The following is a 72,089-nucleotide window of genomic DNA, read 5'->3' as shown; positions in this document are numbered from 1 at the left end:
CTACATTCAAGTCATACGATATCATCAGTGAGAAAGATCATAGAGCAACATAGATAATTATTTACAATTGGATGTAATCACAAAATCTCCCCTATCACAGACTAGGCTAGGCTATTGTGCATGCGTTTCTCGGGCCTCTTTCCATTGACCTTTTTGTACTTCAACTATCACGAATATAGGCTTAAATAAATCTGCCACCCCCAATTAAACCAATTTCCATGATGAGGTTGTTTTCATGGGCTAAGTGAACTTACCTCCATCGCTCATATCACTTGGTGTGAAACATATTACGAGCTCCCAAGAACAGATAATAATTATAAGAACCGATAATAGGTGACGATTCGGAAAAGACATATTTGAAGTTTATGAAAATAAAGTGCCATTTCGCTCATATTTAAAACAAATTCCTTTTGTGAAATGAAGTTGTTTGCGTTATATCAGCGCTGGGGACGTCTTTATATTAGATAATTTAAAATTAAAATGAAATGATTCTTATAATAGAGTGGTTTTATCAATTGCCGTATTTAGATTGAAGCTCCAGAGTGGTTTTTTCACTTATCTCTTTTCTTATATAAATGCTTTTTCATAAAATATTATCACGCTTGACGTGGCCATTTATTTCTAAAGCCATCTTATAAGAAATTGGTTAATATTTTAAAAAGTAACTTAAAGTCATAATGTAACATTTCTATAAAAAGGGATTAGTATTTCTTTTCCATAAAATGTTAGCCTTTACTGTAAGATATGTCCCCTTTTAATTTTGAGCCGAACAAGTGAGGTTAAGCAATGACAATTTGAATTTATTACCAGCTCCTGCGATTGTATGATCCTTGATATGTGCATAGCCGTCCCACAAGCCGTTTACGCACTGTGTTATGAACATTGCATACGTGTTCGACTAATATTTCCATCGTAATAATAAACCGTCTTATCCAGACGGTTTATTCAAAATCTCGGATATTGACAAAACTACGGCATCTAAAATCTTGATTTTTGCAAGGTATCTTTGTTTACAAAACTACATTACAGTCGTGTAAAAAACAGATTTTTTTTGGGGGGGGGGTGGGGTGCGTCATTATCAGAAAAAGTTACAAAATGGCGTTAAGCTACAGATTTGTAGTACTCTAGTTATTAGGGGTGAGTTCGTGTACACGACCCTTTCAAAGAGTTACCTTGCATTTTCATGTTATTTATGTCAAGACATTCAGAAAAAGTTTGGATAAGAAATTCAGATCAAGCACATTTTCAAAATGGCGTCCAAAATGGCTGCCATATAAGGTTTTTCCATTAAAACACACTGTAGCAACATTAATGATCAAGAATTATTAACGTAATGAATTTTCTAATCAACAGAAATAAATATGGCCCATTTATTTTCATTAGCATATTTTCAATTCAAGATGGCACCCAAAACGGCCACCAGAATAGGCTATTTTCATTAAAATACACTATAGCAACATATGACATAATGATAAAATATTGTAAATGGAGTGATTGTTTCTGATCAACAGAAATTATAAATATGTGCCCATTTAGTTTCATTAACATTTTTTTTTTTTAATATGGCGTCCAAAATGACCGCCAAAATGGGTTAATTCCATTATAATACACTATAGCAATATCAAAATGATATGACAATACAAACACTATCAACATGATCAATTGAATGAAGTTTCTTAGCAACATAAATGAAAATGTTTGGTGCTATTCAGTGTTTGGAGCTCGATAGACTTGGCAGCGACGTGGAAGTTGACTACTAAACAGCACATGACATCTGGTTATGCCAGAGTTGGAGGAATGTCTAAACAGTGACAAGAACAATGGGCTGAGTGCTTTCTGTGATCACATTGATTTCACATATCCAGTCTTTTGGGTAAATCAACGATGGTATTTAAAGTATCACATTCGGCTTTTGGGTAGATTTTTGGATTGAAGTTGTAAAATACCAAAAAAACCTGAAGTATAGGATCAGGCAACTTCATATCATTGCATGAAGGTTTCAGACCTTGAGTATCACAAAAGCTATGTTAATAACACCTTACTTTTCCCTCCTATATGAGTGTATTAACCCTAACCGAACCAAATATCCAAAAACCTCAATTCACAAAGCATGTATGCCCGCGCAGGTCATATGTGACGTGTCACATGCGAACAGTCATTATGTGACGTGTCATGTCAAAAGGAGACACTTTTGGGCAGGTTATCAATTTTGAGTTTTTTACATATCTTACATATAGAGATATTTTGCTTCACAATGCCGTTTTCCCCAATGAAATCGGACATTCCTAAGCGAAGATATTGAGTTCGAAAGTTATGGTATTATAAAATTGGAAATTGAGATATCGGTCTTTGAAAATATTATTGACAATGTTGAGAGTAGGAATTACCTTGAAAAATGTCTCAAAAAATACAAGGTGCAAGTTATATTCCGGTCTGAAACTATCAGACAATATTCTAACCATTAATAACATCACAAATTCGAAACAAACCCAAATTGTGAAAAAATCACTCCCGGGCAGATTTTTGGCTATATCTCCATTTACGATCCTGCCCAAAAGTGTCTCCTTTTGACATGACACGTCACATATGGCCACGGAAAGCTTGGCCGGCCAAGGTAGAGACCCATGGCAAGGTAGGCCCGTACGCGTCTGACACCCGAGGGGTTGGTGGTTCAAAACCGCCCCGAAAAAATTTATATTGTATATAAGTTGAAGGTAAAATGAAAAAGTTTCACAATATAATCATAGCCTTACCGTCGTTTTATCTTTTCAGTTTCTGTTTCCGTAACCGTATCCGTTTTTGTAAGTCATTGTTATTCTGAAGTGGTAGTCTCCCAGGTGTGACCAATCTTTTATTCTAGCCTTTTGTTAGTTACTGAAAATTTGAAGCTCGTGAATTTCAGTTTTCGTTATATTGATTTTTTACATAAAATCTTGAGATGTGCGGTTGGGTGCTAATCTAGACAAAAGAAGAGTCTAAATTTTACGGTCCTAAATTCACGGGAAATTGTACGGCTTCAATTGACTTGTGTTTGGTGTATATGCACTTACGCCTAGACGTAAGTGGCTCCTAAAAATAGTCTTGCATTGAAATATCTACTAACCATGTTGCCAAGTTATAAGCATGGAAGAAAGAGATGAGAAGGAACCACAACGACTTCGATCGGCCAAGTTTTAATCCGCTTATTTATTGACGCATGAAAAGAAAAGCTATCAATGGTACTTCCTTTCATGTATGATCCATTTACCGCGATTGATGCTTGGCGAAATCATTACTGGAAAAAATTTATAACAAACCCATCCACGAACAAACAAACGCTACCCAGTAGTAAGATTATGGAATTTCACTGATGCTCTGAACATGTATAGTAGCTTTGTTTTGGGATCTACAGTCAAACTGTTTTCTTGATCGTGTTGTGTAGAAAATGTCCTATAAAACATCGAAAAGGTAATCAAAATCGGCCGTTTTTTTGCCGAGTTTCATCTTTAGCAAATAAGGTAAGATTTTGGTGACTTTTTCGATGAAAAATAGATGTAAAATGTTCTTAAATAATGCACAATGTTCCGGTTGAGTCCGGTACATAAAACCTGTTTAATTTAATAGTTTATATGTGTATAATCGTAACTATCTAACTCGTTTCAGTGCCAAAGACTGCCAACTCTGAGAAAAAAGTCATCAAAGTTCGGAAAAATTGGGCAAAATGGAAGAAAAAGATGTAGGCCATCAATGACCGATGATCACGTCACCAGAGAAAATCCTATGGGGTGCTTGCACGGAAGGTCATTAGTTCAAATCATCCTTCACACACGCTCCAGAAGACATGCAAATACATGGAATACAATACCAATCACCTATTTAACGCGGGGTATTGATCAAAGTAAATCCTCATGAATAACAATGTCAACTAAATGTCGGTAAAGGGAGTGGACAAAGTGAATGCGTTCGTTGTGGTTCCTTCTTATCTCTTTCTTCCATGTTATAAGCAAAGGTCTTTCATATTGGCGATGAAACGAGCGTCTAAAATAGTCAGATATCTCCCAATGAGGCGCGTACAAGTGGTGATTTGGTAATCATGTTTTATATTGAAATGCAATACAAAAGAATTGCACTGGAGCAAAGATAATGTATTCTATTCATTCGTACCTATGGTAAGCTAATCTGATAATTGGCTGGGTCTATTATGTAAGGCTCGGGTTTATTTTAAATGTTATTTTTGCAGAGCTTATTTTCAGTCATGGATCATACTGATAAATTTCGCAACGGATGGAGAGGGAGGGAGGGAGGGAGGGTTGGAGGGAAATACTTGAAACTGAACAAGTAAGAGTGGGAGGGGTGAGGAAGAAAGAGAGGAGAGGGAGATACTGAAAGACTAGAAAGAGAAGAACTCGAGAGCAGAGAGTAGGGACTGGGGAGGGAGTGGGGAGACTGATCATGGGGGGGGACCAGGAGGAAGCAAAATAGGGAGATAGACATTGATGGAAGGGCAACACTGTGGCCATGCACAAGTGCTTTGGGGTTCGACAGGCTCATAAGCGGACCTTTTGTGATTTTAGGGCTTATTTGCAAAAAAAAAAAAAAAAAAAGTGGACTTTGTCATTCGGATTGGCATGCATTTTGTCAAATTAATGTAGATCAATTTACCAAGAGGGCGCTAGGCCATTAAAAACACTGGTGTTAACATTATCTTTTCTCTCCCGGTTTTATTGACATAAGCAATCACCTCTATTGAAATAAGCTGATTGGTACTTCAGAGTTAACAATGAAATCAGATTACAGTAACTTACTGAATCCCTTGCGTTTTCGTATCTGAACAAAAGACTTACGGAAACTGAAAAGATAAAAAGACCCATACCGTCGTTTTATCTTTTCAGTTTCTGTTTCCGTATCCGTAATAGTTTTTGTAAGTCATTGTTATTCTGAAGTGGTAGTCTCCCAGGTATGACCAATCTTTTATTCTAGCCTTTTGTTAGTTACTGAAAATTTGAAGCTCGTGAATTTCAGTTTGAGTTTTGGTAAGTTATATTGATTTTTTACATAAAACCTTGAGATGTGCGGTTGGGTGCCAACCAAGACAAAAGAAGAGCCTAAATTTTACGGTCCTAAATTCGCGGTAAATTGTACGGCTTCAATTGACTTGTGTTTGGTGTATATGCACTTACGCCTAGACGTAAGTGGCTCTTAAAAAAAGTCTTGCATTGAAATATATACTAACCATGTTGCCAAGTTATAAGCAAAAGTCTTTCATATTGGCGATGAAACGAGCGTCTAAAATCTCCCAATGAGGCGCGTACAAGTGGTGATTTGGTAATCATGTTTTATATTGAAATGCAATACAAAAGAATTTGCATTGGAGCAAAGATAATGTATTCTATTCATGGCAAGCTAATCTGATAATTGGTTGGGCCTATATGCAAGACTCGGGTTTATTTTAAATGTTTATTTTTGCAGAGCTTATTTTCAGTCATGGATCATACTGATACATTTCGCGAGGGGGAGGGAGGGAGGGAGATACTTAAGTTGAGACTGAACAAGCGAGAGTGGGAGGGGGTGAGGAAGAAAGAGAGGAGAGGGAGAGACGGAAAGACTAGAAAGAGAAGAACTCGAGAGGAGAGAGTAGGGACCGGGGACGGGGAGGAGTGGGGAGACTGATCATATGGGGGGGGCAGGAGGAAGCAAAATAGGGAGATAGACATTGATACGAGTGAAGGGCGACACTGTGGCCCTGCACAAGTGCTTTGGGGTTCGACAGGCTCATAAGCGGACCTTTTGTGATTTTAGGGCTTATTTGCAACGTTTTTACAGAAAAAAGTGGACTTTGTCATTCGGATTGGCATGCATTTTGTCAAATCAATGTAGATCAATTTACCAAGAGGGCGCTAGGCCATTAAAAACACTGGTGTTATCATAATTTTTCTCTCCCAGTTTTATTGACATAAGCAATCACCTCTATTGAAATAAGCTGATTGGTACTTCAGAGTTAACAATGAAATCAGATTACAGTAACTTACTGAATCCCTTGCGTTTTCGTATCTGAACAAAAGACTTACGGAAACTGAAAAGATAAAAAGACCCTTAGCCTCTTGTTATGTCAACATGGTCATTGTGTTTTTCACCGGTTTCTCGCACGATTGTACAGTAATTGCTCTTGCTTGTTGTTCTATCATCCGTTACTGCCTGGCATATGCACTTAGTCACATCAAACAAAACGTCGAGGGATGGCTTTATTAAAGCCTTAATGTACGATCTTTTTAAATTTTTAGATTTTTCTTTTTTTCTTCCAAAATGATAAAATAGTTTATATGCAATCATTATAAAAGTTTTCAGTGGATTTAGACGCGAAAAACATTGGAAATTTGCAAAGAAACAACATCATAAACTTCACCTCTATCACTCGAAATATTTCGCACTTTTTGGATTAGGACGCCAACTGCAGCCTCAGAGTTAGTCTCCTTCGCAGCCAATTTGGGAGCGTAACCAAACTGGCTTCGTAGGAGACTAGGATTTGCGATCGTTTCGACATAATATTATAATCTGAAAAATTATGATAATATGTCGGACCAGCAGAAAATCATTCCGTTTTACTACAAATAGGGCGAATTTGACAGTTTGCTCATAGATGTAAGTTGGAATATGTGTAAGTATTACAAATTTACCAAAAATCGGTTTAAAAAAATAAAGGTATTTGAAAAAAAGATCGTATATTAAGGCTTTAATGCAACCTTGGAAACCTTTGCAATCCATCCTTGCAAACAGACTTTTGCCTCAGCTACAGCTGTGTTAGGAAAGTTGTATGCTACAGTTATGTTACGAAATATGACTAGGCTAACGCTATGTTGGAAAAGTTGACTAGGCTACAGCTGTGCACTTGCCACACTTTTTACAGACCTGAAAACGCAAATCTATCATGAATTGGAAATATTAGAATGAAACAAATTTTGTACAAATTTATTTATTTATATTGATCAGAAATAACAATATTTGATTACTTTGTCATTTTTATGTTGCTATAGGTTATCTCAATAGAAATAGCCTATTCAGTCTGGAGACTATCCAGGCTGAGTTAGAAAGATGAGAATGAAACACACATATGCGTCAAAAAAGTATCCTTACACTTGGAAAAATAATCACAATTTCAAAACTAAACCATATTGGGGTAAATTTAATCCGGTGCATTATACAAGCCTTTGATTAGACGAGGTTCAGTTTTAAAAGTGACAAACTTGCCTATTCAAAACTCCACGGACTAGACATCTGGTTTGAGAGTGGTGAGAAATTTAAAACAAAAGGAACAAAAGAAAACTAAAACAAAAGCTGACAAATAAAATGAAAATTACAGAGAAGTGAAAACTTAAATAAAAACCGTTTTAAATAAAGCTTCATTGAAGAAACTGTGTTGTCTCTTTGCTGCGCTTGTTGGAATCTTTTTGTGCCTTGTATACACCTATCCGACTTCGCCATTACTGCGGTGTCCCCGATGTAAACCTGCGGTGTCCCGAGGTCGGGGGTTCCATCCATTATTTATTGTGTGCTATGCAGAATTGTACCCGGGAATTGTACTCAACATTGATTTTCAATACACAATCATGAGTATTGAATTGCGAATTAAATCTCCGCTCTGGTACATCTGTGTTGCCGTCAATAGAGGGCCAAATACAGTAAACGCTTCTCGGATTGGTGTATAGGCCAATTTGTCACTTTTAAAACCGGACCTTTGCCTATTCAATTGCTTGTAACTTTACTACATGAGGTAACATTGGATTCAATGTGGTGTCATAATGTGCAGGATTAGATTTTTACCCCAACATCGTTCAGTTTTGAAATTGTTGGCGCAGTATATATAATTGTATTTATTTTAATCGGAAACAATCATTCAATTTACACTACATTATTTTGAATACCAGCAGAAATAAACGATATTTCTATTGTGGCATGCAGAGTCAATCCATGGGTGTATATGACGTGTCATGTCAAAAGGAGACACTTTTGGGCAGGTTATCAATTTTGAGGTTTTTACATATCTTAAATATAGAGATATTTTGCACCAGATCGCCATTTTCCCCAATGAAATCGCACATTCCTAAGCGAAGATATTGAGTTATGGTATTATAAAATTGGAAATTGAGATATAGGCCTTTAAAAATATTACTGACAATGTTGAGAATATGAATTACCTTGGAAAATGTCTCAAAAATGCAAGAGATGCCAGTTATATTCCGGTTTGAAACTATCAGACAATATTTTAAACATTAATAACATAACAAATTTACAACAAAACGAAATTGTGAAAAAAATCACCCCGGGCAGATTTTTGGCTATTCCTCCATTTACGATCCTGCCCAAAAGTGTCTCCTTTTGACATCACACGTCACATATTCACGCGTTGGTTTTGACAAATTGGCAGTCAGAAGTAAAACATATCTTTCATTAGGCTGAGTTCACATAGAAGTATACGGTATACGGTATTCGCTATACAAAATACGCTCATTCGATCAGGCTGAGTTCATATAGGAGTATAATATGTGAACTCAGCCTGATCGAATGAGCGTATTTCGTATAGCGGATAGCGAGTATGTCAGTTTACCCATTTTCTTCGTCTTATCAAATGCTTGTAACTTTACTTCTTGAGGTCACATTGCATTCAATGAGGTGTCATAATGTGCAGAATTCTATTAAAAAATGAATTTACCCACATATGGTTTAGGTTTTTAAAATTAGGACGGTATACGCTGCACTAAAATCGAACACGCACGATTCCCACTATACTATACTATACGCAGGTGTACGGCCTTTTCGAATAGCTCTTATGTGACCCGGTACTATGAAATTACCTTGCTAGATTTAAGCTATACGCGTGCACCTGCAAAGCGTGCATCGTATACCCGAATAGTATACTTCTATTCGATCGTAGCCTTATGTGACCCGGTACTATGAAATTGCCTTGCTCGATTTGAGCTATACGCGTGCACCTGCAAAACGTGCACCGTATACCCGAATAGTATACTTCTATGTGAACGCAGCCTTTGGTAAAATATTTTCTTTATTATAATATAAAGAAAATCTTGCAGCGTGTAGCTTTCAAGTGGTGTCTATTAAAATGCTTTCAACCAATTGAAACTGCTTGACTTGTGTGTATAAAAACAAATTAATGCGTGGCTTAAGGCCGACGTACACGAGGCAATTTTCCAAGCAATTGCCTGTTGCACACACCTTGCAAAAAGATTGCTCCGTGTATTTTGGATTTGCAAGGAATTAATCCTCCAAGCATCAGGCAAATTAATCCCCCGAGCAACATACTGCAGTTACTGTCCGTTTTCCTATACACAATACACAGTGCTCTCACCATTGACGCGTGACCCCTACACATGATCTACGTTGGAAGAATGGGCACTTGGCTAGTTAACATCACTGTGTGAAAAATAACCAGCCAATATGTTAGGTATTCTCCAAACTTCTAGCAAATATATTTCTCTAACATGACCTAAAATTACAGCTAGGTTAGATGTTCAGAAATAGTCGCACTTTTGTAAAATATGAGTGAGGGCAAGGCATAGCTAGCCAACTCCCCGTGTTAATTGAATGGAGATTTGACCGAAAATATTGGTATCGGACCGCTCACTTCTGAAGGATGCCACAAAAAACGGTACAAGCTACATTTTAACTATTCTCTGGCAATCATCATGATGAGTTTCTTATATAGTATGCCGAAATTGGGTACTGTAGGTGATTGACAAATGGTCGCACTTTTCTGATAAATAAGTGACAGTGAACATGAAATATCAGCGCCCATAAACCCAAGTTAGTAGCTAGTTAGTGGAGGCCGTCACGGGACTGATTATTGATTATTGAAGTGCCTTATTAATAGATACGCACGATTTAGGGCAAGGAAAACAAACCGGGATACTTTTGGAGACATCATCATCATCATCATCATCATCATCATCATCATCATCATCATCATCATCATCATCATCGACATCATCATCATCATCACTTTCTACATTTTTTCTAAACAACATAGGGCCTACCGTTTTAATAAGATTTTTTTCTTGAAATGCATGTAACTATAATTATTGTTTAGAGCGTGATGAAATAAAACATCACGATTTTCATCACAAAACAAACATTACGTTTGGGAATTGGAAAGAACCTTCTGATAAATCATGCATGACTCAATTACAAATCTCTACATCCCTTTCTTCTTGTCTATTGATATTTTGAATAGTGTTTATCTTTCCCTAATAGATAGCGCCCTGATCGATTCTTCCTGCATATCAATATGCTTCATTTACATTACATTACAGAGATCGGACACTAATCCCTACCATAATAAACCATGTATAGACTCTACATGCAAATACAGGTGATATAACAGGTCTATATTACAGGATTAGATTAGTAAACTATGATCTATTTGCAAGTATTATATTGATTGAGCAGGAAAGATTTGATACTATTTTTTTGTATAGTAGTAGGGATAACCATCAAAATTTCATGTTGTCCCTATTGCTACAAAAGATTGTTTTCTGGATAGCACTCATCAACAGAAGTATTTTGGTGGTTAAATGGTCAAAATCGGTCAAAAACTTTTCGAATTATGAATTTTTAAAGTTTCCCATTCTGACCGGTCATTGGAACGAAATAAAATGACATGGTCCAAAAATAGCAATTGGGAGCAAAATTGGCATAAACATATATTTACCTTTATATATTTCTTTATTTTAACATATATGCAAACATGAAACAAGCATATTGTGAAAGTATCAAAGGGGTTTATTATGAAATGGCACTTTACTAGTCAATGGCATAAAGTATTTTTTCAAACCGAGGCATTGAAATCATGCATTTAGAGAACATTTGCCAAAAATCATCCAAGATGGCTGATATGGCACAAAATCAAAATTGCACTTAGTCTAGGTGAACTTTTTGTTCACAACCAAAAATTTCAATGTTATTGGGTTTAATATGACCAATTAGTAGGTGTATGCAAACAAAATCTTAAAGTGTCATTGAAGGTCATTGACTCATTCACAACAATAGAGGTATGCACTTCACTCATCATGCTCATGTGTGACCTCTAACAAAAGGTGCTGGTTCCCGTAGTATTCTTCATTCAAACCAATTCAATGCATGACCTCGGAGTCACCTGCATGACTTTCGCGGGCTATTTTGAAACAGTTATGGTTGCACATTCAGGTATTTCTTTTGAAAGTTCTAAACAAGGTATAGCCAGCAGCAAGTTGTAGATGGTATAGGCCTAAATATAAGAAAACGTTTAGGGTTGAAATCAGGTGAAAAATACATCGAATGAGCACGAAACTTCACATTTATGTTCAGAAAGGTGTCTTCTTAGCATGATTCGAAAGGAGTATGGAAATTCCAAAGGAAAGCTGGTGATTTAATTTGTAACTCAAGATCTACTTGTTCATATTTTTTTTCCTTTTTACAGAGGGTATGATAGAGGTATTACTGTCAACTCTGCCAAATTACAGCTCAGTAGGCCACATTTTTCACCTGATATTATTAATCTGAATATTTTGTGCCATTCTTGAGCAGTGCTGAACTCAGCCACTGGCAATTAAACGCACTGTGGCGATGGACCAATTTTGACTCGCACTTATAGGAAAATGAAATAAGTTGTGTTGCTGTAATTTGCAAGATAGTTACAAAATATAATTGGCATTCACTTGCCTAATTTTTACAGAAAAATATTGATAAATAAAAGAATGAGATCAATTTAGAAATGTCTGTGCAAGCAGTGCACAGTTGAGCTCCTTGCATGTCTATGGGAGCGTTCTAATCAAGTTGATGGTTCATTGGTCATCCCTAATAGTAGTCTAGTTGCCGGCGTGCGTTATTTCTTTCTGCAACCATAATGGGCCACAATGCGATAACACATAGTACATACATGTAATTAATAGGCCTATGAGGCTAGATATAACACGAGTTTATTACCATTATTATTTCCTCTTACTTAATAAAATAAAAAGAAATCGATAGAATTAAAATTCTATAACGGTTTACCTGGGATTCGAACCCACAACCTTTGTATCCATAGTCTAATGCCTACACGACTGTGCTATGATTCGTTGTGCCAGAAAGGTGTTTGTTTATGATACTTATTGATTACGGAATAAACTGCATACACACAATATACTATTACTAGTATAATAAATACGAATATAATCCTAACCCTAACCCTAATCCCTAACCCTAACCCTAACCCTTACCCTAACCCCCTAACCCTAACCCTAACCCTAACCCTAACCCTAACCCTAACCCTAACCCTAACCCCTAACCCCTAACCCTAACCATAAGACCCTAACCCTAAGACCCTAACCCTGACAATAATGAACCTTGCCTCGGACTATGCGGTTAGTGATATATTGCGGCCCATTATGGTTGCAGAAAGAAATTATTTATGTCCTCTTTTGCACAATTCGTCGTCCGTATTCCATAGTGGCGTATAGTGGGGCGCCGCGAATAAACAACTTTTCGAGAAAATCGGGTTTGAAGAAATGCCAATTTAAAATCGAGTTGTGTAAATCAGACATTCATTATATTTTGTAAATGATGTGAAATTTCTGTAGTAAACTAAATAGATTTTATTGTTATATATTTTCAAAAGAAATAAATACATACTTTTGCTGGCAAACTGACAATAAAACTATACGTCACTATGGAAAACGAACAAAACGCAATACCGTAACCTTTTTCGTATTCCATAGTGGCGTATCGACCATACGCCACTTTTTATACACATTTTATAATTATGAAATATCGGCAAAAATGAAAAACATCGTATTCCATAGTGGCGTATAGGTCCGATACGCGTACGCCACTATGACATACGATGTTTTTCATTTTTGCCGATATTTCATAATTATAAAATGTGTATAAAAAGTGGCGTATGGTCGATACGCCACTATGGAATACGAAAAATGTCACTTTGTAACTATACGCCACATTTAATTAATCAATTACTAATTAATTAGCTAATTATGACTGAAAAAAAAAAGAAAAAATGAAAGAGAACATCATTAAAGACATATGTGCCAATTTTCAAAAAAATGACCAAAAATCACTATACGCCACTATGGAATAGAGCCGACGAATTACTGTATTTTTGTGGGACCTGAATTTCAAATTTTTATGATGATGACATAGACCAGGGAACTTCTATTATTATCGGGAATTGCCTGTCACACATGATCGCACACAAGGTCGTAGGCAATTGGTCGGACCTCATCTGCCCAGAACATATTGACCCAGGTCAGCATACCGCCATATCCTTCCCGACATGCTTAGTAGCCAAGTCTGTAGAAGAGTGGATCCACAAACTATGTACACAAATATACATTTGGCCACATTTTATTATACGATAAATACGAATTTATTAAACATGGTAACAAATATTCTCTAGCAAATCGGTTATACGATGGAATTGGTAGGCATATTATAAATTCGGGATATTAAATATCTTTTCTGACCAGCCAGATCAGCGCATGGTCTAGCCACAGACCGTCCGCTGGAATTAGTTGAACATGAACCATTCGTTATAATGGCTGTTGGTCGGACCTCATCTCTCTACATCGATTGAAAAATTGTGATCTATAATCCCCGACATTGCTCTTATGAAGTCACATCCACCTGCATAGACTCGCTTGCCAGTCCTATATACGCCGTACCTATGTATATTGAGGACTGGCTTACGCCATTTTGGATGTCAATGGGAAATACACACTTAACGATTTGCGCCGGTTAGAAACTAAAAAAAAAATCTTTAAAATTTCATCAATGTATATAAATGTGGTACCAACTGTATTGTGCTTGATAATTTAAGACTCGGTTGAAACAAAATTAAGGATCGAAAGCATTTAAGTGTCCAAAAAGGCAAAATTATCGTCAAAGTTCTGCCGAAATCGGCACCCTTGCGAAGGGTTCAGAATTCGAATCGGGAACGAAAATATCCGATCTTTGCGATCAAAAACACAAAATTACAACTTTAAACATACTATTGGCAAAAGACATTATTACCAAAAAATATAGAATAGAAAATTTGACATCATTTTCTCAAAATAATGAAAAAATTTGCTCACTAGACATCGAAAAAGTACGCAATCCAATTCCCGTTCAAACGCGTGGGAAACTGAAAGTGCATAATCGTGACTAATGATGACATGAATGATGCAAAGGGGATGTGCGTATGGCAAGTGGGGGGGGGGGGGGGCTCAAAATGACCCCATAGGATTATAAAATTGCTCAAATACCTCTTTCAAATATATCAAATTATTTACATAAATAAACAAAAACAAATAAATAAATAAATAAATAAATAAATAAATAAATAAACAAATTTTAGCGTAGCATTAAAATCATAAATATAACCATTGCTGGCAGGAGGACTCGAACCAACGATATTGATATCAGCAGTCTGATGCTCTACCATTGAGCTAAATGACAGCATCTAGTGATGAGCGTCGAGTTTTTAGCTTATACAGTGTTTGTCTGTGATAATGTCGCCTCGTGAAAGAAAGAAATATAAAATCTCAATTTGTAATTTAAATTTATTTGATAATTTTCTAACCTATATTTTCTTTCGAGCAGGGACAAATATTTCCCCTTTTATCTAATTTTACCGCTATATAAGAATCTATTTCTTTTATTACTGATTTAATTCCGCGATTTGTTCCATTAAGCAATATCAAAGATTAATGTCACACATCTCACAACAGATATTTAGTTGGTCTAGTGGTCTTTCACAGTGCTGTTTAACCGGGAGGTACCGAGATCGATTCCCACCTCTGCCTGCATTTTTTTTTAAAGACTGGGAAATAATAACCTGACATTCGCCGCTGACATTCGTACTTCAGTAGCGGAGTTATAACTTGTTAAACTTTGCTCCTTCCGTAAAAGGGTACATTATTTTGGCACTACATTATTTCTTTCTTTTTTTTTCACATTGCTGGTATTAAATATCAAATGGTCATAATTGGCGGTCACTTCAAATCATCCCCAACTGAACTAGGTTCAGGAATTTCCTCTCATTGTTAACTGTTGGTTAACCCACCACTTGAGAATAAAGGACTATGATAGGTGCAACAGGATTACCGACGGGATTATCTCAAGGATATAATTCTGTTCTCCATCCTTTTCTTACATCTTCTCTGATATGTGCTAGTGTCAATGGTTATTGTTAAAAGGCAATAAGGTGTGTAATTGCAATATTTCCTCTGAATAGGAAAGACTCTCTACATCGAGTTATGTATGCTGGTGGTTCGCAATACTGTTATTTAAGAGAAGGTATCTTCCAAATCCAAATTCAAATGAAGTAATAGGCCTACAAAGAAATACATTTTTCAAGAGTGATTGAATAAAACATCACGATTTTCATCACGGAACAAAGTAATACATAAGACATTGTTTGTTTGATTGCAATCAACCGCGACAGTTCGTCTCACACACATAACAATGCACTGCGATCAAATAGGTTGATGACAACATTTGATTGAATGGACTGCACTGCGCCATGATTACGTGCACCGGTTCAAATCCTTTGTTTGGAGCCAATCAATAATTTCACGTACAGCCTCTATGCAAATTAGAGTTTACACACGCTGCAGCTGGGGTAATCGACCGAAGCTTGTTGCCGTTAGTGATCGAATGCATGAGCTTATTTGCTTTACTGAATCGATTTACTGGATTAATTTCCTGTTAACTGGGTTTAATGCCACAAAGGTCGAATCGCCTTTGCCATGGACCATGACTGCATCATGACAGGCAAACAAGTAGAGACAAGCTCTACTTTCAAGGTTGTTGCATGCAATCTAACCTCCTTCAGCCAATCAGCTGAATGAACACCGGCTGGTCACATGCATTCATTTGGGAATGTGTAGGGACCAGCTTGATTCACCATCCACAACATGATAAATGTGTGCACATGCTACATTATGTAGGCCTATGTTGTTGTTGGTGGTGGTGTTTAGCCCTTTTGATCTTAGTTTTCCTTAGCCTTTTCTTTATGGAAAATTGTATAGATATACAGGAGAGGGTGGCAATCTTTTGCTTTCAGGACAACACATGAGCCATTTGGATATGATTACGAAAATCATTAGCCACTATATACTTATGTTTTGAGTATATCCCCAAACCTATGAGCACGCTCAAGGAATTGCAAGGCCACCCATTGCTTCGTGTATTTTGATCAATTGCTTAGCTTCATGGTCAGTGAGCACATAATCTCACCCACTAAGTAATGGGCCTTGCAATTGAAATTTCCTCGTGTATGCCCACCTTTACAAGGGGTGTCAATGACAGGCTCGAGTATCAGGCAGCTTGCATTTGGTATAAGATTTTCTTTATTATAATATAACGAAAATCTTACAGCGTGTTGCTTTCAAGTGGTGTCTATTAAACAATGCTTTCAACCAATTGAAACTGCTTGAATTGTGTATAAAAATAAATTTATGCGTGGCTTATAAGTGGTGTCAAGGAGAGACTCTGGTGCGTCAATTAAGCATTGGTTATGAGTATCAGGCAGCTTGCATTTGGTATAAGATTTTCTTCATTATAATATAAAGAAAATCTTGCAGCGTGTAGTTTTCAAGTGGTGTATATTAAACAATGCTTTCAACCAACTGAAACTGATTGCATTGTGTATAAAATTAAATTCATGCGTTGCTTACAAGTGGTGTCCATTATAGACTCTAGTGTGTCAATTAAGCATTGGTTACGAGTACCAAGCAGCTTGCATTTGGTATAAGATTTTCTTCATTATAATATTAAAAATAAGAAAATCTTACAGTGTGTGGCTTTCAAGCGGTGTCTAAACTCCTTGAGTTTGAAAACTTTAAAAAACGGCTGTATAACAGAAATTTTGAAATCTATTTCCATATTGTTTCATATCAGTGAAACCATTGTTCTTTCGTGTCAACAATAACATCTTATTTGTGACGATAACGTATTCCACGGCTGAGTATTTTTGTTTTGTTTTTTGAAAGCCAGAGAGGTCTCAAAGAAGCACAATCCAAGCATTTCGGTGATTTAACCCTTGACCTCTATAACGTAACTCCTGGGTCACGGATGGGATCATCTGTATTTTTTGTGTTTAGGATGTCACAAGGATTACTCCTGGTGAATTTCAGCTCAATCGGAGCTTGTTTGCAGATTTTAACCTTTGACCTTGAACTTTGACCTATGGGCTCGAGACTATCATATACCTCTCCGGCCACTAATGTTGCATCACTGTAGTAATACGGGCCTTATCCGTCTTCCATACGCTGAAATTTTAAGCATTTTATCGAGTGCCAGAAATGACCTTAGATGACCTTCGACCCCAAATCTGTGACCTTGCAGTTAACATCAGTCAATAGCCATGCATGTGTGCAAGTGACATCACCTAGCTATTTCATACATAGCAGATATGAATTTTTGAAATGTTTAAGACTTTGACCGGAAATGACCCCTTAATGACCTTTGACCCCTTATTTGTGCACACCCTATAGACACTGAGTTAAGTTGAGTCACATGACTTAACCATGTTATCATCGCATGTAATTTGTGGAAGGAGTAGCATTTTTTGTGAAATTAACATTTTTGGCCATAAGGTCACAGGTCACAGCAAGGTCAAAGTCAAATGGAAGGTTCGGCCTATCCCAGTGGTTATTTGGGTCAAGTATGGTTGGAATCTGTCAATCCCTGGCAGAGCTAGAGCATTTTGAAAAGAATTTGAAATTGGTTGCCAGAAGACGAATTGTCAAAAGACAGAACAAGCCGACGTTAGACGTCCGCTTGTAAATATATTTCAAATATTTATGATATACACCCGTTTTGGAAAGTTTCCAAACTTTTTTGAAGAGTTTATTTAAAAATGCTTTCAACCAACTGAAACTGCTTGCATTGTGTATAAAAATAAATGCATGCGTTGGTTTCAAGTGGTGTCAATGAGAGACTCTGGTGTGTCAATTCAGCATTGGTTACGAGTACCAAGCAGCTTGCATTTGGTATAAGATTTTCTTTATTATAATCTAAAGAAAATCTTACAGCGTGTCGCTTTCAAGTGGTGTATATTAAACAATGCTTTCAACCAATTGAAACTGATTGCCTTGTGTATAAAAATAAATTGATGCATGGCTTTTAAGTGGTGTCCATCACCAGCGCACTGCAGGGTTTATTGTTCTATTGTGTCCGATTTGAGCGCTGACATATTGTAAAATGTTGCCAATTAATATTCATGAAATTGTACATTCAACGTCCAATTTTAAAAATGGGCTGCCTAGTGCTGTTATGTGTACTCTCTACACTATATAATAATATTATTACATTTATTTATCATTCCTTTCTTTTTCTTTTTCTGTATATGCTTATTCTTTCCTAGGCCTACACTTTATCACTCTTTTTCTCGCTCTCTCTTCCCTTCTCTGTCGCTTCATTTCCATCATTTTTCCTTATCGTTCTATTTATTTACTTCTCTTTGTTGCTTTCTCTTCATTTCTTCCTCTTTCTCCCTTCCTCCAGGCTCCTCTCATTCTCCATATCCTCCTCCCCATGCCTCCCTCATCCAATCCCAAGGCTTCTCAAAGGGGAAGCTGGCACTCCCCTTTGGTACGCCGCTGTATTTATGCGAATCTCCTTCTTAAAATAAAAGTAGATGGGAATTTGTGAAAAAACATTTATAGACCTATGCTTAAACCCGTTACGTTACCGTTTTACAGTACTATAGACACGTGGACCTGGCAGCCTTTATATATTCTGATGTGTAATCGATATTGAAGTGAGGCCTCCGGGGTTTTGACCTCCATATGGGTCAAATTTGAAAAATTGTGTCAAATTATTCAAATTCACATAACGATTAATAATAAGATGCTTCATTTCTAAGGTAACATATAAAAAGAGGTCATGGTCCATTATGTTTAGTCTTCGACATGTTGTAGGTCGTAGAGCCACATCCTATTATGTGAAAGCTATCTTTATTTGAATTTTTAAGTTGAGAGTTACGATTCGAGACCATTTTGATAAAATTAGTGAACCTTCATGAAACTCTTCTGCATACTTTTACCATGTTTATTGCACTACATGTTCAGTAGGGTGTTTCCCGGACGAGCCCCCAATTATGTAGTAAAATGTGGCGAGAATACACCTTGAACCAATGTTCATGCAATAGCACAACACAAACAATACTGCATTATGATTTCAACACGATTGTTTAAGCAGTACGGTATGACAAATGGGACAGCATTGTGGTTTTATCATCATTACACAAAGGAATAGCAACTCTTCTTAACAATTTTTCCGATTGTCCCGACATATCACTATTAGTCTTTGTTTCAATTGCCTTGTTCTCCTTCGTGACGAATGAGCACAATCCAGTTTGGAACCGAGACTAGCAATATAACTCAGTTTTCAACGTCGTATAAACGCAGGTGCGTAACATCCCATGTATGTAACATCGCAATGTCTCTATTGTATTCATTTTAATGGTTTTTTAATTTCCCGTTGATATGTGCGTTATCATACTGCGTTATTTACTCGTGCGATGGCGTACTGTGTGTATTGCTGCGTTTCGCGCGCGGCGTTATATACGCATTCGTAGGCACGTATTACCTCTTAAAAACAGACAGATAAACATGATAAAGGTGTTTTTTTTTAATTAAACCAATTCTTAACCTATACGAATTTTGAATAAAATTTCGATGTCATCTAGAGTACGAGTCTTTTTCCAATTGAACATGTTGAATGAGACCACGAATTGTCAGTTTTTTTATTACATTTTTTGGACTCATTAAGGATGCATTGCACACGATCCTGTAAAATTCTTTTATTCAATCGATCCCATCACTTCTATGTTATTCACACTCTTAGTTGTTCACTTGGCCTCAATATGACCCTATTCCTGTCTCTTTGTGTGCCACTTCACAGTTTAGATAGATACTGTGATTCATGAACGACCATGGACGCTTTGATATCATCCAGTTTGGAACATCCTGTAAAAAAGAAACAATGTTTTGTGATACCATAAGCTTACATTATCCACGAACTTAAAGAAACTTCAATTTTTAGTGCATACACGCTCTACAATATGATAAACACTTGAAAATTACATTGGCATTTAACTATATTTTTAATAATTGAATTAATGCCTCAGGCAAAGGTCGGTCGATTCTCCAGGTCATTCTGCACAACCCATCCCCCTATAGCCAGTTAATAAACTGCTCAAATAAAGAAAGTCCGCAGTCATGTAACCCGTCCTACACCAAAACCTGATCGTGTTATGAACATTTGATTGATAAAGTTGTGTGCAGAATTTTGTTAGCTCCAACTTGATACCAAATTTGCCACCAAAAACTCTAAATTCAGAGGATTGAGACCAGTATATGAAATTTGGTGCATTTTCAAAAGGTGCAAATTAAAAATGGACAACGCGGAGCTGTAGAGGTGAATGGCACAGCGCGACCATTGACATAGCCCGAAACAACCGCTAGGTCATATCGATCGCATCGTACCCTAGTATGTAGTAGATAAAGGGTGAGAAACAGACCATTACCATAGATAATCGGCGTCTTGTTGAGGTATGGTGAGCATGTTAGTCGCTCGGAAGGCGAGACCCCGAAGGGGTCGAGCCTTCGAACGACTAACATGCAAACCATACCTCAACAAGACACCGATTATCTACGGTAATTGTCTGTTTTGAACCGTTTATCTTATATATACGGCGAGCCAAAATAAACGAATTTGTTGTAATGGTGTATTCATTTTCCAAAAGGCAAAATGGAAAATACTGATGTATTATTTTGTAAAAGTTGTGGGTTTTTCCCAAAATAAAAACACCCCGAGATAGTTTAATATTCTTCCCATGTGTCCTGCGTGCGAGACTACGAGTCTATTTAATGACAAATGCAAGTGATTTAATCAAATCAATACAGAATTGACCTCAATTGAAATCTATATTCGAAGTGGTTTGGTAGGTTATTCACCTGTATAGTTAATCCGATGGAGTGTATCCACCCCGTGACCATTGTTATTCAAATGATTAATGAATAATGCAAATTGTATAGAGTTGTCAACGTTTGCACTACGATCTGTTTCAACACCATGAAATTTATATCTTAAAAAAATGTGAGTATAAGCAGATATTTGAAAAATCTAGTAACGTTGTGTCCAATGGTGCTCCCCATTATGGGTAGGTCACAGTAAGGCTTTGCACCCAGCCTCTTGACTTGTAATGAGTACCCCAGATTAGTTGCGAAGCTCCCCTGGTCGGGTAGTATCCCGGGGGTTCTTGCCTAGTAGCTAATTTGCATGGACCGTTGAGCGTTTTTGGGTTGGGTAAGGATAAAGACAGATTCCCTTCTAAAAACCAATGGCAAGTTTATATACGTATGCTGAGTATACATTCAACGAAATGGTTACTTTTTAATTATGAATATTTAGCTTGTTTTGCTAATTAAAATTTAATTTGCATAAATTTAAATGAGCACAAGTGGTGCTGCAGGAGCCCTCTATAATTTTCTCTTGTCATGTAACATTTGCATTTAAATCGAGCTGCAATAAATGCATTTGTTCCGTAATTCTACCTGAGACTAGTAACCAACTCGGATTCTACATGTATGTTGTGATCCTTTCCATAGTGTTTCTAGAATGTCCATGGTATTCCTTTTGTTTAGCTCGCTGCCCGAGACCGTTATTTTGAGCTATTGTGTTGATAATGGTCTCTGGGCAGCTAGCTACCTCCATTACTCTAGGTAATGGTCGAGGCAACGAACCTTAAACAAAAGGAATACAATGGATAATCTGTGAATAGAAAAGGGCTAGACGTATATTCATCAGTAAAGCACTGTAGCAATCCATGCGTTTTAAATTAACAATTGAATAAAGCGCGCACTTGGGATAGTCGACATGGGTTCATCATGGGCAAGCAAGCTTGACCACATTGCCACGCTAAGCAATTTCGACCGCGTTATCGTTTTGATTTGCAACTTTTGAAAATGCACCAAATGCCATAAACTGGTATCAGTCTTTGTCACTTTTGAGTGTTTGGTATCAAATTTGGTATCAAATTAGAGCTAACAAGATTCTGCACACAACCGTATCAATCAAATTTTAATAACAAGATCAGGTTTTGGTGTAGGACGGGTTACATGACTGCGGACTTTCTTTATTTGAGCAGTTTACCTGAAATTTAAAAAGCCACATTTTGTAAGAAAAATGCTCATACCTGTAAGAGCCATTGTTAAGCTGAATTCATCCCGGACAATTTCCAATACCTTTTTTACCCCATTTTCACCCTGATAGGTAAAAAGAAAATAAGGGAATAATGTATAATTATTAATGGTTAACATACATTGTGTTTGTTATGTTGAAAAAAGTTTATCAAACGTATTAATGGTTATGAAAATCTCATTTTGATTAGTAATCTTATGCCAAATACTCGCATTACTTATGGATCATTAGCAGTAATAATAATAATAATAAACCACGCTTATATAGCGCATAAACATTATAAAAAACATCTCAATGCGCATTTGAAAAGAGAAAATTGCAAAAAGGAAGATAAACACAGCATAGCAATGCGCCTTAGATTACAACAGAAAATGTGACTAGGTGAATAATTGATAAGCATCTCTGAAAAGATAGGTTTTGAGCCGATTTTTGAACTGATTGATGGAGGAAGAATTACGAACATGATCCTGGAGGCCATTCCATAGCATGGGTGCAACGACGGCAAATGCCCGTTCTCCATAGGTCTTAGTACGAGAACGAACAACTTGCAACTGGTCGTCCGGCCTCACCTGCCCTCTTCTGAGTCCGCGTGGTAATTAACCAAACCTCAGAGTGCAGTTTTCCAATGAATTGCTCTGGCTCATAATGCAAGGGCTGGACACACAATCGTTCCTGTTTTATGCCACTGTCTAGCTAACACCTTGGTCTGGGGCGGACATTTTAAAAATGAATTTAGGAGAGCAGCAACGGCATCACTTGCATTACATTCCAGATGTTAAATCTACATCATATGCAAAATTTGAGGAAATTCGCACGAGTCCGTTTTATTTTAGGGCCATTTGTCTATAACTGGTCTTTACATGTAGCCCTATGGAGAGAGTGCCCGTTGAGGGCGCTATAACTCCCATTTTAGGAACAAAAATGTGATTTTAAAAAAACGGACTCGTGCGAATTTTCTAAAATTTTCAGAGTATGTAGTATGAACATGTAGAAATATAATCAAGTAGTTGCCCTATCTGCTCTCCTCCAAAAAAATAAAAAGTCCTATACCTCAATGATAATGAAACCTAGGTGCTAAACCTGTACAGTACTTACATCGTTAGCCAAACCCCATAGTATTGGCCTCCCTAAGAATACAGTTCTGGCTCCTAACGCAAGAGCTTTAAACACATCTGTTCCCATTCTGACGCCACCATCCATATAAACCTCTACTCCTGAGCCTTTTATTGCTTTAACTACTTCTGGAAGAGCATCAATCTAAAGCAAAATTAACAAGAAAAGCGACTTATTTGCTTTAATACTTTTACTTGAAAACATGGCAAACAGACGGGCAAACAGGTATGTTTTCACTGAACACAGTAACAACTATAGCATACAATACGCCTAAGCTAATCTGAAGCTTATAATAATCGCAACATGCATTAAGGGGGCACGCAGGATCACTCAAAGTGGGAAATTTTAAACATAATTTTGTATTGTATCTTTAAAAGTAATGATGATAAGTACATAAAAGTACATCTAGAAAGAATTTTCTTAAATTTTTGAATTTTTTCTTCCTTTTAAAAATATGGGTCAAAAAAGATCAAAATTTGAATTCTTTTCAATTTTGACCAAAATTTGAGATAATTTAAGGTGTATTTTCAAAACGAAGAAAAAATTCAAAAATTTGAGAAAGCACTATATTTCTAGATTTGTGTCTTTAGAACACAGATATGCCATTTTTGTCAATTTTGATATTTAGTATAAGTTGTTATGGCGGACCTAAAAAAAGTGCTCATTTTTGCATAAATCTGCTATGCTAGTTGGATTCCTTGCACCATTTCCTTTCTGAAAATGTATACTTTTATGTACTTATCATCATTACTTTTAAAGATACAATACAAAACAATGTCTAAAATTTCCCACTTTGAGTGATCTTGCGGTTCACCTTAAACTACATTCTGTATGGTAGTTAATACAAACAAAAGATGTTTAGACAAATGACATCTAGTAGTAGGTAGTGACATGACATTGGTAACACCATCCATTTGATTTTTAGGGGGAGGTGTGGGAGTTTTTTGTAAAAAAAAACTTCGCCCACAAGGGAAACCCCCCCCAAAAAAATCCCACCCAACTCTGAATTAATATACAAAGGTATGCATTGTACACATTAATATTGAAAAAAGTACCCAAATCGCCTTATTCGGCGGCAGAAAAAACCCGCAGCAATTCCACCCGAACCAAACTCCCATGCCACCCCTCCCCCCGAAACAAATTATGAAACCTGGCAGTTATTGCAGATACCCTCGAACACTAACTAGAATCCACAACATGCTCATCTATCACGACACAGTTATTTAAGCCCAATACATTTGCATATTCATTGAATGACCTTTGAAAAGTTGGGTACAAAAACTCATACTCTGCCACTTGTTTAATTGAGGATATTGCGATGAGGTCACCATTGCGATGAGGTCACCACACACCGACATCGCCCGGTTAATAATTACATTATACAACAGAGACACTGCATGAAATGAATACCCGGGATCGATACACGTGATTGTGCTATGCACGATTTGATATTCAGACGATAAATCTTTGGATACCGGGGAAAATGATGAATATCTCCCGTAATTGATTTAGTCTAAAGAAGCCAGATTTTGTTCCTTGTACTTGAATATATGTGTTCAACGGATATTATAGTCGTTAGCTTGCGTCTCGAGAAAGAACCATTGCGTCTTGAACTCAAAAACTGACAAAAATATTCTGATTTTATATGTGCCGAACTATAGCGCAGCGTAGCCTAGCTGAACTCACTCGTGCAAGTAGTCTAAAAGCATATGACCATTGACCTTATCAATGGCGTATACATGCTCACTCACACACAGAGAGGTCAATTACCAGGCTATAGTCAGTAGCCTTAGTCGGATATCCCTCGGCTCTTTATGCGTCTCAAAGGTCGAAACAAAATGGCCATGCGTTGCTGTGGATTCACTGACCTACCATGGCTATTTCTGCCATGAAGATATCGGGGCGATGACACTGTGCACCATTGCGATAAGTTCATTGTTGTCCATAGTGACTTGAGAAACAACAAATATTGAGGTAACATAGCAAGTTGTATCCCTGGAGGGAAACAGATAGGGGTTATGAAGAAGACTACTCAAGAGATAAAAGCACACAGACACTCATGCATACATACAGACAGACCAAACTTACAGTAGCAAGGACTCCATCAAGTTGTCTGCCACCATGTGCGGATACAAGAATGGCATCAACCCCAGCTTGAACGGCTTCAATTGCACTGTTACCTACAGAAATATCAAGCAATGTATATCTTAGTAGTTTTAGTCTACATGATCTAGGTGAGTTAGTACATGCGTTGAGACCGATAAAACCAAATATTTCGACTACTTTTTAGCTCAATTGCAAAGCATTCGAGTTATTGTGATCGAGACAATTTGGGAAAAGCGTCTAGTTTGATCAATTCTGATGTTCCTTTCTTCTCACATGCGTTGTTACTTTTTTTTTTTTCATTATTGTATATTGTATATCGCTTATACCCAAAGATCTTTTAGTAAAAGCTAGATGAGAATTAGTGAAGATGTTCACGTATTAAACCTCCTTCAACTCATTTGCATAGAATTGGATACCAGGATTGTATTCTGATTCGTTGAACCACCATATTTTGAACTTTTTAGATGCCTTTTTGTGGGAGACCGGACAACGGACTATTGCAGTTGCACTTCACAATGTTCTATACATGATGCGCAGATCGGCGTGACGTCAAATGACGACATCTCAGGTCTACTCACAAATGCTTATGGGATTTACGAAAAGCTGAATAATGTGTCTAAGTAAATTGATCGCACAATAAAAGATTTTATTCTTCATATTTTTGGGTACAAAACACTCACCCGTAAGCACACCCTTCACAACAATCGGTAGCTTAGTAATACCTCTCAGCCATTTTATACCGTCCCATGTTTCTGTGGTGACTAACTGATCTGTCGCATACTCCCACAATGATATATCACCGTTAGCTATTGCACTTCTTATTTCAGGGTTATTTGGATCATAATAATTTACCATTCTGAAAATAAGATAGCGGAAACACAAAATGAATGAATTTGCACCAATAATTAAACGTTATTTATTAATTAGAGAAGTTAGTTTAGGTAAAAGAGATACATTTTTGGTGGTTTATTGGGAGGAACATCATAATAGATGTCAAAGGTTCAGGAAAAGCTTATCATTAACGGCATTGGATATTGAAATCTTGAGTATAATATTAATAGTTATTTTTACATTTCACTGATGATTATTGTAAGGGGAAAAACGAAACATGTTTGCCAAAATCAGAATAAAAGTATTAAAGTTAGTACAAGTCTTTATTGTTCTAGTGCAGAAAACCCACATTTTCTACTGGCGAAATGGGATTGAGCTATCTTTGATCTGGCAAAATAATATTTTGTTTTCACTTCCAAACTCTAGTGCTTTGATTGTCTGAAATAGGAGTGCAATTCTCACGTACCTGTATTTTTCTCTGGGCGCCATCATTACCCCTCGTTTCATGCCACGCCTATTTCCAATTACAGGTGCGTCCACTGTTATAACAACCGCCTTGAATCCTGCTCTTTCTGCGTGCGTCACCAAAAACCTTGTCACCGCCCTATCTTTATAAAGGTGCATTTGAAACCAAAGCATGGCATTTGGGGCTGCTAATGAGATGTCTTTATAAGTGAAAAAGGCACAGTTACTAACAATCATAATAGTGTTGAGGCTTTCTGCAGCTATGACAAGAGAATAAAAGAGTTGGTGTATTATTTAAGCTGAATTTATACTCGATCGCTTTTGCAAAAAAAACCCCGATTTTCTCGCATGCTCAATGTTTACTTCCGTTTTTAGACGGCGACAAACCGATTTTAATTAATCGATACAAATCGCTGAGGCAAAAACGACGTCGCTTTTGCGAGTTGAAGAAATGTCAACTTTCGAGCGATATCACTTGACACGTGACTATGCATCAACCAATCATTTCCTATCAAGCGAATCTATTATTTCTCGATTATTAACTTTCGGTGAAGAAGCAATAATTATTGATAGCAATGGATGTCCTAAAATGTATTCTGAGGTATTAAAAATATTTTAATTGTCGTCTGCAATCGCTATCGCCGTGATAAGTATAAATGTAAAATGCATCGCAGAATTCGGCGATTGCATCGCTATCCAAAAGCGGTGCATTGCAATCGCTCGGCGATCGAGTACAAATTCAGCTTAACAGTTTTTACAAACACGATATTATTGGTGTATATAGCATTGGTGATTATGGTTGTAAAACGCTTGGTCAAAATAGAAATATGAAAAGGGGTTTGCTATACATGGCTATTCATCGAATAATCATACGAAAAAATTCCCCATTTTCCCACCCGAATTACACAGACACTACCGTATAACTTGTATTGATATCATAATAATCATATAGTGATGTGCGCCCATAATCTGAGTAGCACAAGATGGCGACCTCCAGTAGTAAATAAACCAGCGTTATCTAATAAGAATATTAGATCTTTGTGTTCTGCGTAATCCATCCTGATATGTGTTCATAGTAAACACAATATGGTGATCAGAAGTGACTGGAGAAGAAGTCACAGCTGTTTTAACCGCTTGTAAGTGGGAGAAATAATCCCAGTAAAATTCGCACGAGTGAAAGGTGCAGAATTTTGAAGGCATGCACGACATGTCAACGTATCGCAAGTCATGCAAGTAGTGATAAGGGTATGTAGTAAGCGTCAAATTTAAGCTAGAAAAGCTTAATGAATAGCCTTGCAAGAAGTTGTAAGCTTCTTAAAAAGTAGCAAGAAGCTGTAAGCTTATAAGTAAAACTGAGCAGGCTAGTAAAAGTAAACCTGTCTGTGATTAAAAAATCAAGTCAAGTGACTGATTTTGACAGGAGTGCTTCGAGCGGCTTTCTTGATTTCAGCTAAAAATCAAGCCGGTGGCGCGTCCCTTAGGCGAACAAATACACGCTCAATTACACACATCAGTCATTTGCGCTCCGCGGCTTTCTTGATCTCAGCTTAAGATCAAGCCGGATGCGCTTCGAGCGAGTCAAATACACACGCATGACATACAACGGCCTTTCTTGGTTGGTGGTCAAAACCAAGATTCCTGAGTTTTCAGGAGCGCTTGGCGCCTTTCTTGATTTTCGGGTTAAAATCAAGTGCGCTTCGAGACAGCGATTTAGAAATTAGGTGAATACGTACACAGTGAAAACACAAATAGTACAGCCATGGCCGATCAGGCAGTAGTAGCTAGTCGAATAACACTCTCACAACCAGAACCATTGGTTTTAGAGGGGAATCTCTCTGAGAATATTGGAAAAAATTCAAACAAATGTTTGAATTGTTTAGGGTGGCATCAGGTTTAACGGCAAGTACAGATGCACAACAAACATCAACATTTCTCCACGTAGTGGGTGAGGCTCTCAGCCTATATAACACATTTGAATTCACAAATGAGGATGACAAAATGAAACTTGAGCCAGTAATGCTGAAGTACGAGCAGTACTGTGCACCGAAGAAAAACATAACATACCAAAGGTACTTGTTCTTTTCTCGTCATCAAGATGCAAATGAAAATATTGATCAGTACGTGACAGAGCTGCGTACTCGTAGCCAATCCTGTGAGTTTGATACGCTCAAGGATGGACTGATCAGAGACATGATAGTTATCGGTGTCAAAGACAATAAGCTGAGAGAAAGTTTACTTCAAGATGCTGAGCTAACATTGGATACTGCATTAAAAAATTGCAGAGCAAAAGAGCAATCGCGAAAGCAGGCTAAAGAATTAGTCAAATCAGGTACATCATCACATGTTGACACAGTCAATAGAAATAGAAAACCTAGACCTAGACAACAACAGTCACAAGCTAGACAACAGTCACATCAAAAATCAAACCCACATCAGAAAGCTGAAAGTTCAAGTTCAAAATGTGGAAGATGCGGAAAGTATCACAAAAACAAGGATGAGTGCAAAGCGCTAAAAATAGAATGCTTCAAAAGTAACAAAAAGGGGCATTTCGCAACCTTCTGTCTTTCTAAAAAGTCTCAAAACAGAAGCAAAGTAGATGAAATAAATGATGAAAGCGATTCAGATCAAGAATACTTTGTTGACATTCATGCGATCACTCATGAGCTCACAACACGGAAACGTGATGAGTGGGTTGTTAAGCTACCAGTCAATAAGCACAATGTTTCATTGAAACTAGACACCGGTGCTCAGGTCAACATATTACCTCACTCAGTGTATAAGAAACTGAAACCCAGACTAAAACTGCAGAAAAGTTTTGTGAAACTTAGGGGATATTCTGGTACAGTCATTCCAGTTCTTGGTAGATGTAAAGCAGAAATAAAACACAAAGGCAAAACACAAGAACTATCGTTCATAGTCATACCTAACCAAACAAGACAAGGCGTCAAATTTAGACCAGTGCTTGGGTTAAAGGCGTGTGAGTCATTGGGTCTCATTAAGTTAGTTTGGAATGTGGAGGTAGACTCAGTTGAAGATGAACTGACAGATACTGTTATGGAAGAATTTAGCCATGTCTTTAAAGGGCTTGGATGTTTACCAGATACACATACAATACATGTAGATCCCTCAGTACCACCAGTACAACATGCTTGTAGAAAAATTCCATTCAAATTGCGTGACAAAGTCAAAGCTGAATTGCAAAGAATGGAGAGTATTGGTGTTGTAGTCAAGCAAGAAGAACCTACTGACTGGGTCAGTAGCCTAGTCACAGATCAAAAAGAAAAATGGTGATATTCGGGTATGTCTCGATCCTCGTAACTTGAATAAGGCTATAAAGCGTGAGCATTTCAAGCTACCATCACGCGAGGAGATAATGGCTGAATTTGCTGGAGCAAAGTATTTCAGTAAATTAGATGCCTCATCAGGGTTTTGGCAAATAAAGCTCGATGCAGAAAGCAGTAAACTTACATGCTTTATCACACCCTTCGGTAGATACCGATATTTGAGATTACCATTTGGGCTAAATATGGCACCTGCAGCCTACCACCAGAAGATTCATAGACTGTTTGAATCAATAGATGGGGTAAATACAATGATGGATGACATTATTGTATGGGGAGCTACTCGTGAAGACCACGATACTCGCCTACGTAAAGTACTAGAAACCGCTTCTAAAAATAACATGAAGCTAAATAGAAGCAAGTGTGAGTTTGGAGTAACCAAACTGATCTTCATGGGAGATCTTATCACTGATCAAGGCATTATGGCAGATCCAAGTAAGATTAGTGCCATAACCAACATGCCGCGCCCTCAGCAGAAAGCTGATCTTCAAAGATTTTTGGGCATGACAAATTACTTAGCCAAATTTGTGCCAGAACTGTCATCAATGACAGCACCTATGAGAGAACTGCTTGATCAGCAGAATGAGTGGATTTGGGGTGATGCGCAAGAAAAGTCTTAGCAGTGCTTAAGTTTTATAATCCAGACAAACAATGCAAAGTATCTGCTGATGCATCTAAAGATGGTCTTGGAGCAGTCTTACTCCAACAACAAAATGATGATGAGCAATGGGCACCAATAGCCTATGCATCTCGAGCAATGACAAGTGCTGAAACGCGATACGCGCAAATCGAGAAAGAATGTTTAACATTTGCATGCGAGCGATTTCATCAGTTCCTGTATGGTCAGAAAGTACAAGCTGAAACGGACCACAAACCGTTGGTAGCTATATTTAAGAAGCCACTTTCTGAAAGTCCGCTAAGGTTACAGTTGATGCGCATTAGATTGCAAAGATATGATCTTGAGTTAGAGTACACACCAGGTAAACTGCTATTTACAGCTGATGCTCTCTCTCGAGCTGTAGATATTAATGCATCATCACAAGCTGATGAAAGTATGGAAGATGACATAGATGTTTATGTGGATATGATCATGACATCACTTCCAGTAACCACAAGCTCAACTAAGAAAATCAAAGAAGAAACTTTGATAGATCCTGTGCTGCAAAAGCTAACTAAAGCCATAATGGAAGGATGGCCAGTACAGAGACAACAGTGTCCAGTAGAAATCAGAGATTTCTGGAACTACAGAGATGAATTGTCAGTGGTAGAAAATCTGATCTTAAAGGGTAATAGATTAGTAATACCTACAAGTCTGCAAAGAGAGCTGTTGCAACAAATTCACAAGGGTCATTTGGGCATGGAAAATGTAAGCGCCGTGCTAGAGAAGTTATTTTTGGCCTTGTTTGAATGCTGACATAGATGATATGCTACAAACATGTTCAACATGCATGAGTAACAGAAAGAAGCAACAGGCAGAACCACTGAAATCACATGAAATACCACAAGTTCCATGGGAAAAAGTTGGAATGGATCTCTTCACTGTAAACAGAAAAGACTACTTAGCAGTGGTAGACTATCATTCTCAGTATATTGAGATCTCCACACTTACCAGTACTACAAGCAGAGCTGTAATAAATATAGTGAAATCTATATTTTCCAGACATGGAACACCTGTTCAAGTCATAAGTGATAATGGTCCTCAATTCTCAAGTCAAGAATTTAGAGAGTTTGCAAAGGAGTGGGACTTCGATCACACTACATCAAGTCCTCACTTTCCATCGTCTAATGGACAAGCAGAAAATGCTGTGAAGATAATGAAAAACATGATAATGAAAGTAACTAGTACTCGTGAAGATATTTATCAAGCTCTTCAAGTATACAGAAGTACACCTCTGGAACATGGTAAATCCCCAGCAGAGTTACTGTTCAACAGACGTATCAGATCAAATCTTCCAGTAGCTAAAAAGTTACTTGAGAACCAGTCGCCCAGCTCTAATGTGGTTGAAAAGAAAAAGAGCTGAAAAAGAGACAAAAGACTAACTATGACAAAAAAGCAAAAGCTGTGCCTTTTGAAACATTGAAAAAATGAGCTACAGTTAGACTACAAAACATGGAGAAACCAACCATGAACAAACCACAATGGTCACTCAAAGGAGTAGTTGTGGAAGTTCTCCCAAACCGTTCCTACAAGGTGAGAACTGAATCCGGTGAAGTCCTCAGAAGAAACATACGTCATCTGTTGGCAACGACTGAACCAGAGGAGGAAGATGAATGGTACGACGCAGACGACCAACCAGTAGTTGATCAGCAAGCACCTGCACAACCAGTACCAGAAGGGAACAACAACCAACCAGCTGCGCAACCAGATGTGAATCATCCACCTGAGATCCGCAGAAGTACCAGAGTCCAGAAGCCTAATCCGAAGTACAGCAGTGATGTGTATGATTGCACATAGAACTCTTGAACATTAATTTTGTGTACCACGAGTCTGTGAACTCTGAACTGAAGAACTGTAAAACTTGTTTCAAAGTTATGGTACACATGTCTGATATATAATCACACTTTAATTATACAAAAGTGAAGACAAGAACTGATTGTTTTTTCTAAATCACTTTATTCAGTCAAAATTTGGTATCATTTCAAAATTTTGTGAGTTAATTGAAGTTGTAAGCTTTCAATCATTTAAAAGTTTTCACATGTTGTGACATGTTAACTTAATCAACCGAAATGCTTGGTCGTGCTCGATAAGCATTTTTTTTTCCTAATTGGATAATTTATGTCACATTAGACTTTTGAGATATTAAAATTTCAGATGTCAAGTTATTTAGTAACTTCCTATCTTTTAAAGGAGGTAAGGTGTATTGATATCATAATAATCATATAGTGATGTGCGCCCATAATCTGAGTAGCACAAGATGGCGACCTCCAGTAGTAAATAAACCAGCGTTATCTAATAAGAATATTAGATCTTTGTGTTCTGCGTAATCCATCCTGATATGTGTTCATAGTAAACACAATATAACTCTACACGTAAAGCTCGCTGGCCGTTTTCCAGTGTCATGACAATACCTGCTTATGTGGTCACCCCTTTATCTCAATACCTATTAGAAACCCTCAGGTTGAACTCAAAGTATGATGTGAAAATGCAAACTGTGTTTAATTAAAGAAGAAGCTTGAAGCCCGTCAGAATAGTTCTTCTGTGGTGAACCAAACCTAACTGGTTATCAAAGTAATCAGTGACACGGTTACATCTGAATTTGACAGGTGCTAATTGATGTTTTAATGCTATTGCATCAATTAGCAACTGTCAAATTTAGAGATAACCTTGTCACTGATTAATTTGATAATCAGGCAGGTTTGGTTTACCCCAGAAGAACTGCTCTGGCGGGGCTTCTTCTTTAAGGCAGAGGCAAGGTAATGTCAATCAAAACATAGTATTTTCATCTTACCTTTGGCAGTAGCCTTATCTCCTTCAATGTCAGCAAATCCTTGACCTGCTGTTGGTGAAATGCAGATAGGAAAACTTACAGGGTGGCCCAAAACAGAGGTAGAAAACTGACGATTTGCAACATCTCTCAGCATACGTGGACGCAAACGGTATCTTCGTAGTGATAAAAGCAAGGGTAGAATAACACATGAATTGCTGCTAGGGTTCGTTTTATCTCTAAAAGCAAAGTTTTATATTTTGTGTTTCTTAGATACTAATGTCTATGACTCCTTCCTGAGTACCTACCTTTTAAAAGCTTTCTTACAGTCCTCCATTGTCTGTCCCTCGTCGGCATAGTCCGTGTACCAGTTAAATACCTGGGCAGGCAATACCTCTTTTGCTCTGTCTTCATAGTCCTGAATACACACACTGATATAAAAAGAATGAAGAATTAGTTTTATACTAACTTCCATGTTGACAAAGGTGGACAGAGTTGGACGAAATATGTCAACATGAACAATAACAAATGATGAATTGTGGGATAGGCTTTTACGACGGGAATTAATAACAATAATATTAGTAGGTTTTTAGCGGGTTCGCCGTCGTACAAGTTTAGAACTGTCAAGCTTTCGTCATGGTGTGATGGCCTAGTGGTTAGAAATCCGCCTCACGATCGGGAGGTCGCGGGTTCGAATCCCGGCCGGGCCATACCAAAGGCTTTAAAAATGGTACCTACTGCCTTCTTGCCAGGCGTTCGGCATTGAAAGAATGGAGTAGGGAAAGTTAAACACATGGCTACCAGTGGACTAACCCCTTGCTGTAGCTTTTCTGCTTGCAGACATGTGGCCTAGGGTTATGAAACGGAGATAGGCGCCGCCCAATGGGCCGAAAGGCTTGGGAAGGATTTAACTTTTAACTTTTAAGCTTTTGTCAGGAGTAGCTCTGACTTCTTCAGGACAAAGTACCTAAGAATGAGACATGTAGGCCGCCCACAGCGATATTTCCCTACCCAAAAATAGCGTCATCTCTTGATATACGGGAATGTTTGACGGCGATATTTTGAGGCGTTTCCGAAACATCCCGAGTAACTGAACTATGAAAAAATATCCGTACAACAAATTTCAAAACAAAACCCGGCATGTAGAAGATCATTTCACAACTCTCATACTCCCAAGAATTCATACTGTATTGTAGAAAATAAATGGGTTGATATTTGAATAGATTCAAGCAATTTCCGAAGGGCTATTTTGATAAAAGGCCAATATGATGATAACATTTTGTATTCCAAATTTACAATATTTTTCGAGTTTTGTTGAGAATTTTTGAAGTTTTCTATGGAGTATGCACACATACATGCATATGGCATCTTCCGCATTTTGGCGGATTTTTCCGCCTCAGTTAAATCGGATTAACTACCATAGCAATAGGTGAAAACAATTTTGAATATATCGCGCTGCACTACAAGCAGGTTGAACTCATCACCTGTGGATGTCTGCAATCGTAGATTGAATACAATACCGGTCTTTTCAAAGATACTAATCTTACAGGTGCGAGTTTCAGCATGACATGGTTCAATGCAGAAGTACCGCGTGAACGTACCAGTGCAGCGCGGTATATTCAAAAATTGTTTTCACCTATTGGTATGGTAGTTAATCCGATTATTACATAACTTCGCCAGCGTATGGAGACCACGATTTGAGGTTATTATATGGAGCTGTGGCTGCGACCCACAGAATATATTAATGCTATGCATGGCTTATAATGAGTACTGTTGATAAACACAATTCGCCAGCGAAGTGGTTACGTAACTCCCTGGTAACTGGATCACGCACATTTTGGAAATGGTAGTACACGCCATAAGTCGTGTTCACCGACAGTCGGACTTTAATCACTTATTACCGGTCTTAAATTACGTCGGTAATAGTATCGGATATAAGTGACAGTGTGAATTAGCGTCGGATATAACTATATCCGACGTAATGTGCTTTAAATCCGACAATTTGTTCACAGAGTCGGACTTAAATTACGTCGGTAATAATATCGGATATAAGTGGCAGTGTGAATGAGCGTCGGATATAAAAAAAATTACTATATCCGACGTAATGTGCTTTCAATCCGAAAATTTAAGGCTGAAGATGACCAGGGTTAAGAGCTGTTAAGACCGATCGAAACGTTACGTCCGGTAATAGTAATTACGTGTGGACATGCAGCACTATTGGGCTGTCGGATATAACTGTGAGTATATCACGCGCGCACAATTTTAAAAGTCATAGGCGTAGATCCCGGGGATAAATCCCCCCAATATTTTGCCAGGGGGGATGGTCCATACAATCACCCCCCCCCCCATGTTGACGCCTGATAATGGGTTTTTGACCAAATTAACCTCATATTTGCCCATTTTTTGCTCCAAAAGTGCAAATTTTCACGCGCTTCGCGCGCATTTATTATACTTTTACACCATTATTTCATCAGTTTAGCTTCAAAATAGCAAAATTTTTCGCCCGCTTCGCGCACAATTGAACCAAAAACTTATTCTGTCGAAAAAGGTGCTGGATTGACTATACTTGAATTTTTTTTCAACTCCCCCCCCCCCCCCCACAATGTCAAAAAGAAATCTACGCCACTGAGCAGAATAATTTACTGCGTAATGTCATCATGGCTGCAGCTGCAAATATTAATATAAATAAACGCAATAGAGGGGTCAATTGGAATGACAAGGGAACATTGGCTATCCTCAAAATTTGGAGAGACACGGAAAGTATTTCTGGGATAAAAAAAAAAGCTTTGGGAGGAGATAGCCACGCTATTACATGACAAGGGGGGATTCCCCATACGGTCGGGGGAGCAGATACATGCTAAGATAAAGGCACTGAAAACTCTCCATCGCACCCTCCATGATCGGGTAAAAAATGGAGATGACATTTATTAAGCCATAAGCATGATAACAGAAAGGCATGTAATTGGATTTTATAAGATGATTAGGGGGTCCCAAATATACGGAAAGAAAAATAGGGGTGTCATAAAATATTTTGATGACCAAAATGTAGGGAGTCACAACACAACATGACTACAGATAGTGTGTTTATTTTATTCCAAAAGACTGATGCCTGTTGGGGGGTGCAAACGGTGGGGGGGGGTCATAAAATCTTTGCTGACGAAAAAGGGGAGGACGCAATTTTATTAAAGCCGACTTTTGTAAATTTGGGACCCCCAAGAAAAAAAATAGCATGATGATGGGAGTCATTGTTATTTTTTTATTGTTGTCATTTTTTTAAAGTTGTATACTATGTAGGGTCTACATGTATAAAATGCGATATAGAGCTAAGTCTACTGTAAAATGGGACTACTTTGTCAAACTAAAATAATAATAATAATAACAATAACAATAACAATAATAATAATAATAATAATAATAATAATAATAATAATAATAATAATAGAACCTACATAAATACAAAATTGGTCTGAATTTTGGAACTTTTGAATTTGCATTTTTTCTTACATGACATACCTACCGCATTGTCTGTAATTTTTTCTAAAGAGGGGCGGTTATTGAAAGTGAATTTTCAGTGCAAAAAAATTAAAATCGGGTTAAATTTTCTGATGATGCTCATGTAGAAAGGAGGGATTTATGACCGGTAATAGGCTTATCGGACATAACACGTCGGACATACGCTGGCGAAGTTACGCAATTTATCGGATTAATTACCATAGCAATAGGTGAAAACTATTTTGAACATACAGATTGAATACAATACTGGTCTTTTCAAAGATACTAATCTTACAGGGGCAAGTAATCATCATGATTCACCTATTGCTATGGTAGTTAATCCGATTAGTACGTAACTTCGACACCGTATAGCGCTATTGCCGACAAATGTGGACGCGCTAAGGGATTAGCGGAAATATTTAATTCGATCGGACATAAGCCAAGATAAACTATTACCGGTAATAAGTGCATGTGTGAACACAGCTATAGACTTTGTGTTGCGATCATTTTGATCATTGTGCAGAACTCAAAAGCGTGATCCAGTTGACATAGTGATAATCGGATTACACGTAACACTTCGCTGGCGAATAGAGCGGATTGTGATATTCCACTACGCATTGTGCGGTTCGTGCGTTCATACGGGCGTTTCTTCAAACCCTTCGTCACAAAAGAGCACAAGCCAGTTGGGACCGAGACCAACGCCACCTTTACTCAGTGGCGGCCATCTTGGAAAGAAATAACTTTGACCCGTACTCCGGGCCCTTACTCCAGCAGATTTGTTTAGCACATCAAAAGCTACAACTCAGCCAAATTTGGTGCTTTTCCGGAAAAATGCACAATATTTTCACGCTTCTGTAGCACTAATAAGCCTACACACAATTTATACGTCACTGATTCAATGATACACATGCACGAGCCATCTTGGATTTGAAATTCAAAAATATCAAATCATTATTACTTGTACTTTGACTGCTTAACACTCAATTCAAAGATTTTGGCAGACCAAAGGGGGGGCAAGCATTTTGGCAGGTCGAAAGGGGTGGGTCAAGCGTTTTTGGCAGGTCAAAGGGGGGGCAACGGAGATTTCAGATCTTTTAAGCACCGTTTCTCTTACGCCCTAAAAAGGTGTAGAAAAACATTAGGAATTACACTTCAAATATGCAAAATGTAAGGTATTAAAATCTTAGTGTGTAAAGAGGGAGGCAAAGATATTTTGGCACGTCAAATGAGGAGGGTTGGGGAAAAGGTTTTTTGGCACGTCAAAAGGAGGGGGAGGGCAAAGATTTTTTGGCATGGCCGAGGGGGGTGGGAGCGAGCGACTTTTGGCATAACACTTTGAGAAATCACCACCCGGGGAATACACATATTTATTACACAGCCCCCCCCCAAAAAAAACCCACAAAAATTCTTGCAGATTAATTCGTTTCGCAAAAATATCCAAAATTTGAAGTTAAGTTCTGGTATTCCAGAACGTAATTCAACACATTCTCCTATAGAGCAGTGTAATACACATAATCATTCATAACACGCAAACGCAAAATCGGAATCAAGAGTTATTACCGTCGATTTGGTTAAAAAGGAGGTGAGACATGATCACATCTCTCCAGGTAACAAAACGTAATGTGTATATCTATTGAAATAACAATATACTTACTGAATAGTATCGCTATATTCATTTGCATTACTCATTGTAGATGACCAATAACAATTCGGCACAATTAAAATACTGACTGATGATGACTTACTGATATTAACGTTAATAGATTGACCTTTGCCTTTGCTGATACAGCATGATCGTCTACGCGCTCCCATCAACTCAAAGTTCAAGGCAAGTTTCGTACATATGGAGCACACCACTAAATAAACTAGGACCAAATATCAAAAAATAGGATAAAAAAAATCTTCCTCAATGATTTCTTTTAATATTAAATAATTACAGATGTTACACCCCCTCAATAACCCCCCCCCACATACACACACACACCCACACACACCCCCGAACACGAACACAAACAAGACAAAACAGGGGACACAAAAACACACTCAACCCAAACAAAAACAACAATCACAACACAAGATACATGGTGTAATGGTGTGGCCTAAAAAGCAAGAAAAACAAATATTAGAGGGGTAAAACAAATTAAGAGGCTTCAAGATCAAGATTTATGCGGGGGGTGGGGGCTTAATGGCTAGAATCGCCAAAAAAACCCGGCTGATTTGACAAGTGCGGGGGCTTCAACACCCAAAGCCCCCCCGGACACGTAACTGATATGCTGATTTGGCTGATTCGATGGTTGATTTTGGGAGATTCGCAGCGAGTGATATTTAGTGGCTATGGCGAGTGGAAAATCGCTCACTAGAAAACGAGTTTGGGCGAGCGGTGGCGAGCGAGAGCGATCGCTCGCCTCAAACGGCAAGGCCTGATGTAATCTCTTGGAAGTTAAAGATGAATTTCACTTTCTTATGCGATGTAAGCTTTATGATGAACTTCGGGAGGAACTTATCCAGAATATTTCTGAGACTCTTGATATTGATAATATATAATAATGAACTTTTCATAACTTTAATGAGTGCTAATGAATATGATATTGTTAAAGATGTTGTAAGTTTCATTTTTGTTCAAATTTTTGATATAACAGTCCTCGAAATAAATTTTATAAATCTAATGATATATTCTTAAAGTGTATGTAGCTGAGAGGAAAAGCCGATGATCAATTGAAACTTTTGACCTTTTATATTGAAGATATGGATTTTTTCCCAAAAAGACCTATTTTTTTTTTTTTTTTTTGAAAAAAATCCATATCTTCACTGATATGAAAGGTCAAAATTTTCAATTGATCGTCGGCTTTTCCTCTCAGCTACATACACTTTAAGAATAAGTCATTAGATTTATAAAATTTACTTCGAGGACTGTTATATATCAAAAATGTGAAAAATATCAAATTTTAATAATTTGTCATAAAATTTGTTTTATATCGTGAATTTCAAAAAATGAAAATTATTTGATATCAGAAAGACATTCTTCGTATTCAGAATGCAATTCGATATGTCTGATGTGCTGTCATGTCCCACAAAAAATACTGTCGAAACGCTCAAAACGCTCATTCCAGATCCCTTAATAAAATCTGAATCTGAATCTGTGCGCGCTTGAGTTGATGGGCGACGGACTGGCTGTATGCTGGTCATCTTCAGAGTGCACTACACTAAATCCTTCCGCATTTGGTGTAACCCTTCATAGTTCCGGTAAAAAATAGCGCCTATGCGAAATATATCGGCGTCCCAAGGGAACCAAATTTGAGTGACTCTTGGTTGTTTTGATAAAAACGATAGAATAGGAGCTCAACATTACAAATCTGTTCAGAAAATGTTCCGAATCGAATGTACATGGGCAATAGGCCCTCGGAACAATATCATGGCCGGAACTGGTAAGGAGGCGAGAGTGTCGGCTGAAATTCGGGATGGCGCTGTTCAGGAGTTCGTATCTTTTAAGCTTGTCTCAACTTGTCCCAAAAAATCAAAAAAGACGTTGATTCGATCAAAATATTAAAAATGTTGTTACATGGGGTAGAAAAACAAATTTACTTTCTTGTATTTTCCCGTGTATTTCAATGGGACGATTATTTAGTGGTGTGCGCCCTTCAGACCACTGACCTGTGTTAAATAGAGGCCAGTGCCTGGGGGTGAGTGTTTCAGACGGGCTTTGGCTATATACCGGTAGTCTCATGTCGTGCGTCATCTTATGAATAATAATGAGAATTTTACCAAGATCGGGTTTATATGACCTAATAATAAACTGGCAACTTAGTCAAATAGGACCACCAGTATACAGGCGCACACCACTAAATAATCATTCACACTGAAATGCCGGTATATTTACCTTGAAAAATACCTCTCGTTTGAAACGTAAAGGAATTTAGTGTTATAATACCATAACAATGCTATGCGGCGCGCATCTTTAAACTTTGGCAGTGGGAAATAATTAGACTTGCCAAAGTCGTCTTGTTTATTAATTTGATAAGCATGCTAATTCTTATTATTTCAATAAATAAATCTTAAAATAAATAAATATATACATTTAAAAAAAGAAAGAAAGGAGAAAAGAAGGAAGAAATAAAGAAAGTTTGTTTTCTTAAATTGTAGGCCCCCCCCCCCCTATCGAGATCCATAAAATAAATAAATTATACAGCCTAAATATTAATAAATAAATATTAACTAAATATATATATAATTCAAAATGTAAATAAATCCAAGTAAGGTAAATCATCCACGGTAAAGTGCTCAAGCAAGAAGGGAGCTGGAATATATTTAAAATGTAGGCCCTACTTGGTATCAAAGTAGGGCCTACATAAAGTATTGTTGTTTACGTCACTGACAGTGGCGTGCGCATGAGGGGGGGGGCAGGTCATTCGGAGGATAACGCTAAAACCGCACCTTACACACCTAAATCTGACTCCATTGGGGAACTGAACAACCTGCCCCCCCCACTTTCAATGTGGTGCACGCCACTGGTCACTTTACGACGTTGTTTCATGAAGGTCAGACAAGCAGGCTATCAGAACATAATGCAAAATATACCATGGTAGTCTCATGTTTTAAATACTCGGTTCCAGAAGGCCCGCCAAAAGGGTATCTCATGCAGTCATGTTATGATGATAAAAACTGCGAGGTGTTCGGTGCAAACTGTTCATACTGCAGTTACTGTCCGTTTTCCTATACACAATACACAGTGCTCTCACCATTGACGCGTGACCCCTACAAATGATCTACGTTGGAAGAATGGGCACTTGCCTAGTTAACATCACTGTGTGAAAAATAACCAGCCAATATGTTAGCTATTCTCCAAACTTCTAGCAAATATATTTCTCTAACATGACCTAAAATTACAGCTACGTTAGATGTTCAGAAATAGTCGCACTTTTGTAAAATATGAGTGAGGGCAAGGCATAGCTAGCCAACTCCCGTGTTAATTGAATGGAGATTTGACCGAAAATATTGGTATCGGACCGCTCACTTCTGAAGGATGCCACAAAAAACGGTACAAGCTACATTTTAACTATTCTCTGGCAATCATCATGATGAGTTTCTTATATAGTATGCCGAAATTGGGTACTGTAGGTGATTGACAAATGGTCGCACTTTTCTGATAAATAAGTGACAGTGAACATGAAATATCAGCGCCCATAAACCCAAGTTAGTAGCTAGTTAGTGGAGGCCGTCACGGGACTGATTATTGATTATTGAAGTGCCTTATTAATAGATACGCACGATTTAGGGCAAGAAAAACAAACCGGGACACTTTTGGAGACATCATCATCATCATCATCATCATCATCATCATCATCATCATCATCATCATCATCATCATCGACATCATCATCATCATCACTTTCTACATTTTTTCTAAACAACATAGGGCCTACCGTTTTAATAAGATTTTTTCTTGAAATGCATGTAGGCCTAACTATAATTATTGTTTAGAGCGTGATGAAATAAAACATCACGATTTTCATCACAAAACAAATATAATGCATAAGAAATCGTTTGTTTTAGAGCGTGATGATGAAATAAAACATCACGATTTTCATCCCGAAACAAAGTAATACATAAGAAATCAATTTTTCGTGAGTGATGAAATAAAACATCAAAATTGTCATCACGAAACAAAGTAATACATGAGAAATCGTTTGTTTTTAAGCGTGATGAAATAAAACATCACGATTTTCATCACAAAACAAAGTAATAGGCCTACAAAAGAAATACATTTTTCAAGAGTGATTGAATAAAACATCACGATTTTCATCACGGAACAAAGTAATACATAAGACATCGTTTGTTTGATTGCAATCAACCGCGACAGTTCGTCTCACACATAACAATGCACTGCGATCAAATAGGTTGATGACAACATTTGATTGAATGGACTGCACTGCGCCATGATTACGTGCACCGGTTCAAATCCTTTGTTTGGAGCCAATCAATAATTTCACGTACAGCCTCTATGCAATTAGAGTTTACACACGCTGCAGCTGGGGTAATCGACCGAAGCTTGTTGCCGTTAGTGATCGATGCATGAGCTTATTTGCTTTACTGAATCGATTTACTGGATTAATTTCCTGTTAACTGGGTTTAATGCCACAAAGGTCGAATCGCCTTTGCCATGGACCATGACTGCATCATGTTGTCTCATGTCATAAGTGTGACATGTTTAGACGCTCAGGTAGTAGGCCTATGTTATTGATAATAAAAAGGGCAAAAACTCTCAGGTAGTCTCGCGTCGTTTTTTAAAAGATTATAGGCCTAATATAAAGAGCTATCAAGATTTATCACGGAAATGAACCCCTATATCCCCAGTAGTCTCACTCATGTTATTGATAATAATCATAGGCGTAGATCTTGCTAGTGAAGATGGTCCATACAGCCCCCCATGTTGACGCCAATAGGCCCTAAGTGGGTTTCTGAACAAATTAACCTCATATTGGCTATTTTAACCTGAAAAAACCTTTTTGCGCGCCTCGCGCGCATTTGTTCAACTTTTGTACCATATTTCACCAGTTTAGCTTCAATATGCCATTTTTTTTTCGCGCGCAAACCATAATTATACCATAAACTTATTTTGTCGCTAAGGTGCGGATTCACAATACTTCAAGAAAAATTTTCCAACTCAATGATCCCCCCCAGCTCCCCAATGTCAAAAAGAAATCTACGCCACTGACTATCGCCCGGTATAATCTCATGTTAATGAAAAAATATAAGAATATATCACGGACTATAGAAGACCCATCACTAGATCGCCTAGTTGTCTCATGTTAACAAGAGGTCCAAATCTCTCCGTTACTTTTAAAGAAGCCCCTCCCCCCCTAAGCCCACCATATATATTTATTATATAGATGTATCACGGACCGTGTTAGAATTATTGATAATAAAAGGTCTCAAACTTCCCGGTAGTCCTGTCGTTTAAACGAATCCCTCTATGCTCTATAACACACAGATATATCACGGACATCACAAATAGACAAATCGCCCGGTAGTCTCATGTTAAAGAAAAAGAAATATATCACGGACATAATAGAGGCCCCTATATCACCCGGTAGTCTCATGTTAATGAAAAATAAAAATACTCAAGGACATGATAGAAAGACCCCTATGTCACATGGTAGTCTGTCTATGAAAAAAATATCACGGACATGATAGAAAGATCCCCTATATCGCCCGGTAGTCTCATGTTATTGAAAATAAGCTAAAATAAGAGGTCCAAATATCTCCGGTAGTCTCATGTCGTGTAAATGAATCCCTATGCACACGGACACGATAGAAAGAGCCCCTATGTCACCCGGTAATCTCAGTGAAAAAGAAATATCACGGACATGATAGAAAGACCCCTATATCACATGTTAATGAAAAAAATATAGTCACGGACATGATAGAAAGGCTCCATGTATCATCCGGTAGGCTCATGTTAATGAAAAAATATATTACGGACATGATAGAAAGACCCCGATATCGCCCGGTAGTCTCATGTCAATGAAAAAATATCACGGACATGATGGAAAGACCCCCTATGTCGCCCGGTAGTCTCATGTTAATGAAAAAAATTATCACGGACATGATAGAAAGACCCCATATATCGCCCGGTAATCTCATGTTAATGAACAAAATATTATACGGACATTATAGAAAGACCCCCTATATCACCCGGTAGTCTCAAGTCAATGAAAAAATATCACGGACATGATAGAAAGACCCCCGATTAGGCCCGATATCGCCCGGTAGTCTCATGTCAACGAAAAAAATTATCACGGACATAATAGAGAGACCCCATATATCGCCCGGTACTCTCATGTTAATGAAAAAAATATTATACGGACATGATACAAAGACCCCCGATATCGCCCGGTAGTCTCATGTCAATGAAAAAAATATATCACGGACATGATAGAAAGACCCCCTATATCACCCGGTAGTCTCAAGTCAATGAAAAAATATCACGTACATGATACAAAGACCCCCGATATCGCCCGGTAGTCTCATGTCAATGAAAAAAATATATCACGGACATGATAGAAAGACCCACTCTATCGCCCGGTAGTCTCATGTCAATGAAAAATATCACGGACATGAAGGAAAGACCATATGTATAGGTCTTTCAAACTGCCCCCTATTCAAATGTTAACTACGGAAAAAAGTTAGCCTCCCGGTAGTCTCATGTCAATGAAAAACTTTATCACGGACATGATAGAGACCCTATATCGCCCAGTAGTCTCATGTTAATGAAAAAAAAATATTATACGGACATGATAGAAAGACCCCTATATCACCCGGTAGTCTCAAGTCAATGAGAAAAATATCACGGACATGATAGAAAGACCCCAGATATCGCCCGGTAGTCTCATGTCAATGAAAAAAATATATCACGGACATGATGGAAAGACCCCCTATATCACCCGGTAGTCTCTTGTTAATGAAAATAAAAGGTCCAAAAATTAAACTCCTGCAGTCTCATGTCGTGTGTAATCTATGCACACAAATCTATCACGGACATGATAGAAAGACCCTCTATTATATCGCCCGGTAGTCTCCTACACACGACATGAGACTACCGAAGTCTGGTCCTCTTATTTTCATTAACATGAGACTATCATAGGGGGGGGGGGTCATCTATCATATCCTTGATTATATTTATTCATGAGACTACCAGGCGATGTACTGGTCTTTCTATCATGTCCGTGAGTATTTTTTTCACTAACATGAGACTACCGGGATACTGGGGTCTTTCTAACATGTCCGTGATATAATCTTTAAATATAGGGTGGGTGGGGAGGCTTCATAATGTCTTTTTACCCTGCCTAGCAAAGATATTGTCTTCTTTTACAAACTACATCAGACTACCGGAGAGATTTGGACCTCTTATTTTCATAACATGAGACTACCGGGCGATATAGGGGGTCTTCTATCATGTCCGTGAGTATTTTTTTTTATTAACATGAGACTACCGGTCGATATAATGGGCTCTCTATCATGCCCGTGAGTATTTTATGCATCCACCGCGAGGCATACTGTTTTTGCAATGTCCGTGCTTCCGTGCTTCCGTCCGGATGCCATATCTCGGGCATGGATGGGCGGATTGACTTCAGATTTTCAGGATAGGTGGGTCATGGTCAGAAACTTTTTGGGTGAGGTTCAAGGTCATATGCTGAGGTAAAGGTCATTTGAGGTCAGGGCCCATTTTCCTTATTTACCTCTTTTCTTGGAGACTAGGGGTCGCATGTTCCTCAAACTTGGTGGCCGACGGTGGGTGCATCTTGACCCCAGGCAGAACAAGTTTATATTGGTTAGTGGGTCAAGGTCACCTGAGGTCATGCTGGGGTCATTTGAGGTCAAATTAGCAAAAACTGTCATATGGCCATGAAACTGGGTAGGTACAGTCAACATTTAGAGCAAAAATTTTGGAAGGTCATTTTGGGGTCATCTGGGGTCAAATTAGTAAAGACTGTCGTAGGGGCATGAAACTTGGTAGGTACAGTCAACATTTAGAGCCAAATTTTGGGAAGGTCATTTTGGGGTCATCCAAGGTCACCCAGGGGTCATCTGAGGTAAAATTATTAAAACTGTCGTAAGGGCATGAAATTTGGTGGGTACAGTCAACATTTAGAGCCAAATTCTTGGAAGGTCATATCGGGGTCATCTGAGGTCATCCAGGGGTCATCTGAGGTCAAATTAGTAAAAACTGTTGGATGGGCATGAAACTTCGTGGGTACAGTCAACATTTAGAGCCAAATATTTGGAAGGTCATTTTGGGGTCATCCGGGGTCATCCAGAGGTCATCTGAGGTCAAATTGATAAAAACTGTCGTATGGGCATGACATTTGGTGGCTACAGTCAACATATAGAAATGTTTGGAAGGTCATTTCGTCAAAATGTCCGTCACATATTTGAGAAGGCTATTTCTCGGAAGTGGTGTGATGCACTTTGGTGGAATACAATTGTTATGCAGTAGATTTCGGCGCAAAATATGCAAATGAAGTACAGCTAATTTGCATAATGTGCTAATGTACAGTGATGGGACTTGGTGAAAAGGTGTATTGGGGTCAGGAAATTATAGATGCTTTTTTTTGAAAGGTCATTTTGGGGTCATCTTAGGTCAAATTCTAATATTTGTCCTTTGGGCATGAAACTTGGTGGGTATTGTTACCATTTACCGCCTATCATGTCCGTGATGTTTTTTCATTAACATGAGACTACCGGTCGATATAGGGGGTCTTCCTATCATATCCGTGATATTTTATTCATTGACATGAGACTACCGGGCGATATAGGGGGTCTTCCTATCATATCCGTGATATTTTATTCATTGACATGAGACTACCGGGCGATATAGGGGGTTTTCTATCATGTTCGTGATATTGTTTTCATTAACATGAGACTACCGGTCGATGTAGGGGGTCCCCCTATCATGTCCGTGAGTATTTTTTTTTATTAACATGAGACTACCGGGCGATATAGGGGGTCTTCTATCATGTCCGTGAGTATATTGTTTCATTGACATGAGACTACCGGTCGATATAGTGGGTCTTCCTATCATTTCCGTGATATTTATTTCATTGACATGAGACTACCGGGCGATATAGGGGTAGAAGTTCCTATCATATCCGTGATATTTTTTCATTAACATGAAACTACCGGTCGATATAGGGGGCTTCTATCATGTCCGTGATATTGTTTTCATTAACATAAGACTACCGGTCAACATAAGGAGTCTTCCTATCATGTCCGTGATATTTTTTCATTAACATGAGACTACCAGGCGATATAGGGGTCTTCCTATCATGTCCGTGATATTGTTTTCATTAACATGAAACTACCGGTCGATATAGGGGGCTTTCTATCATGTTCGTGATATAGTTTTCATTAACATGAGACTACCGGTCAACATAGTGGGTCTTCCTATCATGTCCGTGATATTTATTTAATTGACATGAGACTACCGTCCGATATAGGGGGGTCTTTCTATCACGTCCGAAAGTATTTTTTTAATTAACATGAGACTACCGGGTGATATAGGGTCTTTTATCATGTCCGTGAGTATATTTTTCATTAACATGAGACTACCGGTCGATATAGGGGGTCTTCCTATCATGTCCGTGATGTTTTTTCATTAACATGAGACTACCGGTCGATATAGGGGGTCTTCCTATCATATCCGTGATATTTTATTCATTGACATGAGACTACCGAGCAATATAGGGGGTCTTTCTATCTTGTCCGTGAGTATTTTTGTATTAACATGAGACTACCGGGCGATATAGGGGGTATTCTATCATGTCCGTGAGTATATTTTTTCATTGACATGAGATTACCGGTCGATATAGGGGGTCTTCCTACCATGTCCGTGATATTTTTTCATTCACATTAGACTACCGGTCGATATAGGGGGCTCTCTATCATGTCCGTGAGTATTTTTTTAAAATTAACATGAGACTACCGGGCGATATAGGGGGTCTTCTATCATGTCCGTGAGTACATTTTTTCATTAACATGAAACTACCGGTCGATATAGGGGGCTTTCTACAGGGTGAGTCAAAAAAAGTGCAATAGAGAAAAGAATCCATTTTTATTTAAGAACCGATATGAACCTTTTAAGTTTTAAAACATTTGATAAATGATATATCCATAAGTGACTTTGTGTGAAAAAACCAAGCAATTAGCATTTACCGTTTTGTTTTTATGACACATTTTATAGCGATACCCAATTTTAATGTTTGTCCACGAAACGTCTAAAATGTCAGCCCACTCTGTGTAAGGTAGATTTGGAACAACTACTATTTTCTTAACCTCCTTGGCATTGAAATAAAATGGAGCACCCAAACTGTTATTGTCCTTGGTCTTGTTTAAGGAAAAGAAACATTATATGGTTTTTTTCATTTTACCTCTACTTTAAGGGCTGGGGTATGAACGTTTGGACAGTATTTATTTTGGGACATTAGAGCACATCAGACATATCGAATTGCATTCTGAATACGAAGAATGTCATTCTGATATCAAATAATTTTGATTTTTGAAATTCGCAATTTAATACACATTTTATGGCAAATCATTAAAAATTGATATTTTGATATTTAACAGTACTTGAAGTAAACTTTATAAATCTGATGATTTATACTTAAAGTGTATGTAGGTCGGATGAAAAGCCGACGATCAATTGAAAATTTTGACCTTTCGTATTGAAGATATGGATTTTTTTCCCCAAAACACCAAAAAAAAAAAGGTCTTTTTGGGAAAAAATCCATATCTTCAATATGAAAGGTCAAAATTTTCAATTGACCGTCGGCTTTTCCTCCTGCTACATACACTTTAAGAATATATCATTAGATTTATATAATTTACTTCGAGGACTGTTATATATCAAAATGTGAAAAATATCAAATTTTTATAATTTGTCATAAAATTTGTATTATATTGTGATTTTAAAAAATGAAAATTATTTGATATCAGAAAGACATGCTTCGTATTCAGAATGCAATTCGATAGGTCTGAGGTGCTCTCATGTCCCACAAAAAATACTGTCGAAACGCAATAAACGCTCATTTTGGATCCCTTAAGGATGTTTATTCTCTATCAAAAACATACACATTTGCAGGCGGATTTTTTCAAATGTCGAAATGAAATGCGCGCAAATTGAAGTGGAGTGAATTATAAAGTTGGACATATTGGGATTTAAAAAAAAAACAGGAGTTGGAGTCGAGTGAGGTATGAAGGACTTAAAAGTAATGTTAGAAAGTTTGTTTGAACAGAAAAAAGAAATTAAAATAACGCAAAAATCAACCTTATTTAAGTTAAAGTCAGTTTCAGAGCTGGTGCCTTTATCGTGCATTGTGTGCTCTCATTCAAAATACATGGTATCTCGTGGACAAATAATGAAGTTGGGTATTGTAGCAAAAGGACTCATAAAAATTAAACTGTAGATGTGATTTTCTTCATTTTTTCACAACAGGTGACTATTGAGTGTGGCATTTATAGAAACGTTCAATACTTGGAAAGTTCAATGTGGTTCTTACATAAATATCGATTCTTTGCTCTATTGCACTTTTTTTGACTCACCCTGTATCATGTCCGTGATATTGTTTTCATTAACATGAGACTACCGGTCGACATAGGGGTCTTCCTATCATGTCCGTGATATTTTTTTCATTGACATGAGACTACCGGGCGATATAGGGGGTCTTCCTACCATGTCCGTGATATTTTTTCATTCACATTAGACTACCGGTCGATATAGGGGCTCTCTATCATGTCCGTGAGTATTTTTTAAAATTAACATGAGACTACCGGGCGATATAGGGGTCTTCTATCATGTCCGTGAGTAAATTTTTTCATTAACATGAAACTACCGGTCGATATAGGGGGCTTTCTATCATGTCCGTGATATTGTTTTCATTAACATGAGACTACCGGTCGACATAGGGGTCTTCCTATCATGTCCGTGATATTTTTTTCATTAACATGAGACTACCGGTCGATATAGGGGGTCTTCCTATCATATCCGTGATATTTTATTCATTGACATGAGACTACCGAGCAATATAGGGGTCTTTCTATCTTGTCCGTGAGTATTTTTGTATTAACATGAGACTACCGGGCGATATAGGGGGTATTCTATCATGTCCGTGAGTATATTTTTCATTGACATGAGATTACCGGTCGATATAGGGGGTCTTCCTACCATGTCCGTGATATTTTTTCATTCACATTAGACTACCGGTCGATATAGAAATAGGGGGCTCTCTATCATGTCCGTGAGTATTTTTTTAAAATTAACATGAGACTACCGGGCGATATAGGGGTCTTCTATCATGTCCGTGAGTACATTTTTCATTAACATGAAACTACCGGTCGATATAGGGGGCTTTCTATCATGTTCGTGATATTGTTTCATTAACATGAGACTACCGGTCGACATAGGGGGTCTTCCTATCATGTCCGTGATATTTTTTTCATTGACATGAGACTACCGGGCGATATAGGGGTCTTCCTATCATGTCCGTGATATTGTTTTCATTAACATGAAACTACTGGTCGATATAGGGGGGCTTTCTATCATGTTCGTGATATAGTTTTCATTAACATGAGACTACCGGTCGACATAGTGAGTCTTCCTATCATGTCCGTGATATTTATTTAATTGACATGAGACTACCGTGCGATATAGGGGTCACGTCCGAAAGTATTTTTTAATTAACATGAGACTACCGGGTGATATAGCTGTCTTTTATCATGTCCGTGAGTATATTTTTTCATTAACATGAGACTACCGGTCGATATAGGGGTTTTCCTATCATGTCCGTGATTTTTTTTCATTAACATGAGACTACCGGTCGATATAGGGGTCTTCCTATCATCATGTCAGTGATGTTTTTTCATTAACATGAGACTACCGGGCGATATAGGGGGTCTTCTATCATGTCCGTGAGTATATTTTTTCATTGACATGAGACTACCGGTCGATATAGGGGTCTTCCTACCATGTCCGAGATATTTTTTCATTGACATGAGACTACCGGTCGATATAGGGGACTCTCTATCATGTCCGTGAGTATTTTTTTTAATTAACATGAGACTACCGGGCGATATAGGAGGTCTTCTATCATGTCCGTGAGTACATTTTTTCATTAACATGAAACTACCGGTCGATATAGGGGGCTTTCTATCATGTTCGTGATATTGTTTTCATTAACATGAGACTACCGGTCGACATAGGGGGTCTTCCTATCATGTCCGTGATATTTTTTTCATTGACATGAGACTACTGGGCGATATAGGGGGTCTTTGTATCTTGTCCGTGAGTATTTTTTTTTATTAACATGAGACTACCGGGCGATATAGGGGTATTCTATCATGTCCGTGAGTATATTTTTTCATTGACATGAGACTAGACTACCGGTCGATATAGGGGCTCTTCCTACCATGTCCGTGATATTTTTTCATTGACATTAGACTACCGTTCGATATAGGGGGCTCTCTATCATGTCCGTGAGTATTTTTTTAAAATTAACATGAGACTATTTGGCGATATAGGGGGGTCTTCTATCATGTCCGTGAGTACATTTTTTCATTAACATGAAACTACCGGTCGATATAGGGGCTTTCTATCATGTTCGTGATATAGTTTTCATTAACATGAGACTACCGGTCGACATAGTGAGTCTTCCTATCATGTCCGTGATATTTATTCAATTGACATGAGACTACCGTGCGATATAGGGGGTCTTTCTATCACGTCCGAAAGTATTGTTTTAATTAACATGAGACTACCGGGTGATATAGCTGTCTTTTATCATGTCCGTGAGTATATTTTTTCATTAACATGAGTGACTACCGGTCGATATAGGGGGTCATCCTATCATGTCCGTGATGTTTTTTCATTAACATGAGACTACCGGTCGATATAGGGGTCTTCCTATCATCTTGTCCGTGAGTATTTTTTTTATTAACATGAGACTACCGGGCGATATAGGGGGACTTCTATCATGTCCGTGAGTATATTTTTTCATTCACATGAGACTACCGGTCGATATAGGGGTCTTCCTACCATGTCCGTGATATTTTTCATTGACATGAGACTACCGGTCGATATAGGGGACTCTCTATCATGTCCGTGAGTACCGGTATTTTTTTAATTAACATGAGACTACCGGGCGATATAGGGGTCTTCTATCATGTCCGTGAGTATATTTTTCATTGACATGAGACTAGACTACCGGTCGATATAGGGGGTCTTCCTACCATGTCCGTGATATTTTTCATTGACATTAGACTACCGTTCGATATAGGGGGCTCTCTATCATGTCCGTGAGTATTTTTTTTAAATTAACATGAGACTACCTGGCGATATAGGGGGTCTTCTATCATGTCCGTGAGTACATTTTTTCATTAACATGAAACTACCGGTCGATATAGGGGGCTTTCTATCATGTTCGTGATATAGTTTTCATTAACATGAGACTACCGGTCGACATAGTGAGTCTTCCTATCATGTCCGTGATATTTATTTAATTGACATGAGACTACCGTGCGATATAGGGGTCTTTCTATCACGTCCGAAAGTATTTTTTAATTAACACCATATAGGGGGTCTTTCTATCACGTCCGAAAGTATTGTTTTAATTAACATGAGACTACCGGGTGATATAGCTGACATGAAACTACCGGGCGATATAGGGGGTCTTTCTATCTTGTCCGTGAGTATTTTTTTTATTAACATGAGACTACCGGGCGATATAGGGGGTCTTCTATCATGTCCGTGAGTATATTTTTTCATTCACATGAGACTACCGGTCGATATAGGGGGTCTTCCTACCATGTCCGTGATATTTTTTCATTGACATGAGACTACCGGTCGATATAGGGGACTCTCTATCATGTCCGTGAGCGTGAGTACCGGTATTTTTTTTAATTAACATGAGACTACCGGGCGATATAGGGGGTCTTCTATCATGTCCGTGAGTATATTTTTCATTGACATGAGACTAGACTACCGGTCGATATATGGGCTCTTCCTACCATGTCCGTGATATTTTTTCATTGACATTAGACTACCGTTCGATATAGGGGGCTCTCTATCATGTCCGTGAGTATTTTTTTTAAATTAACATGAGACTACCTGGCGATATAGGGGGTCTTCTATCATGTCCGTGAGTATATTTTTTCATTAACATGAGTGACTACCGGTCGATATAGGGGGTCATCCTATCATGTCCGTGATGTTTTTTCATTAACATGAGACTACCGGTCGATATAGGGTCTTCCTATCATCATGTCCGTGATGTTTTTCATTAACATGAGACTACCGGTCGATATAGGGGTCTTCCTATCATATCCGTGATATTTTATTCATTGACATGAAACTACCGGGCGATATAGGGGTCTTTCTATCTTGTCCGTGAGTATTTTTTTATTAACATGAGACTACCGGGCGATATAGGGGGTCTTCTATCATGTCCGTGAGTATATTTTTTCATTCACATGAGACTACCGGTCGATATAGGGGGTCTTCCTACCATGTCCGTGATATTTTTCATTGACATGAGACTACCGGTCGATATAGGGGACTCTCTATCATGTCCGTGAGTACCGGTATTTTTTTTAATTAACATGAGACTACCGGGCGATATAGGGGGTCTTCTATCATGTCCGTGAGTACATTTTTTCATTGACATGAAACTACCGGTCGATATAGGGGGCTTTCTATCATGTCCGTGATATTGTTTTCATTAACGTGAGACTACCGGTCGACATAGGAGGTCTTCCTACCATGTCCGTGATATTTTTCATTGACATGAGACTACCGGTCGATATAGGGGACTCTCTATCATGTCCGTGAGTACCGGTATTTTTTTTAATTAACATGAGACTACCGGGCGATATAGGGGGTCTTCTATCATGTCCGTGAGTACATTTTTCATTAACATGAAACTACCGGTCGATATAGGGGGCTTTCTATCATGTCCGTGATATTGTTTTCATTAACGTGAGACTACCGGTCGACATAGGAGGTCTTCCTATCATGTCCGTGATATTTTTTTCATTGACATGAGACTACCGGGCGATATAGGGGTATTCTATCATGTCCGTGATATTGTTTTCATTAACATGAAACTACCGGTCGATATAGGGGGTTTCTATCATGTCCGTGATATTGTTTTCATTAACATGAGACTACCGGTCGACATAGGGGTCTTCCTATCATGTCCGTGATATTTATTTCATTGACATGAGACTACTGGGCGATATAGGGGGTCTTCTATCATGTCCGTGAGTACCGGTATTTTTTTTAATTAACATGAGACTACCGGGCGATATAGGGGTCTTCTATCATGTCCGTGAGTACATTTTTCATTAACATGAAACTACCGGTCGATATAGGGGGCTTTCTATCATGTCCGTGATATTGTTTTCATTAACGTGAGACTACCGGTCGACATAGGAGGTCTTCCTATCATGTCCGTGATATTTTTTTCATTGACATGAGACTACCGGGCGATATAGGGGGTCTTAACTGCTATCATGTCCGTGATATTGTTTTCATTAACATGAAACTACCGGTCGATATAGGGGGTTTTCTATCATGTTCGTGATATTGTTTTCATTAACATGAGACTACCGGTCGACATAGGGGTCTTCCTATCATGTCCGTGATATTTATTTCATTGACATGAGACTACTGGGCGATATAGGGGTCTTCTATCATGTCCGTGAGTATATTTTTCATTGACATGAGACTACCGGTCGATATAGGGGTCTTCCTACCATGTCCGTGATATTTTTTTCATTTACATGAGACTACCGGTCGGTATAGGGGGCTCTCTATACGGTATGTCCGTGAGTATTTTTTAAATTAACATGAGACTACCGGGCGATATAGGGGTCTTCTATCATGTCCGTGAGTACATTTTTTCATTAACATGAAACTACCGGTCGATATAGGGGGCCGCTTTCTATCATGTCCGTGATGTTGTTTTCATTAACATGAGACTACCGGTCGACATAGGGGGTCTTCCTATCATGTCCGTGATATTTTTTCATTGACATGAGACTACCGGTCGACATAGGGGTCTTCCTATCATGTCCGTGATATTTATTTCATTGACATGAGACTACCGGTCGATATAGGGGGGCTTTCTATCATGTTCGTGATATAGTTTTCATTAACATGACACTACCGGTCGACATAGTGGGTCTTTCTATCATGTCCGTGATATTTATTTCATTGACATGAGACTACCGCACACCGACACCGCCTGGCTAATAATTATTTGGTGCAGAAGGGACACTAAAATGAATACACGGGATCGATACACGTGAATTGCTATGCACGATTTTGATATCAGACGAAAATCTTCTGATACCGGGTTAGAAAATGATGAATATCTCCGTCATGATTTTTTTCTCAAGAAACCAGATTTGGTCTCATAAACTTGGAAATACGTGTTGAACAGATATGATAGTCGCTAGAATGCGCTTTGAAAATTGGCCGTGCGCTTTGAACTCAAAATTTGACCATTTTATATTGCGTTGGTCCTGTTATGGACTACAGCGTGCAGCGTGTAGTACAGCTGCACTCACTGTAGGCAGTATAAAGTCGATGACCATTGACCTCAATGGGGTATACAAGCTTAATCACGCACAACCAAGATCGATTACCCGGCTATTGTGAGTAGCCTTAGTTATGTCCCTCGACTAATTATTAGTTTAAAAGAGCTTTAAAGGTTTGAACCAAATGGCTAATCGTGGCTGTGGATTTAACCTACCATGGCGATTCCTGCCATGAAGATATAGGGTCGAAGACACTGTGTACCGTGCGATATAGGGGGTCTTTCTATCACGTCCGAAAGTAGTTTTTTTTTATTAACATGAGACTACCGGGTGATATAGGGGGTCTTCCTATCATGTCCGTGATGTTTTTTCATTAACATGAGACTACCGGTCGACATAGGGGGTCTTCCTATCATGTCCGTGATATTTATTTCATTGACATGAGACTACTGGGCGATATAGGGGTCTTCTATCATGTCCGTGAGTATATTTTTTCATTAACATGAAACTACCGGTCGATATAGGGGGCTTTCTATCATGTCCGTGATATTGTTTTCATTAACATGAGACTACCGGTCGACATAGGGGGTCTTCCTATCATGTCCGTGATATTTATTTCATTGACATGAGACTACTGGGCGATATAGGGGGTCTTCTATCATGTCCGTGAGTACATTTTTCATTAACATGAAACTACCGGTCGATATGGGGGGGCTTTCTATCATGTCCGTGATATTGTTTTCATTGACATGAGACTACCGGGCGATATAGGGGTCTTCCTATCATAGGGGGGGGGGGCTTTCTATCATGTTCGTGATATAGTTTTCATGAACATGAGACTACCGGTCGACATAGTGGGTCTTCCTATCATGTCCGTGATATTTATTTTATTGACATGAGACTACCGGGCGATATAGGGGGTCTTCTATCATGTCTGTGAGTACATTTTTCATTAACATGAAACTACCGGTCGATATATAGGGGGGCTTTGTATCATGTCCTTGATATTGTTTTCATTAATATGAGACTACCGGTCGACATCATGTCCGTGGATATTTATTTCATTGACCATGTTAACATGAGACTACCGGGCGATATAGGGGGTCTTTCTATCATGTCCATGATATATAGATCTGTGTGCATATAGGGATTCATTTAGACATGAGACTACCAGAGAGTTTGACATTTAATTATCAATAAAATAAAGGGTCTTTCTTTATATATCTTTAAATATAGTAAGGGGGCTTCTTTATAAACAATAATTATGAAATATGAGACAGTCGACATCAGATGGGGTCTTTTTTTATTCGGCTTAGCAATCTTCTTCACAAACAACCCGAGACTACCAGTGAGTCTGTGAGCTCTTATTATTTGGCCTATTATACCGTATAAAATATTTGTTTGTTTAATCTTGTATATGGTAGGTAGGCAGTTTTATAGAATAATGAGTGATTATGAAAGCTTATGAAATAACATTCGTAGAAAAATGACCGGGTACTGAAAATAACAATTCGATTTCAAAGAGGAAAATTAGTTTCATTTATTTATTTTAACTACTTCAATGTGGCAACATCCACATCCTGACACGGCCTTGAACGTCTATGCGAATACAAGTTACACGACAGTAGGGACGCACCAATAGATATCAATGGGGGACTGTCGACTGGGTAGGGTAGTTGGGTCGATTTGTTTAGCACCCGGTTAGCACCTCGGTGAAGCATAATTGGAACACCTCGGTGAAGCAATTTTTGTTTGGGGGGGGTTTGAACACCTTGGTGAAGAATTTTTTTCATTAACATGAGACTCAATTTTTTTTTTTCATCGTTATTGAATAGTGAGTTCTCTATTTTCAGCCATTTGTGTGCATTGGTTAAACAACTTTATAATGTTGTTTTATATTTGCCGCCTAAGTCTATATTTTTACCATTTTAACGTTTTATATAGCACCTAAATTCTCATGTGCCGTAAAAAGCAGTATCTTTAGGTTAAATGATATAGGCCTAGTGAGTTTTTGTGCAGAATTTTTTTCAAAGGATAGGCCCTATCCATGATATTGAAAAATATATAACTCTGGTGCGTAAACATCTAGACGTATCCCCTTCTATAATCTGTGATATACATCATCATTCATACTGACATCCTCACATCCAAACCCAGTAGGCCCGCACCAGTGCCGTGTCCGCATCAAGATTGACTCCCGTGGATTAGGCCTATCATACATGTAGGCCTATGCTGGAACAAATTCGCGCAAAGCGCGAGAAAAAATGCATTATTTTAAGCCAAACTAATAAAATAGGACGTCAATAATTATTTTCCTTAATTAAACTGTAATTTTTTTCCTACCCTTGACATGAAATCTTTTCTTTGCTCAGATGGCGAGACAATTTTTTTCCATAAAACTATCAAGCCCTCCCTTTATATCTTATGGTGCGTCCCTTATTGGTCTTCTCTTGCATTCGTTGCAGTGACAGATTGCAATTTTATTGTTTCCCCAAAATTTTACTACAGCCTTATTATCACCAAACATGTCAGTTGACCTAAATTAGTAAGATAATGTCAAGAATATTTCTGGGCCCCTCCCCGCGATCACATTTAGGCTACCGTAATTACTGGGTTTTACCAGGGTTTTACGTAGCCTACTGTATACCACGTACGTGTGATGCCTGATACCATCATGGGCACTTCATGCCAATTTTAACTGCTCATTGATTTGTGCGAGCGAGCAGCGAGGGAGAAAAATATCGTGTCAACTCTTCTAATTGTCTCTACCAATTACCTTGTAATATTATGAACTATTATTTTATTTCTAACCAAAATACCCAGCCAGAAAAACCCACTCGGAGACACCCCAGCCATCGCGCGCCATACTGTACTGCCCAGTGCCGGAGTGGTTTAATATGCCACTGGCTGACCCGAAAGTGGCCCTGATATTACTCATTAATATTCATATTAACACAATGACGTACAGCATGAGACTACCGGTATATAGCAGTGTCGGTTTCAGACGACAAAACAAAAAGCAGTCAAATTTGTTGTTATCGTTATTATGCCTAAATTTACTCTGTTACAATGACTACTACGAAAGAATTTGACGATACTGCTCTGTAAGTATAACCATTTGTATTTGTCTTTGAAGCAACTTGACAAGTTGACATTAAATTGTAATGGCTAGTATGACTGAGTATAAAATTATAGCATGTACCTACTTTTGTACATAGCATTGCGTCTTTTCGGCAATATCGTGTTTCGCCACCCGTGACTTGGTTGTATATATATATATCCTCCTAAAATACTCAACAAGTTTTAACTCACGTCATCAAAAACATTTGACCTCCTAGCTTACTGAATTTGTCTTTGAAGCAACTTGACATGTAAATTGTAATGGCCAGTATGACTGAGTATAAAATTATATATTATATGTATACATGTACCTATACTTTTGTACATAGCATTGCGTCTTTTCGGCAATATCGTGTTTCGCCACCCGTGACTTGGTTGTATATCCTCCTACAATACTCCAACAAGTTTTAACTCACGTCATCAAAAACATTTGACCTCCTAGCTTACTGAATAATAACCGCTTTCTATTATTTCACTTCCGCACTATAGGTGAACGCTATGGGTGAACGCATCCGATGCACGCAAAAAATAAAAAGTATAACATTCTTTTTAAAAGGGATATGAGGCGACAAAGATGATCCAATACTCCCTATAATCATGTTTTACCACCCATTCCCAATACTCGCTGGGATAGTATCAAGCTTTATACTTGTCGTATTTCATAATCGCTTTTAAGTCAAAACAAGATTTGATTTTGAAACTTAACAACATTGTAGCAACATTCTCATATTTTGGCGAGTTGTAAACATGGTAAACAGACCAGATATAAATATGCTATACTCAGGATTTTAAAAGGTAAGCACGTACTTGTTTCGTCATGATTCTCTGCGAACCTTTGTCGTCAAGACAGAAGTTGTGAAAAATATTTCATTGATTCTTTTTATTAGTGTGTGCATTCAAGACTATGAAAACAGAGCAAAAGAAGTATTGCCTCCCCCGGTATTTAACTGGTACATGGACTATGCCGATGAGGGTCAGACAATGAAAGACTGTAAGAACGCTTTTAAAAGGTAGGTAAAAAGTAATTTGGATCTATATTTGACATAAATAGTAACTATAAAAACACAAAATTAAATAATTTTGGACAAAGATAACGTAGCATAATAAATTTATATTTAAATTTGATACATACTGTACACGTATTTGTTTTATCATTATAAAGATACCGGTTGCGTCCACGTGTGCTGAGAGATGTTTCAAATCGTCAGTTTTCTACCACTGTTTTGGGCCACCCTGTAAGTTTTCCTATCTGCATTTCACCAACGGCAGGTCAGAGATTTGCTGATATTGAAGGAGATAAGACTACTGCCAGAGGTAAGATTAAAGGATTATGTTCCGATTGACATTTACTTTACTGCTGCCTTAGACTAAGTTTTCATTTTCACATCCCAACATGAGTTCGACAGGAGGATGTCTATATGAGTCATTAAGGTGACCACATAAACTGGTTATCGTATTATCAGACGCACTACATGACCAGGATATTGTGGTACTGGTACTAAGGGTAATAAACTATGATGTGTAATTGGTCCAAGTTTTGTTTAGATTTTTAATGTTCCCAAACGTAATGTAGTCATGACAACAAGCAACGGCAACGAGCAACATGGCCATGCGTCTTGAACTCGCCACCTTTAGTGCCGCTGGGCAAGTTTGATGATATCTTAAATTTAAAAATGTACCCTTACTGGTCCCCTTTTTTTGAAGAGCTATGAGCGTAAGGAAGATAATTATCCGCATTGGATGCACAGTATAATTTGGTATACAGGGTGATCCACCAGTTATACAGGGTGAAAAAGTGGAATATCCTCATAAAAAGTGTGCAACTTTGATACACTGTAAATTATTGACTCTAACTTAAAACACAATAAAACATCTTTGTTTGTTTGGATTAAGAACAATATGTGGACTTTCAGACGAAACCCCTGGGACAAAGCCACGATTTTTTTCGTAAGCGCTATTTACAGGGTGTTCCAAAATATATTATTTTTACCCTATTTTTTAAAACATTATTCTGTTTACAATACCCCATGCTGAATGTTGAATTTGGATTATCATCATATTTTCTTTGAGAAAATGTATACTTTCACTATGGAAGAACTGCTATTTAAAATGTGTAGCTACCGTAGCCGGGGGGGGTCACTCCCATTGTGGCCTGTATACCATCCGCGATAATCAACTTTTGAAAAGCACCCTAAACAAGGATTTAACCCTTGGCTAAACCGATACCCGAAACAAGTCTTTTCACACCCTAAACAGGGATTTTATTCCTTGCATCAAATTTCATACCCTAAATTTCATTTCCGCGTATTAGCAATTGCAATTTTGCTACCCTTTTTTCCAATATTTACGGTTTTGACACCCTAAACACGATACGCGCGTATCGTGCCTACCCACGAAAAACTACCCTTTTTACGCGTTTTTATTAGCGCGGATGGTGTGCAGGCCACAATGGGAGTGACCCCCCCCCCCGGTACCGTAGTCATAGATTGAGAGCACTCGCGCTCTGTTTATGTAAACAGATGTAAAAAAGAGCAGTTTTCACAGAGTAAGGAAGGAACATATCAACCCAACGAGATAACTTTTCAAAATCGTTGTTCAACAGTGTACTTCGGTTATATTTATAAATGCGCTTTTATAAATACGCACGTGACCCATGGGCACGACATAACAAGACCAGCAAGCGTGACCAAATCCTCATGCATTGACCACTATACAGAAAAGGATAGGAACTCTGTAGATAAATATCATCAAATTGAAGTATTAATTGAATAGCAAAATTATTACATATGGGGGTTCCGAATTTGTAATATGCTATCAACAACAACATTTTGAATGTATTCGACGACGGAATAAATATTCAACGACGGAAACGTTTACAATATCATAAAGTTGAACAAAATAGACAACTGTTGTTGCACAGTAGTCTCATGTTGTTCCGCCGTTGCATTCAAATAATAGGAAGACCACCCGCTATGTTGAAGGTCACTTCGAGACTTACTATCTATAAGCTGTTATGGCAGCGCGGAGGTGGTCACGTGCGTATTTATAAAAGCGCATTTATAAATATAACCGAAGTACACTGTTCAAGATATTGCCCAAGCTTTAAAATGAGACCATTATTTCATATATATCTACTATAAACCTTCTGTCTCTTCCTTTCTTCCTATAGCTGCAGAGACCCTCAACACAATTATGATTGTCAGTAGCAGTGCCTTTTTCACATTTGAAGACATCTCATTAGCCGCCCCTAATGCCATGCTTTGGTTCCAAATACACCTCTTTAAAGATCAGAAGGTGACTAGATTTTATGTAAAGCAAGCAGAAAGAGCAGGTTTCAAGGCGGTTGTAGTGACAATTGATTCTCCTGTATTGGGAAATAAGCGAAGTATGAAGCGAGGCTTCGTCGCTCCCAGAGAAGAGTATAGGTAAGAATAATTAATTTTTGTACTCCCGATGTCAGGAAAAATAAAACGCTAAAAGTTTGTAAACCAATATTTAGGCCTACTCTGTTGTGCCAGATGAAACATTGCTCAATATTTGCCCTGTGGTAGAAAAAGAAACCGTATTTTCCGTACAGTACAGCATGAATAATCTAACACGAGTATTAATTTTGTATTCCGATTTTTAGCGAACATGTGTCTTTTTTTAAAGGATGATAGAGATGAAAGAGTAACATTTAGACTACATACAGGGTGTGCCAATAAAAATTGCCGGATGATTTTATTTTGTCATGACTCCAAAAGGACACACAGGAATCGCAAAGTTTGTAACCACTGAACCGAATTTCTATGTAATTTGCACTGATGTAGGAAACTGTTTATGTGACTTCAAAGTTTTCAATTTCAGTATGTACTTTCGAAGTTATGACAGAATTGAATCATATAGTAATTTTTTTCGGACACACTGTACTGAAGATTGCCTAGAGTCGAGGTTTATACCTTTCATATGTATTAGCCTTGTCCCTAACCTTCGAGATCATTTGGAATCTATTATCAAATGTCCATCACAAAACAGAATATCAAAACCTAAAATATCATTCAAGTAAAATTCTTATATTAAGCAAACATTCATTTTGTGTTTTTCTCAGACTAGTAAATTTGTATGACCCAAATAACCCTGAAGTAAGAAGCGCAATAGCTAATGGTGATATAGCCTTATGGGATTATTGGTGGGAGCAGATGGTCAACTCGGAAACATGGGAAGGTATACATTGGCTGAGAAATATCACTAAGCTACCGATTGTTGTGAAGGGTGTGCTTACGGGTGAGTGTTTTGCTTAAAAAACACGCCAAGCTAAAAATGTTCAGAGGTTAATGACTGCGCATCAGTTGTTTTAGGGTATTGTAAAGTATCTAAACATTGTGCTTTGGAGCTGAGGAATATCCATATCCCAGTGAGCGTAGGCCCGAGGGATATTCCGACGTCCACTTTTTACGTTGTTTAATTCAATTTCGTCACATTTTCTTCTTTAAATTTGAAAACAGAACAAAATTTTAACTGTATCTTTCGTTTTCCCTGTAAAAAATCGAATAGCCGTTAAAGGAAATATCGCTGGCGACCAATCACACTAGTGCGCAATCATGCGATGCCCAAATACGGTGGCAGCGTCCGCGTAAATTGTTAACACGTCACGCGGCGCGATCATTGTAAAGCGTAATTCTAGCTACGTTACGAGACGCGGTCATTTTACTTTTTCAATGACCTGCATTTGCCTCCGCATATTTAAAAGTTATCTGTGATTGTATTAAACACATCGCATTATTCATGAGTTTATGAATTGATTATGGTACAGTTGATTTATTGAATACTGGCATAAAAGAGAATACACTCTTTGATAGCAAGAACCAATCAGAGCAAGCGTTAGAAAAATCCAAAACATGCAATGTTTGTGTCTAATGCACGGGCGCGAACTCCGCGTACAACTCGCAATGCTTTCGGACGCGTTCATTTTTCTTCCTGGTTGATGCATTTATGTTTGCTTGTATTTTGTAACACTTTTAGTGACCATTTTGTTATAAAAACAACAAAAATCGTGGATTTTTTTTCTCGTGTATGAAATAGGTTAATAAATGCGTATAGGGACTCGTGCTCTAGACGCATCAAAATCTCATTACGCGTGCATTATTTTGTACAATTTCACTCCCAGCAAGTGATAACAGTGACCTAACATATGTGTTCAAAGCAGCAACACATGTAAGAGAAGAAAGGAACATCAGAATAGACCAAATTGCCCAAAACAGACATTTGTCATAATTGTCTCGATTGCTTTTGGAAGAGCCAAACACCATGAATACTGATAACGAGTGAGCAGGCGAGCATCTTGCTAGTTTTAATACTTTTCTTTGCTTGATATTTATCCAGGTGACAGTGCAAGAGAAGCCGTGCAAGCTGGAGTTGATGCAATTCTCGTATCCGCACATGGCGGCAGACAACTTGACGGAGTCCCTGCTACAGTAAGTTTTGTCTGTGTGTGTTTTTTTGTCTTTTGATTAGGCAACAAAACCAAGTTTGTTTCCGGCAGCAGCTCTGAAAAAGTGCAATGCGCAATACGTCCATGCGGTATGTTGTTTTTTAAATAATACAAGAAGAAAAACACGCAAATAGCACCATTGGTTTCATTGTAACTTTTATGAAGAAAATTTAAACAGAACAATTTCCCATTGTTCACAAAAGAAGCCATGCATCAAACACAAAAGAGTTTCCACGTTCAAATTAAGCTGAAATGTCAATTTTTATTGATTTTTGAATACAAATACTTTTTTTAAAGCAGTGTGCAAAAAAACAACAACAAAAAAGCCGCCATTTGTTTGTTTGTTTTGGCTTTACTCTTAAATACAATAACACTAGTCTGCATAAGCTTTACGTATGGTATTCACGATTCTTATGTATTAGGCCCTAACTGCATTGGGATGTTCATTACACAGTGACATCGCCCCGATATCTTCATAGTAGAAATCGCCATGGTAGGTTGAATCCACAGCCACCCATGGCCATTTTATTCGGACCTTATGAGATGCATATTATTAGCGAAGTGACCTGACTAAGGCTATGACAATAGACGGGGTAATTGATTTCTCGCTGTGTGAGCAAGCTTGTATACGACATTGCGGTCAATGGTTAATATACTGTCTCCACTTGAGTGAGTGCCGCTATAGCCTGCTGCGCGCTGTAGTCCATAGGCCTACAGGACCAACGCAATATAAAATTGAGAGTTTTGGTCAAATTTTGAGTTCAAAGCGCACGGCCAATTTTCAAAGCGCACGCTAACGACTATAATATCTGTTCAACACGTATTTTCAAGTGTATGAGACCACATCTGGTTTCTTGAGAAAAATTCATTTACGGGAGATATTCATCATTTTCTAACCCAGTATCCGAAGATTTTCGTCTGATATCAAAATCGTGCATAGCAATTCACGTGTATCGATCCCGTGTATTCATTTTAATGTCTCTGCTGCACCAAATAATTATTAGCCAGGCGATGTCGGTTTGCATTACACATCAACAGGACCGACCTCCGTCATGATCGATTGCGTGACACGCGTGATTGAATTAAATAGCGATTGTCTTTGTTTTGCATCATTTGTACGGCTCAAGGAGACATTTCTGAGAATGAAAACAAACATTTTGTGGAAAAGAAATACAAATCTATTTCTGATGGAAATCTTACAACATGACTTTAACATGCCTGAAGCCACTCCCTCCTGTTTGCTATACACCCAAAAATACTAAAGCGCATAAGTTTCATTTCATTTCATTTTATTGAAAAAGCATCGTGGTCCTAAGGCCAAATTGAGCAATTTTTACATTAATTAAAAGATATCAAAATATTTCAAAATTACAAATACAAAATATATAAACAACAAATTTAAATTCAAATAATGCAAGATAAAAGATGAAAAATATTGCACATATAAAGCATAAATGGATATTGCCACATCCTGAAACACCCGTATGCAGGTGTGAGTCGGGCGTGGGTGGAAAAAGGGCACATAGGTGAAGGGAGCATGATTGCACACACTGCCATGCATGCAGATGCCGGGGCAGATGCACACACAACAGCATGCCCAACACACATGGTCCCATCACCTCTGAACACATACAACACCCAAACACCACAAGACACAGCCACCCCCACCTGCACCCCATACTCACACACGCATACCTAATTCACACCACAGCCACACCACGCCTATCACTGAGCTCAACCATACTCCAAAACACCAGGTACACATACAAATAAAGAGATCATATAAATTATATAAATAATACTGACATCTGCATCTGCATCTTCTTAATTTTCCTTTAGATTGATGCTCTTCCTGAAGTAGTTAAAGCAGTAAAGGACTCAGGAGTAGAGGTTTATATGGATGGAGGCGTAAGGCAAGGAACAGATGTATTTAAAGCTCTCGCATTAGGAGCCAGAGCTGTATTCTTAGGAAGACCAATAATATGGGGGTTGGCTAATGATGTAAGTACTGTACAGGTGTATGGGTTTAATAATAATAATAATAATAATAATGTGAATTTCTAATGCGCACATCTCCACCAAATCAATGGCGCTCAAGGCGCGATACAAAGATTAACTTAAACTACAAAATAAAAATTAATTTTCATTACAACTTAATCTACACATGAACAACAATCAATAGGTGAACAAAATATGGTGATGCACGTCAGTAAAATGCTTCTTTCATTAAGTGAGTTTTTAAAGAACTTTTAAACTGTGTTAAAGATGTACTTAGTTTAATGTGGGTTGGCAGAGTATTCCAGAGACGTGGTGAAGCAATTGAAAAAGCCCTATCCCCCCATGAATGTTTTGAACGGGGTTCGCAGAGAAGCGATTTGTCACTAGAACGGAGCATACGAGGAGGGTTATATGGTTGGAGGAGACATTTGATATATTCTGGTGCAAGATCATTTAGTGATTTAAAAACAATGAGCAACAGTTTGTAAACAATTCTGTAACCAACCGGCAGCCAATGTAACTCTCTTAAAACTGGAGTGATGTGAGATCTCTTTCTAGTTAAAGTGACCAAGCGCGCAGCAGTGTTCTGAATACGCTGTAGACGTGCAATCTGATCTTGAGGAAGGCCAAACAAGAGGGAGTTGCCCATATCAAGCCGGGAGGTTACAAAACTGTGAACAATTTGTTCAGTAGCATGAGGACTTAAGTACTTTCTTATTCTACCAATGTTTCTGATATGGAATGATGCTGAACGTACAATACTTGATACATGAGTATTAAGAGACATTGACGAGTCCAAAATAACACCTAGATTACGTGCACTCAATGAAGGAGTGATGTCAGAATCTCCTATTGTAATATGTGGGACATTAACTTTTGACAGCTGTTGTCGAGAACCAATTAAAACAAATTCAGTCTTTTCATCGTTCAATTTTAGAAAATTCTCCTGCATCCACTTACGGATCTCACAAATGCATGATTCAATACACTCAATGGTTTGATCAGCACATTCTTGGGTTGGTTTGAAAGACATGTACAACTGCGTATCGTCAGCATATACATGATACTGTAATTTGTATTTGAGGATTATCTTATGAACTGGATAGGTATAAATGGTGAACCATTGGGGTCCAAGGACTGACCCTTGCGGGACTGCATAATCATGAACAACTCAGTCTAGCCGATACAACACGCTCGATTGTCTTTCCTAAGAACTCCAGATTGGCTACAGGCCTATAATTTTTTAGGACTTCCTTGTCCAAACCAGTTTTCTTTAACAGGGGTCTAATGTATGCAGTCTTGAGAGTGGTTGGAAAAATACCTTCAGCAAAATATTTATTTACGATGTAGGTAATGTGAGGAACAAAGTCATCAATACACTCTTTGACCAGTGATGTTGGGACAGGGTCCAACTCACAGGTTTTACATGGTGACTTACAAATAATATCCCGGACTTCAACTTCACTGGCAGGTTTAAAGCTAGTAAGATAAACAGTGGTGTTTGATTCATTCTCACATGAAAATGGATCAGTACATTTGCTAGGAAAAGTATTACGTATATCCACTATCTTTTACTGAAGAACTCAGAGAATTGCTCGGCAAGAGCATCATCAGACTCACACTGTGGAAGCACAGGTTTTGTGCTTTTTGCAACAAATCATTTACAACCTTATACAACTGTTTTTGATCACCTGCTTTCTCATTGATTTGACCTGAGTAGTACTCTATTTTAGCCTGTTCAATTAACTTATTTACAGTGTTCTTTTGTTCACAGTACATTTGTAAATCAACTTCAAGCTTTGTACTTCTCCACTTGCGCTCAAACCGTCTCCTTTTTTTTTTCGCTATCCGGATGCCCTCATGAAACCATGGACTATTTGGTCTCAACCTAACAGTTCGCGTTCGCGATGGGGCATGTTTGTCCAGGAGGCCACTAAGGGCAAGACTGTAATTTTCAACACAAGATTCAATATCCATAGTTGCAAAATCAATCTCAGCTAAGGACGAACTTAAGTCAGCGCGAAAGGCATTGATGTCAATTGCTTTGAGACGACGTGTGGTGATAGACACAGAAGGAGCTTGAGGTCTTTGAAGATTTAATGTACACATAATTGCATAATGCCATGACAAACCAGGATGAAGATAAATATCGGATACTAATTGTGCATTTTCACGAGTAATAAGCAAATCAAGACAATGGCCTTGCCTATGTGAGGGCTCTGTGATGTGCTGAAAAAGACCATTCGAGGACAACAGAGACTTAAACCGATTTGCTTCACTGTCAGTCAAATCATCAACATGTATGTTAAAGTCACCAGTAAATATTAACTCTGTTTATGTAGATGGTGGTATAAATAAAACAAGGGACATGTATGTTGAAAGCTGCACTCCGGGGCTTTGGGTATTAGCTGCTATAATGCTGTAATTGAAGACCGAAGACTAGTTTGCGTCTGACGTCAGGGCAAAGGCACGAAGTGATTGGTTGCTGACCTGCGCAGTACAGCATTTTTAGTCTGGTTGACAGGACGTCATACGCAAACTAGTCTTTTTAATTCGGTCTTCAATTATAGGTATTTAGTATAATGAATGTATCACCAAAATTTGACACCCAGTCATTTAAGTATAGAATCCCTATATACGAATGACGATATGAGTTGTTTTTTGCATGTCCTTCCATTGACTACCATACAAAGTTTAAAACTCTGCAAACTCTAAATACCTTTCATCAACATACCAAACACAACCATACTTGTGCATTTATTCCATTATTTTTGTTTTTCTTTATCAGGGTGAAAATGGGGTGAAGAAGGTGTTGGAAATTGTCCGGGATGAATTCAGTGTAACAATGGCACTTGCAGGTATGTCAGAAGACTTTCCTTACAAAAGACGGCTATTTGAATTTCAAGTCTTCCATATATAGCCAGGGACAGTTCACAGGCTGTAGGGGAATGACTTTGTGTACAATTCGAGAATTAGCCGAGAGCCTGAGCAGTAGTTTAATCATTATTGGTGTTCAAATATTAACAGGCTATATGATTTTCAAGTCTGTATCTAAAATTGAAGCTTCTTCAAGTAAGCTTATTCTGTGCTTACATTAACTCTACTCTAAATTTACATTTTCATGACCATATTTGGAATCAGCATGAAAAATGCATTAAAATGAGTACAAACAAGCCTAGTATTGATTCAGTAGTTCTTAAGAGAGCTCTTGATATTTTGAGAAAATATTTCAAAACTTGAAATTTTTTCCATTGAAGCGCATGGATAGCACGTAGAGCATTAATTTCATATTGATCTTTTATTTGTTTTCTTACAGGATGTTCCAAACTAGATGATATCAAAGCGTCCATGGTCATTCATGAATCACAGTATCTATCTAAACTGTGACGTGGCACAGAGAGACACAAGAATAGGGTAATGAGTTTGAACACTTATGAAGAGTTTGAATGACACAGAAGTCAAGGGACCGATTGAAAGAAGAATAATCTATGTCGACCTTAATGTGTACATGTTAGAGTACTATTAGGGAGCACGGTGGCCGAGCGGAACGGGCTGCGACTCATAATCGGAAGGTTGCGGGTTCGAACCCCGGCGACGCCATCGCATTGTGCCCTTGAGTAAGGCACTTTATTTCGATTACTCTGCTCCACTCAGGTGTATAAATGGGTAGCAGCATTCTGGGAAGATAACAGACTCGCTCTGGAGGAGGGGTAGCGATCCCCCGATAGCAACATTACATGGAGGAGTCTGGCCCAATTGCCAATGAAAGAGAAATGGGCACTTTTGACCACATGATGCGCAAACCCAAAACCATTGCACAACTCCGTATACCTTCAACCAGGAAGAACCCGCGGACATGGACCTCATTGGAAGAATTTTAATTAAACTTCTTTAAGGAAACCGATGCGACTCGGCATGTTTACGCCATGATGTAACAAATTAATTTTACACTGGTTTAATTACCTTTTGATTACGATAAACCAGTTCCCAGAATTGATTAAGGGTGGTCTTAACCCTGGAATTATGGAAACTTTCGGGCTTCATAACTGCTAAATTATTAGTCTAAAGAATATAAAAGTTTTTAGACTGGAAATGACTTGCTGAATTCATCTGTGAGGTCCAATTTGGGCCAAAAGGCTCATTTTTGGAGAAAATCCAAAAAAACAGGTTTTTTGGCCCAAATTTTTCGTGCAACGTAACAAAAAAATTGTTTGGCCAAAAATATGTTTTTATTAATTTTTAAAAACTAGATAAAAATATCTAGGGACCGTTTTTTTATTTTTTTGAATTTTGACCAACTTTGAGAAATTTGCACCAAAAATGGTCAAAAAATGCAAAATTTTCAAAAAAATCATAAAAAAGCCTGATTTTCGCCCAAATTTCAAATATTTTTGGTGAAGTTGGTCAAAATCCAAAAAAATGAAAAAAAACCGGTCCCTAGATATTTTTATCTAGTTTTTAAAAATTAATAAAAAAAACATGTATACTTCTATATTCTTTAGACTAATAATTTAGCAGTTATGAGGCCCGAAAGTTTTCATAATTCCAGGGTTCAGACCAACCTTAATCATTAAAATGATTAATTTTGATTCCATGTCCTTTGCCATTTTCTTCGAAATCAAACTTTTGTTTTGCTTAGATGAATAGATGATCTGAGATGATCACATTCAAGTACGTTGGAATGCTATAGAAGATTCTAAGTGAAGACCTGATCACATGAAGACCGTAAGTCCACTTGGCCCCTCAACATGTATACACTAAAGTTGCGTATAGTTTCGTATAGTTTGGTAATGTCTTATACATGTTCAAGAAAAAAGAAAGGGGCCAAAACAAATCTTTCACAACCTTTCATGATGTTTTCACCCTGGAAAATGTATTAAACATTATAAAACCCTAAGAAACTATACGTAGCTTTAGTGTATACATGAGCTTACATGTTGAGGGGCCAAGTGGGCTTACGGGCTTTTTGCGCTCAGGTCTTCAAGTAGATTTCTGTTAGGAAAGACCATTTTAACACAAATAAAGATTTTCATAACTATAACACGCGTAGTGCAGACAACTTCCGTCATCTCGTCCTTCGTACGTTTTATTTGTCTTATGTATACTTTGACCATGTATACTGCGCCAATCCTTACACTTGGAAAAATAATCACAATTTCCAAACTGAACAATATTGGGGTAAATTTGTTTTTTTAATAGATACACTATCTAATCCTGCACATTTTGACACCACATTGAATCCAATGAGACTTCAAGAAGCAAAGTTACAAGCATTTGATTAGACGAAGGTCCAGTTTTAAAAGTGACAAACTGGCCTATTCAAAACTCCACATACTAGATAATCTGGTTTGAGAGTGGTGAATGGCTAATTTATGCGTTTGGCTTTAATTTAAAACAAAAGGAAGAAAAGAAAACTGAAACAAAAGA

General features: G+C 38.0%; 2 protein-coding genes across 3 annotated transcripts; one reads left to right on the top strand and one right to left on the bottom strand.

Annotated features, from left to right (window-relative positions):
- Positions 1-19,640: 19,640 nt before the first annotated feature.
- LOC140139694 (2-Hydroxyacid oxidase 1-like) lies at positions 19,641-59,627 on the bottom strand. The gene is made up of 9 exons (XM_072161396.1): positions 59,506-59,627; positions 33,805-33,927; positions 33,521-33,672; positions 26,732-26,990; positions 26,115-26,290; positions 25,417-25,508; positions 23,311-23,472; positions 22,211-22,280; positions 19,641-19,979 (listed from the first exon to the last, which is right to left on the bottom strand). Exons 2-9 carry the CDS (start codon positions 33,831-33,833, stop codon positions 19,909-19,911), a joined length of 1,011 nt encoding a protein of 336 aa, XP_072017497.1. The 5' UTR covers positions 33,834-33,927; positions 59,506-59,627; the 3' UTR covers positions 19,641-19,908.
- Positions 40,629-71,721, top strand: LOC140139778 (2-Hydroxyacid oxidase 1-like). Of its 2 annotated transcripts, XM_072161490.1 has the most exons (10): positions 40,629-40,684; positions 59,082-59,178; positions 60,082-60,204; positions 60,357-60,508; positions 62,364-62,619; positions 63,282-63,457; positions 64,556-64,647; positions 66,504-66,665; positions 69,451-69,520; positions 69,979-71,721. In XM_072161490.1, the coding sequence occupies exons 2-10, from the start codon at positions 59,144-59,146 to the stop codon at positions 70,047-70,049; spliced, it is 1,137 nt and encodes a 378-aa protein (XP_072017591.1). In that variant the 5' UTR covers positions 40,629-40,684; positions 59,082-59,143; the 3' UTR covers positions 70,050-71,721. The 2 variants fall into 2 exon arrangements, with proteins under 2 accessions (XP_072017591.1, XP_072017590.1); XM_072161489.1 differs by lacking the exon at positions 40,629-40,684 and having other exon boundaries at positions 59,072-59,178.
- Positions 71,722-72,089: the final 368 nt, after the last annotated feature.

Source organism: Amphiura filiformis, chromosome 18 (genome assembly GCF_039555335.1).
Source record: "Amphiura filiformis chromosome 18, Afil_fr2py, whole genome shotgun sequence".
NCBI classification, from domain to species: Eukaryota; Metazoa; Echinodermata; class Ophiuroidea; order Amphilepidida; family Amphiuridae; genus Amphiura; species Amphiura filiformis.
Note: the sequence above shows the minus strand (reverse complement) of the source record. Positions and strands in the feature narration are given on the sequence as shown.

What these genes read in the sequence shown, in the direction of transcription:
- LOC140139694 (XM_072161396.1), bottom strand. Translation starts at nt 33,833, where the DNA reads ATGGAGGACTGTAAGAAAGCTTTTAAAAG. An exon ending in TGTGAAGGGTGTGCTTACGG is followed by an intron (nt 25,509 to 26,114) that starts GTGAGTGTTTTG and finishes ATATTTCTGTAG; the next exon opens with GTAACAGTGCAATTGAAGCC. An exon ending in TATGGGGTTTGGCTAACGAT is followed by an intron (nt 22,281 to 23,310) that starts GTAAGTACTGTA and finishes TTTACCTATCAG; the next exon opens with GGTGAAAATGGGGTAAAAAA.
- LOC140139778 (XM_072161490.1), top strand. Translation starts at nt 59,144, where the DNA reads ATGACTACTACGAAAGAATTTGACGATACTGCTCT. An exon ending in TATGGGGGTTGGCTAATGAT is followed by an intron (nt 66,666 to 69,450) that starts GTAAGTACTGTA and finishes TTTCTTTATCAG; the next exon opens with GGTGAAAATGGGGTGAAGAA. An exon ending in TGTAACAATGGCACTTGCAG is followed by an intron (nt 69,521 to 69,978) that starts GTATGTCAGAAG and finishes GTTTTCTTACAG; the next exon opens with GATGTTCCAAACTAGATGAT.